General features: G+C 39.2%; 4 protein-coding genes across 7 annotated transcripts in view; 3 read left to right on the top strand and 1 right to left on the bottom strand.

Annotated features, from left to right (window-relative positions):
• Window positions 1-25,804: 25,804 nt before the first annotated feature.
• commd3 (COMM domain containing 3) lies at window positions 25,805-30,289 on the top strand. 2 transcript variants are annotated; one of them, XM_078280469.1, is made up of 8 exons: window positions 25,805-25,980; window positions 26,857-26,968; window positions 28,110-28,173; window positions 28,272-28,306; window positions 29,001-29,085; window positions 29,164-29,220; window positions 29,332-29,385; window positions 30,068-30,289. In XM_078280469.1, exons 1-8 carry the CDS (start codon window positions 25,842-25,844, stop codon window positions 30,125-30,127), a joined length of 606 nt encoding a protein of 201 aa, XP_078136595.1. In that variant the 5' UTR covers window positions 25,805-25,841; the 3' UTR covers window positions 30,128-30,289. The 2 variants fall into 2 exon arrangements, with proteins under 2 accessions (XP_078136595.1, XP_078136596.1); XM_078280470.1 differs by having other exon boundaries at window positions 25,807-25,980; window positions 29,025-29,085.
• A 545-nt stretch (window positions 30,290-30,834) lies between these two features.
• Window positions 30,835-41,658, top strand: bmi1a (bmi1 polycomb ring finger oncogene 1a). Of its 2 annotated transcripts, none has more exons than XM_078280468.1 (10): window positions 30,835-30,983; window positions 35,553-35,687; window positions 35,964-36,060; window positions 36,696-36,751; window positions 37,442-37,489; window positions 37,692-37,800; window positions 38,619-38,664; window positions 38,964-39,062; window positions 39,272-39,352; window positions 40,332-41,658. In XM_078280468.1, exons 2-10 carry the CDS (start codon window positions 35,576-35,578, stop codon window positions 40,689-40,691), a joined length of 1,008 nt encoding a protein of 335 aa, XP_078136594.1. In that variant the 5' UTR covers window positions 30,835-30,983; window positions 35,553-35,575; the 3' UTR covers window positions 40,692-41,658. The 2 variants fall into 2 exon arrangements, with proteins under 2 accessions (XP_078136594.1, XP_078136593.1); XM_078280467.1 differs by lacking the exon at window positions 30,835-30,983 and adding an exon at window positions 31,791-31,874.
• A 1,701-nt stretch (window positions 41,659-43,359) lies between these two features.
• On the top strand, window positions 43,360-56,872 carry spag6 (sperm associated antigen 6). The gene is made up of 11 exons (XM_078280407.1): window positions 43,360-43,906; window positions 43,992-44,087; window positions 44,174-44,340; window positions 45,525-45,708; window positions 45,911-46,116; window positions 46,818-46,991; window positions 47,067-47,219; window positions 47,365-47,556; window positions 55,074-55,190; window positions 55,315-55,460; window positions 55,950-56,872. Exons 1-11 carry the CDS (start codon window positions 43,882-43,884, stop codon window positions 56,011-56,013), a joined length of 1,524 nt encoding a protein of 507 aa, XP_078136533.1. The 5' UTR covers window positions 43,360-43,881; the 3' UTR covers window positions 56,014-56,872.
• A 2,385-nt stretch (window positions 56,873-59,257) lies between these two features.
• pip4k2aa (phosphatidylinositol-5-phosphate 4-kinase, type II, alpha a) overlaps window positions 59,258-72,089 on the bottom strand; it is a 32,637-nt gene continuing 19,805 nt past the window's right edge. The window contains exons 6-11 of one of the 2 annotated variants that reach the window (XM_078281216.1): window positions 71,664-71,702; window positions 67,670-67,786; window positions 63,935-64,048; window positions 63,304-63,544; window positions 62,955-63,058; window positions 59,258-62,818 (exon numbers count right to left, since the gene is read on the bottom strand). In XM_078281216.1, coding sequence (XP_078137342.1) covers window positions 62,738-62,818; window positions 62,955-63,058; window positions 63,304-63,544; window positions 63,935-64,048; window positions 67,670-67,786; window positions 71,664-71,702 — 696 coding nt within the window. In that variant the 3' untranslated portion in view covers window positions 59,258-62,737. The remainder of the gene's footprint in view (window positions 62,819-62,954; window positions 63,059-63,303; window positions 63,545-63,934; window positions 64,049-67,669; window positions 67,787-71,663; window positions 71,703-72,089) is intronic. The other variant, XM_078281217.1, reaches the window with a different exon arrangement.

Below are 72,089 nucleotides of genomic sequence, written 5' to 3'. Positions count from 1 at the left end.
TTGCTTTTGACTGTCTCTTCTCTGGGCCAGATACAGGGGGCTCACTCAGGAAAGTGAAATGTAAATGGAAGAAGAAGAAAAAAAAAAAGAAAAAACAGCAAGTTGAATGTTCAAAGGATGCACTAATCCACACGGCACAGACTCGCAACGAGAAATTATGCAGTTGGTTGTCAGCGCGTGGAAGTCATTACATTTCATCTTCCTGATTGAGCCCCCTGCTGCACCTACCTCTCAAACAGGACCAGCCTATCAGGACCTAAATGGCCGACAGCAGCGGCCGCTTAAAAACCCACAAAAGTGAGAACTGGCCAATCAGGGTCCAAACCCAAGTGCCTGAGGCCAAGGGGAGAAGGCGGGATTTGTTTTTATTTTACCTGTGTCCCTGTCACTCAGCCCAATTCTTCACAATGCTACTGGTAATTAAGCTGTGTTGCTAAGGCAACAGATTACAAAAAAAGACTTTTATTAAAGATGTCTCTTTAAAAACACCAGGAAATATTCTGCATTCTCTAATATCAAAGCCAACTTTGTACTGAGCTTTTTATTTATTGGGAGTGTGTGTGTAATGGGCATAAGATGATATATTTTAAAAGCCCACCGGTGTTGAAACTTAACATCATTTTGTACTACTGTGTAAAGTTTTGTTTGTATTTTGTTTTAGTTTTTTTCTGTTTCTTTCCACCTCATACGATCAAATCTTGCTGTAAACCCTTTGAAAGACTTCTACTTTGTGTTGTGTTGGAAAACAAGATGCTACTTGATAGTTGGCTGATTGGGGAGGGGGTGTGGCTGTATATAGCTGTTTGTAGGGGGGAGGAAGTGTGTCAGTGGGGGGTGCGTTCAGTGGCACAGTTTTTACCTCGTTAAGTGTACATAAACCTTTCTCATTGGCCGTTGGTGTACATAAGTGATTGTGATTGGCCGTGCTGGTGTGAAGGAAAGCCAATGAAGCCTCAGTTTGTGTGTGAATCTTTAGGACCAGATAAAAAGGTTGACAGTGACTGGACACAAAGTATTAATTTATTTTTATAAGTGCAGGGACATTGTGTTTCTTTTTTAAGTTTTGCACCATTTTCTTGATGAGAAGTCATTTTATACTTGGCACCGTGTTTTCATCTGTGCACATTTGTTTGGATCAATTTTGTACAAGTGGAAAAAAATGGGGGGGGGGGGGGCAGGCAGTCTGACATTGTATTTCAAAACAAAAATAAAGAAACACTCTGGATAACAAGAGCATGTTGTCTTTGTATCAAGGAGTTTATTAAAAATACACATTAGACAAAGTTTTTTTTAAACAATTTTAAAGACATTTATTTACATTTACACCTAAATTAATACTGAATATGCTGAACTATTAAGATATTTTTTCATCACAATACTCTAAACATGTTTTAGAGCAAACTCTATTTTCATTGCTGTTTCATGTTTTTATTGCTGACAGTGTGCGGTGTAGTAACAAAGCATTCAGTATATTAATCTTTAATGCATTTTATTTACAGATATGCATATGCACTGAACAATTACTCATTTTATTTTTATTTGTTTATTTGATACAGACAGGAGGAAAACTGCAAATGAGCAATATTTTCTTTCACCTGATCAGATGTTAAAAAGAGAATAAAATGACTGAAAAGTGAATGTGTGCAACATGTTAAGTATGCACAAAATAGTACAGTACACATCCACCAATGAATAATACCATAATACATAGCAGTTAGCTGCAATCCATACCAAGATGTTTTTTCTTCTCTAATCACATATATAGATGCATGACTGCAGATAATATGAGGGCAAACCCAAAAATATTAAAATAAGTATATTTTATTTCAAATTAGTTGACAATAGAGACAAGGTCAATTTAGATGGTATGGTAAAGCTGGTTTAACATTGTGGAAGAGATGGCAGCAGCAGCAGGATGCAGTTTATTCATTAAGCTAAGAAGTGCCAAAAGAGGCTGAACATCTTTAAATTTAAACAATGTGCTTCAAGGCTCCTGTCCTAACAAATATGCACACACACACACCCCAAAGCTGATGACTTCCAGCTGCCAAGAAACGTGTGTGTGTGTGTGTGTGTGTGTGTGTGTGTGTGTGTGTGTGTGTGTGCGCGCGCGCGCGCGCGTGTGTTTGTGTGTGAGGTGGGGGCACCATTCTGCTACATCTGCTTCTGCCCTGGTAATTAAAAGCTCACTTTCCTCCTGCACCCCTGCTCCCCCAAAAATACAGCCCCCTCACCCCATCCGTGCGCACACACACAAACACACACACACACGATCTAACCTGCATTCAACAACACGACCCCCCCTTTCTCTTCTCTTTTCTCAAGCACTTGCCCACTCACCCCTCCCACTACCACGGCCCCGCCCCCCCCCGCTCACCACCAGCCCTGTCAATCAAAGCCAGGCTGTTTAAACAGCATACCCCACCTCCACCACAACCACCACCCAGGACCTTCTCTTTTATAAGCCTCCACCATCAGACACACACACACACACACACACACACACACACAGGGCAGAGCTGCTGTGTCCATCATCGATCACACCCCCCGAAACCCTCCCTGGGGGTTGGAGGGCTTACCAGCTGATGGAGGACCCCTGTGTGGTGCCCAACCAGGTGCCTGATCACAAAGTCAAAAGACTACTAAGCCCTGGTGTTAGGAGACAGGAAATATTTATCTATCTATCTATCTATCTAGCTAGCTCTCTCTCTCTCTCTCTCTCTCTCTCTCTCTCTCTCTCTCCAACACACACACTGAGCAGATAGCAGGTCAGCAGGAGGGTTAAGCCCCGGATGATTAGACAAATGTTGGGCAGATATCTGTAGCTTCAGAGGCGAGCTGAGCTGTTGTCACTGAGGAATGCTCTGCAGCAACATTGGTACCTGCCTCTGACTGAGCAGGTTCTGTACGTTTAAGTCCTGGCTTTCTAGTATTTACTCTCCTGCTTCAGAATGCTTTGCATTTTTCAGAGGCAACAAAGCTGGAGAACCAAACTGTAACAAAAAAAAGCTTGAAACAGAGCGAAGCCAAAGATCGTAAACCTTGATTTGTTTCTGTATTTTATTTGTACCGTCCTGATTGCATCTTTAAAAACCAAATGACAGCTTGAAATTATTTGTCTCTAGAAATTTTACAACACACAAATTATTCACAATGTAGGTACACAACAACTCTTTGTTATAAATCCAATACATAGATCTAAAATAATAGACTACTTACATAAAAACAAAAGGAGATCAAAGACAAATAAACAAATAATAAAATGTTGGACAACAAGTTGCTAGTGGCCGGGTTGGCTCAGTGGGTAGAGCAGGCACACATGTACTGGGAGGTTTATGCCTCAACGCAGAGATCCAGGGTTTGAATCTGATTTCCTGCATGCCTTCCCCCTTTCTCACCTATCTGCCCTGTCCATTAAGGGCGGAAAAGCCCAAAAACAACTGTAATAGCTTTTTTTTTCACAACAGAAAAGACCATATTTAAGACAAAATCTAGTTTTTTAACATTCTCATTTCTTTTCATTTGAATTAAATGTATCAACCACTACTTTCACAATGACCCACAATTAAAGTCATACCTAAGTGTTTCTAACCAGTCCAGTGGCCAGTTTGCCACTAACCAATGAAAACCATGTATCTCCAGATTTGGGAATTTTGAATTTCCAGATAAATTGAAGGATTCGGTGCACCTTTAGGGATCGAGCAAATTCTCTCACTTCTAAAGTTAAATAAACCATTAACCAAAAAAACCCACCCACCTGAAAAGTGCATTGTCACTTAGATCCCAAAAAAGCTGATGGTTTGGAGATTCATTGTTTTCACAGGTTATGTATCACATACTTACAGTATTTGTTGCCATCTTCATTCCCATCCTGGATAAACTCAGAGCAGCTCAGACGTCACTCAGCCGAGCAGAAATGAAAGAGAAACCATAAAACAAGTTAACCAAGTGCCATGAGTAATTCCTACACAGGTTTTGGCATATGTTTGGTAATTCAGTTAAATTATTTAATTAGACCTCAGCCTCTAAGAGAGAGAGCAAAGAGCAATAAAGCTGAGAGAGGCTCCGGTGTAATAAACCATTAGCAGGAGGAGGCAGCCGCTGCTGTGTACAGTAATGCAGTGTAAATCATCACAGAGTAGCTGCCATTAGGAGCCTTAATCCTGGCCAGAAACCTGCAGTCAGCTGCCAGGGGCCCTGATCCGGTGCCGAGTGGAACCAGATCCGGCAAACAGAGGTGTTTAGGACCGGGGCAAGAGGAAGGGGACAAGGAGAGTGTAGGGGGAACAGCTGAGGAGATTCCCAGGGTTAGTGTGTGTGTGTGTGTGTGTGTGTGTGTGTGTGTGTGTGTGTGTGTGTGTGTGTGTGTGTGTGTGTGTGTGTGTGTGTGTGTGTGTCCCTCTCCTGTAGGATAATGGTGGCGAGGATAAGCAGCAGGATTCGGCCTCATCCCTCTTCATTCTCAGATAGCTCGTATTCTTCTGTCCACTCCTCTGTCACCCCATTGACACACACACACACACACACACACACACACACACACACACACACACACACAAACGCATATACACATCCTTCCAAGGGCTCTCTCTCTCTTCTCTCTCTCTCTCTCTCTGTCTCTGCCAGTTTAATGACACCTTGCTTGGAGCTTCTTGACGCACATGCTGATGCATGTTACAAGTAATTCTTTAGGCCTACCACATGAGTACTTGCTAGTTTAGATCAATGAAATTAAACTGTTTTACAATCAACATTTACACCAATAACATCCTGGAAATACACAAGAAACAATAGATAGAACTGCAACAAACAATTCTTTAAAAAAAGCTATCTATCTATCTATCTATCTATCTATCTATCTATCTATCTATTTCTATAGTCAAACCTGTAATGAACATTAAGGGACAAATGATGGAGTGTAAGGAGAGTTCTCAGCCACTTTGTTAAAAGCCCTTACATTTGTATTTGTTCCTGTGTATCATGTTGGCTAACAGAGAAAAATGTCAAAACTGCAAATACATACACATTTTAAAAAAATCCCAAAATAGATTACTGTAAAGACTAAATCTACTATTTGTGTATTTTGATTAGCTACATTTTAGATGAATTAAAACGTTTCTTTCAAAGGTAGCCTACTTCTGCAAACAATAGGCAGGCAACAGGAGATAATAGGCTACAAAGTAGCCTAATAATATCAGCATTTACTTTGGACATAGCCTTAAAGGCTGTATAAATATCTTTGGATACAATTAAAGTAAGCGTTGGAAATGTTGAACTGCAGCAAATAGTTTCAGTAGCCTTATACCCGGGCCACGGGACTTTAGCGGCGCTTGGTCCGCTCGCCTGCCGCGCGTAGTGAAGCGCTGCGCGGCCAGCGAGCCGTTCCTCCCCCGCTGCCTGCGGTTCCCACTACAGGCGAGAAGAAAGGAGCTCCGAAAACCGCAGACAAGCGGGGAGGATAACTTCACTGTGCGCTAAAAGCGGTGAAGAGAAGGGGTTTAAATACGTGATTTTCTGTTGTCTGCTATTCCCCTTCGGAAGGGGAAATGCAGCTCTGCAGCAGAGCCCGTCTCTGCTTCAGAGGAGAGTTCACAGCAGCAGCGCTGGCGGCCGTTTACATTATACTGTGTTTATTTGGTCTGAAAAGGTTCCCTGATATGTTGACTCATGTAAGAGTTTAGGAACATTTAAAATATTGTCAAATGTTTGATACAAAATCATTTTCACACATTCTCCCGAAATGTTAGACAATAAAAATATAGCCTATACGTTAACTTAGTGAAACAGAAAGCTATTTGACTCGACAGGCTCTAGCGTGTGTACTTCCTTTAGCGAGCATGTAATGCACAGTATTCTTGTAGCCTATATTGTAACATACATGTAACCAGTGAGGGTCTGGTGATGTTATGGTATAGGAATGTTTCTTTTAATACACATATGTCAGTTTAATATTATGTTTATGTGACCCCAGTATACCCTTAACATTACTATATTTCATAATATTCATAATTAACCTGTACTGAGGTTTTTGGTAGCCTTGTTTTACTTTACAGTAATCGATTAATTCTCCACTTAAATATGAATATATTTTGATTGGATCAAATAGTTCGTTACGCTGTGATGTTTGTCTCTTTGTAAAATGTACAGCCTCTTGTCTGTTATGGCGACCTCCAGCGTGTTGTTTTCAAGACCATCATCGACCACAGCAGCCAACTGCAGGGAAGCCTCATGACCCACACAGAAATGCACTAAATTATGTATAAATTCAATTAAACTCATCTAGAAACCATTTTTTTTCTTTGCCATTGCCATTTTTCTTTGGCTTCTATATGTCATGTTGTTTTAAAAGCATGATAAGTCCATTTAACCTGGGCTAGTGTGGTACAAATTTGACAAAATAATTTATTTATTTACATATTTATTTGCAAGAGCTCCAACGGAGATGTTTTATGTATCCACATAGTACTGACCTAAATTCAAAATAGAATAACACCAGCAATTCATGATACACTCAGGTCTAACCTAAAGACACACACTCAATGTATTTTTCCTCAAAATGTTTACATCCAACCTAGACAAAAAAAGAAGACAAAACCCTACATTGTATTTCCTGTATTTACCATCACTGTGAATGGGCTCTGGGTGAAGAATGAAACACCATTACAATGACAGGTGGTGCTGGCAGAGATGAATGTAATCTTCTGGGGTTATAATGAATGTGACGGGATATAGATCTGAGATGAGATCTGGTTTGATCATCAGGTAAAAATAGATCAGTCACCGGCAGATCATTACTGATAATTACTTTCAACTGGTGAGCTATGTGAGAGGTCTATATTATTAAATAATTCCACCCCTGGTTAGTGATGGCAGGTTGAGAGAATTTCATGTGTGTGAGTGTGTTTCCATGTTTAATTATTACATAAAAAGTGATACGGTAAAAGGGAGGTGCATTATAAAAAATAATGCAATAGTAAAAAATATTATTTAATTTTTTTGTACTTGTTATCAGGTGAAACATTTGATTGCAGTCTTCATCAAGCAATTTCAGTGTTTCCAGCTCAAAAAGCTTTACGCGTAAGAAATAATCAACCTCAAATCCTCTGATATCCATCCATCCGCTCCACCTATATGTGTGTATTTTTATGATTAGCTAATGATCATCATTTACAAGCTGCAGGGGAAAAGGAGGGTTTTACACATACAAACACCTGGGAGCTGCTCTGAGCAGTTGAGAGGTAAGTGCCTTGCTCAAGGACACTGCGGTGGATTGTAAGCAAAGCATCCCTGTGGAGGCTTGAAGCTAGTTTCTAGTATTGAAATCAGAACATTGGAGACTGCGGAGGAGTCCAACTGCTGCTGCAATCACAATAAATGAGCAACCAACAAGCATGTAAAGAGTCCTGGGATTTCTCCAACAGCAACAGCTGTTAAATGGTATGGACCCAGGCTGTATAAGTATATATATATATGTGTGTGTGTGTGTGTGTGTGTGTGTGTGTGTGTGTGTGTGTATGTGCACGTGCACGCACACACACAGCTGATTCAGTTTCTTTGCCCACAAATACATGCTGTGGGAGTAAAGGGCCAAGAGAGGTATAAAGACTGCACAGAGAGAGAGCTGTGTGTGTAAATAATTGTGCAGATGAGTGTGGTGAACTTGTTGCAGCAACTCTGATGAGATATTGCATAAAAGACAGCTGTGAAGTTTTCAAGGGTTTATAACAGGTAAGTGTGTGCACTGTTTGAACATGTGTGTGTATATGATCACGCAGACCTTGGAAAAACACACACAAAGGAGCCGGCACATCATGTCTGTTGTTTCCCTTCAGAGAGAGAGAGAGAACACAAAGGCCGCTCCTAATTTCACCCTGAAAAACATCTGTTCATACATGTAGCCTTGATACAAGATGTTTAATTCATTTATCACATAAATTACACCTAACAAAAACAGCTGTGGCATTTGGGTCTTCTGAAATAGAAGACATGAAAGGAAGAGCATTGCCTGTCAGGTTTATTTAAACAGACAAATACATATTTTGACGTATTTCCATTTCCATTTAATGCTACTTTATACTTTTACTTCACTACATTTATCTGACAGCTATATATGTTTTTGTAAAAAATAGTATTATAGCCTAGATAAAAAGATATGATAAGCTTACAAAATAAAAGCAGTGGTTTCTGACCATTTATGCTTGTGGCCCTTTACAAAAAAGCAATGTCTACTTGTTTTAAATACCTATGATTTGCAGTTTCCTCGAACAACACAGATTTCTCCTCTACTTCGACTTCTCTATTGGTTAAAATTATTCAATATTTCACAAAGAAGATTAGAGAAAAGTCAAAAATATGAACACAAATGTGTGCAGCTGAACTTGTTCTTCTTTCCTGCCCCATTAATGATCCCTCTGATTGATCTGGTGACCCCACATAGGGGGCCGCAGCCCTCAGGTTGGAAAACACTACATTCAAACTAGATCCACCATGTCCAGACAATTAATAATGTCATAAAATAATATCAGTCATAATTCTGCAGTAGGAGTACTTTTGATTCTTCAGTACATTTAGCTGATTACACTTTATTAATAATTATTTGTACATAGTTGTATTGCTAGTTTACTAGAGTAAAGGATCTATCTCTTTGGAGTGACCTCTTGATAGCGTTATAACTATTGCATTGTGATACAAAAGACTGGACCTTAGCACTATGTAACTGAACACATGCATATCTGTTTATCACTAGCTGCACAGAAACCCACCAGATCTGAGTTACATAGGGCAACGGCTCAATAATCTGCCCTGACACACTATACATGATTATATAAGAGTATAAAATAACCAGAAAGTGTAGTGGAAGAGGTATTTCTGATATTAAAAAGTAGTATTCTCCATTAGTCTCGCCTGTATGTTGACACGCATTAGTGGCACAATTATAAAAGCTGTGGTCTAATCTTTTAAAAGTCCCAGGATAATGTTGGAACTGGTCAGAGGAGAAAGGTAGAGGGGGATGGAAGAGGGATAAGGGGAGGAAGGGGAGGAGAGAAACTCAATCTAAAGCACCAGGTGCACCTTTTGTCGACATAATCTCCCAACCCTTGAGACCGTGCACACACTAGCCAGCATATACAGCCTTTCATACGTACACATGCTGCTTTTTCAGCCGGGGGATTTGGAACCTGGGTTGGCGCTGGTCATATGTAAAAGGGGACTCTCAGGTCAGTGCGCTGCCAGAACAGGGGTTTGATCCATTTTGTTTTAGCCACACTTATGTGATAATCAATTGGACAAAACCTTTAACATTGGTTATTGTTAGTATTGTAGTGATGATAAGGATTGATCACAACAAGTGAACATTGTGTACAAAAGAATACCTGTGCAGATTAACAGGAATCAGGAGGAAGCAAAAGAGAGCCTACATGTCTTCGGGGAAAATGCTGTCACATGTGAAAACCCACATGTGAATTTAGAGCACATGTCCTCCTCCGATACAAGTGCTTTCATGTGTGAACCAGTTCTCACATTGTATTCTGACATCCAATGTTTCTACTTCAGATGGAAAGAAAAATCCATCAGTATGTATCATTTATATGCAGTATTTGAACAACTAATAGATGATAAAATGAACACGCTATAATGTAGATGTTAGCAGTTATGAGGACATTTTTTGTCAACAACTATGACTCAACATATGAAGTAGAAGGTTTGACAATGCAGTTGTTATCATATATAATAAGCCTTTGTAAGTTTTTAACACATTCACTGACAGTTTAAACCATTTTAAAACCTGCCTGTGAGTGATTTGTGTATGTGTATGAACACATAATGAATGCTAATTTGTCAATAAATATAATTATATGAGTATCATTTTATGTTTACAGGTATATTCTCCAGCACTTGTATAAGAAGTTGTAGACAAATACCTAAATAAATAAATTCTTAAAGCAAGACTATGTAACTCTTGAAGAAGAAACAACACTCTCTTCCTCTTGGAAATAAAATGTTGAATTCATAAGCAATAAAACACACCCTGGCTCAGTTCAACACACTCTGGGCCCTGGAATGACCAGTATGGTGGCTAATGTTAGCAAACCTCAGATAGATATTGCTGAAGTCTGTTTGCTGACTTATTATTTCCTCTCTACTTGTGGGACTTGTGGGAAATGTTAGCATATCATTATCCTGTCATCATTAACATAATTATCATTTGTGCCCAAAATATTACACAGGCGTGCTTTAAAATGCCCTCCTATTTTCTAACAACTACATTACAGTGTGTTGTGAAGCATTATTTTAAGTGTTTATATACTGCTTATGAATGCTAAATAGGTCAGATTCACCCAATAGTATCTGCGACTATTTTTCCAGAAGTATTTGCAGATGAAGAGGGGATAAAAAAACAAATTCTTAAGAACGACATGCAGAGAGCAGTGGTTGAATGAGCTCATTGAGTGTGTGTGTGTGTGTATGTGTGTGTGTGTGTGTGTGTGTGTGTGTGTGTGTGTGTGTGTGTGTGTGTGTGTTAAAGGGAACATGACCTGAGCTCTCACACATTGTGAGCCTAAAGACATGTATTGATGCCTGTCAATCAGTCCCTTACATTGCACAGGGAGGACAAGGGAGTGGAAACAAAGATCTGTTTTTAGAATAGAAGCAGTTGCTGTTGCTGTGCATCTAAAAGCTTGAAACATTGAAAACCTTGGATTGTACAAAAACACACCCTTGAATAACATTACAGGCCGTGTTAATCAATGGCTCTTACCACAGTGGCTTTAAGCAGAGCGGGCGCCCCTTGTCCACAATCCCTCACCCGTCATCCTTTAAGCTCGACCCCTAAACTCCTGTGAAGCCTCAAGTAGGGACGAAGCCAAGGACGGAGCAGGCTGCTCATTGTGATTTAATCTCTCTTTGCCTCTCTCTCTACTGCCAGAACAAACATCAAATATGGCCTCCTTATCAGGCTAGCCCTGCTCTATCTATCTATCGCCAATCAATATCTCCTATTCTGTGTGTGCAGGCCTGTACGTTTGTGTGTGTGTGTGTGTGTGTGTGTGTGTGTGTGAAACAGGTCTCAAGGGCTGCGCTAACTAAGGTCAAAGATCAGGTATAACCCTCCAGCATGGAATGACAGATGTGGCTGAAGGGAAACAAGATAAAAGAAAAGAGAAAAGAAGAAAGAAGCAAGAGATTTATAGAAGTTGTGTGTGTCCTAAACAAGACATCATAAAAAAGAAGAAACTGTTGTTATTATTGCTTGTGTTGTTTCTGCAGCAGGTATACGATTGCCTCAGGCAGAGGGAAGACACCAGATCAGCTTACCTGAGTGAATGTCAGCCTTGAACAATGGACTGGAAGCGTTATCAGTGTCCTACTACCTTTGTAGAAGTACCACCAACTAAACGAGCAACTGTATGGTCACACGGTGGTGAATAGCTCTTTATTACATGCTTCCTTCAGTCACAGGGAATAGGAATGAATATCAAAAGGCGTTGGCTTCTTTTCTGCTTCCTGTTTGCAGCAAGGAAAGCGAACCAAATGTTATGCTGAAGCCTCCAACACACACACACACACACACACACACACACACACACACACACACACACACACACACACACACACACACACACACACACACACACACACACACACACACACACAGGGGTAAATCAAAAGGTAGTGTACATGCATTAAAGCCATATTCTCCCCTGCATGGACAATAATTAACATAGGAAAGAAAGAAAATAAGTGAATGCATATGCATCGAGGGGGGGCTCCTGAGGTGATATGACACTCTGCCTCTGCCTCTATTCACCATGAAACAGCTCCATAAAGCTGCAAAATGCTGCCAGAGCTGCAGCCGGCTGCAATGCTGTTAGAGATAGATGGAGAGAGGAAGAGAGAGTGAGAGAGAGAGAGAGTGTGAGAGGGGGGAAATCCTTTGTTCTGTCAAGGACTTAACACAATCAGAGTGTACAGTGTGTCAGGAGCGCACAGGCATATATCAACTTCAATCTCTTTTTAATGAAAAATCCTGCCCTCTCTAATATGTGCAAATTAACCTCTTCTCCTCCCTCCCTCCCTCCCTTCCTCCTCCCCTCCTGCTGCTTCCCCTCCTCTCAGCCCTCTCCCTCGCAGAGGCCCCTCGGCTCCCACTCCCCACTCTTCTTTTAGCTCTCCACCCTCTTTTCTGTCCCTCTTCTTCCTCTTTTTCCACTGTTTCACTTCACTTTCACCAATTTTTCAATGTGTGTCTCATTCAGAGGTGGAGGGCGAGACAATAGCAAGGGAAGAAGAGAGGTATTGATAGACCCTCTTTGCTTTCCATTAACTTGTTGCTTTAGCCACCCAACCCCCCACAGCAATTATCTAGATCACTTAGTTGTAAAAAAAAAAAAAAAGAAACAAAATCAAAAACAAAGCACAAAAACATCACAAAGTCAGTGTCCAGCAGCAGAATTAAAATTCACCCTCCATCCTCTGCTCTCTTTGGTTTTCATCTCTCTGCTCCGGCACACACTCCGAATCATGCTATTACCCTGATTATCCTGATGAGTTGGTCAGATCCTCGCCTTCTCATTCTGCCCATGCTGATTGTAATTTAGAAATTACACCTAATGAGGAATTCTTTAAAAACAGGACAGCCACTCTGTCCTGCCAGCTCCACGCCGCTCCCTGCCCTAATGGATTTCCTGGTATGGAATCCATTTTTCCCCCCTTTCTGCCCTGCAGGGGGTCCGGCTAGCCAAGCCCTCCTTCCCTCCCTCCCTCCTCTGCTCTCACCCCCTACCATATCCCCTACCCTCCACTCCCCCCCCACTCCACTAATTGGGGGCGACTGGTTTTGGTGAAAAGAAGTCATAATCATTGTTTCTGCTGCTAATTTAAGTGGTTAAGTGTACGGCATCAGCTTGCAGAATAAGGAAATGAGTATGATTAAATTTACATTTTTTAATCTTAACAGCTAAAGTGCCAATTTCCTTTTTATGGTTTTGTTGGAGGTTTCTGAAAGTTCAACTCCATGACAGTTTGCACAAGATAAATGCATATGTTGTGGTTTTTGTAGCATCTCAAGAGGGTTTTGGTTGGTTCTTATTTTTTTTTTCTCATTTAAGTGGTGGTTAAGATGCCAAAAAACAACTGCTTTTCAAAGGATCACATCAGTATCTAACTATAAATAAAGAGAAATGTCAATTTGAAGATTGTCAGAATAAAAGCAACAGAGAACCAAATTAGCTTCTTTTTTAACTTATCCTTATTTTATGGAGGAATGTGATCCATCAGATGTCTGTGGCTTATAGTTTTAACCTGCCCTAGTCTCACAGACACCTGTATGACCTGTGTGTGTGTGTGTGTGTGTATGTGTGTGTGTGTGTGTGTGTGTTTAAAGGAGTGTTTGACAGTAATGGCGGGAAAAAAATACACATACACAGGCACGCATGAAAATCAAAGCCATCAACAGCTTGTGATGAAGTGAGACGTCGTGGCATAAACAGAGTGTGCCGTTACCATGGAAGCCACTTTCACCTCACAGGCCGAGAGAGACGGGCCGAGAGACAGGAAAACACAAAGAGCCAACGAGAAAGGGAGGGAGTGACAGAAAAACAGTAACAGACAGTGTGTTACAAGCTCTCCTTCAGCTACATTTATGAGCTTTTCAAACCCTCCTGAGCTTTTTCACTACTTTCCTTCCTTTGGAAAAGAAAAACTGTATTTGTACAGTAAGAGAACCAAAGAAAAGGAAAAGTTCATTGAAACGTTTCTTAGCTGGTTGAACATTCACAAGTTTAATCAGCACATCACTAAGCTGATGTACAGTGGCTGTTGGAGGGGTTTTGTGGTTTTGGAGCCACATCTGTCCCTGTTTTCTTTTCTAGTTCTATTGCAGGTCAAAGCCTTTAGACTTCAGATAGCTTGTGTCAACATTTCTGTTGGAGAGACAGCAGGTTTCCCTTACAATCATTTGGTAATTGATTCATGAGTTTATGAGGAGTTTTAACACAGTGTATCAAAAATCCTTAAATGTATTGCTCACTTTGTCAGGCATCAGTTTGATCATTCTCCCATACATTTTCTACCACCACACATGCATTTCACTTTATGAGGAGATAATCAAGTTTTAAAATCCCCTCAGCTAGAACTGGAACAAATCAATGCCTGCATTTTCTGCATAGCACTGAATGTCCACTTCACTCACCAATTTATAATAATCAAGCCTGTTGCAGGAAATTGAAAATAGCGACCTGGTCATGACATCAGACAGGCTGTCCAAATGGAGAATATCTGCCTTCTTTTGGCAAAGACACTAATGACAAATTCCCTTCCTTTATATGATATAAATGATTCATCTTAGCCAAATGGGAACCTTTATCCATTTAATCCAGCTCATTTTCACTCTTAGAGATGGAACCACAGGTTACATAACTTATACAAAGAGCAGCATATTGAAAAGCAGAAATTAGCTAAGATGTGACTTCAAAAAGGAGTGTAGAGAGTCTATCAGGTCGCTGGGTTTGATTTCCTTGCAATCAGTGATTTTGCATGTTTTAGCTGCACTGTCTTGTCCACCTCAAAGCCTGAGTGCTGCAGAGTGAAAGACTAGACTCCATACCTTCTGCAAAAAGGTCGGATGAGCAAGGCTGCTGGAGCGATCCTAGCTTTCAAGGTTTGCCAGGGAGGCTACAGGAGGTAATCAGAGGAAAATATGTCCTCTCCTCCTCTTCTTTTAGTCCTCCATTAGACCAGCCTGCCTCTGTCTGGGAAAATTGATTTTAACCCTCCCCTCCTCCTCTCCTCTTTTTTTTTGCGTCTCATATTCCATTTGAGGCTTGTTCATCCACTCTCGAGAGCAGTTCTGCGAGACAGAGAGAGAAAAGGGAATAGTTAGGCCACGACAGGTTGTTCACACATATAGTTACCCACCCCCAACAGCAGCCACAGGGGCTCCAGTCTCATATCGGTCAAGTGCAGACACACAGAGGCCTGCTGTGGTAAGAACTTCTTTCTTTCCCCCTGTTTTCTCTTTACTCGTCCTCATCTACCTAATCCCTTCCTTCCTCTTCTGTTCTTTCTCCATCTCTTCCTCTCTCTCTGTTGCTCTTCCACCAGTCTTCACACTTGCATCCTACTCCCCTCTCTCAGAGCCAAGTCTTGGATCAATGCACCATTGATTTTCCTATCAATGAACATTAGTATGGATCAGACTGCTGCTTGCACTGCCCTGCCCTGAAAAACTACACACACACATGCACACGCACGGACATACATACATGCAGTGAGAGCGCCTGTTGCCACAGGGACCCCAGATTTCATCACTGCTCAGTCACGAGCACAAAAAAGGACGAACTGGGTGCTGTGGACAAAGGAAGAGCAGCAAGGAAAGACAGCAACAGAAATAAAGGAGGGTGGGATTGATAAAAAAGAGGTTCTAGTTGAGTGCACAGGAGCCAATCAATGAAAGGAGTGACAGAAAGGGTAGGAAATGAAATCAGACTGAGCAGAGTTAGTGCTTGTCTTCACGTGAAGGAAACAGTCATTGGTCAACTGCCTGCTAGTCGATTCACTGCAGAATAATTCAGTCTGATTGGCACCCAGCTCAGGCTGTTGATAATGGCTGCTGATCATGACAGTGAATGGATGCGTGCGCTTTATACACCTTTGGGTGTCTTTCTCTATCCCTCTCACACACACACACACACACACACACACACACACACACACACACACACACACACACACACACACACACACACACACACACACACACACACACACACGTCTCTTTCCTCTCTCTCACCCTATAATGGGCTCTGAGTCAGGTGGAGATTGACACTTTTCTTTCTGCTTTGCTCCTTTTGTGTCCAACATTGTATTCACTCCACACAAACCGACAGTGGCCTCTCGGAGAGCACATTTCTGCACACATCAGCTACATTTTGCATCACCAAACAATGAATCTGTGCTTACACTCAGCGTTACCATCTTCAATTAACTCTGCATTTAGGGAAAAGTGGAGGAGGAGGAGAAACAGAACAGTAAATATTTTCTATTTTTGTGTGTGTAGTGTGTGCAATGCACACTGTTACTTTAATAAATGGACGACTGTATAAAGGGTCTGTAAATAACTGTGGTTTCGTGCACAGTGTGAGAGGCCATGCATGTCTTTGCAGTATGTGACGGTGTATAAATGGTCCTTTTTGGGGTTTTCTGAAGTAATGTAGTATCTTTCATAATTACATTTCCTCATCTCTTTCCTTTGTCAAACACAGAGAGAGAGAGAAAGAGAGAGATGCTGTGATGCTGCTCTTGATAGAACAAAGAAACATCCTTCTTTGGGAGGGCCTGCATGAAAGTTGATCCTCGGTTAAGACCCTAGTACAAGGAAACTGAGACGCCTCAGGGCCGTCCTTCGCCCTGCCTGATTGTAAAATGTTTAATTTGGGCTGTAGTGAATGCCTGCCAATCCCTCTGTCTGTTTTTGTATTTATTTATTTAATTATTTAGCATAATTAATCATTTAGCTATGTTTATTTATTTTAATTTATTTACTGTCGAATATTTTTTAATTTTTTTTTAACATTATATAACCATAGTTACAGGAATATTTTTATAATTTTTAATATTCTGAAACGTTGTCAGCAGAGTAGTCCCATAGGGGCTCTGCTGCATAAGCACCAAGTGAGAAGTATGAATGGGTTGAATGAATGCAGTTGCAGAAAAACCTTGACCATACTGTTGTTTGGAAACTGTATCTAACTGTATTTGTTCTAAAGGGAGACAAAAATGTTGGTTTTCCTACATTTTTCTTATTTTCAACAAGTATTAACAGCTCTGTGCAGAATAGAATAGAACGCCTTCTATTCTCATTGTATCATTAAAAACGCAGAGGGCTACTCCTGTAAGGTGCCTACTCAAAAACACATTATCCCCACATCACAGGAAATTAAAGGGAGACAAAAATGTTGGTTTACATTTTTTTCTGATTCTCATCAAGTATTTACAGCTCTGTGCAAGCTTGATTGGAAAAGTAGTTTGCAGGATAAAGCTTATTTTTGGACATAGAGAGGTTTTGAAGAACTAATGGGTAGGTTCATAAATGTGCAAATAGCCTTCAAAAATAAATACGCTATGTGTGCTTTCACACCATACTTCTCTTTCAAAGCATCATAAAACATATTTACAGATTCTTTTCACAACAAAGTCATACTCATAATCTCAACAATCCTTTTATGCTCAGCTGCTATCAAACTGGCCTTGAGTATTTAAATGTCTGTATTTACCAAAATGTGCTGACAGAAATATTTGCTTTACTTGCAACTTTACTTCTGGCTTCAAAGCCTAGACCCAACACAGATGGCCAACCATGGCCTTGTGGAAGATAGACAAGGCAGGTGAAAGGAGGAATATTCATGAATGTTATTGCTACAAACTATGGGACACACGCACGCACGCACGCACGCACTCTCTCTCACACACACGCGCACACACACACACACACACACACACACACACACACACACACACACACACACACACACACACAGTCCACCTGTGGGATCTGAAGAGTGGCAAGAGCCCGCAGATTTTTCTGGAAACATGTAGCTAGGCTAACCTTTGTAACCACAAAGTTCAATTACTCACTTAACTCACTTTGATCGAGACTTCTCCCTCTGTTTGAGGTTTTAACATGCGGACTGACTAAAATGAGCCTTCAGCAAGCGCTCAGTTCTGAGTAAACTACAGTTGTGGCATACTCAAATCCATGTCTGATGGGCTCATCATAAGGAAAATGTAGCCTACGACTTCCAAACCAGCAGCTGCAGTGTTGAAAAACTAACCGGGCATTGATTAACTTTAGAGTTTTAACAATGTTGTAGACATTGTAAGTGATGGAACATTTGCATAACATAGCTATATAACCGACATCATACAGTAACAACGACGGTCTTAAATTGGCTGTAAGTGGAGCAATGCAGAGCCAAATGTGTTATATGTAAAGGACCCTAACAGCCTGCCGTCCTCAGTCAGCGGCAGGATAAATATGGCGGGTCCACCGTGAGAATATGTCTGAGGGGAAAAACAACAACACTCGTGTTAAATGTTTTTTAAAACTGTAAATACGTTATGTGAAAGAGATGTAGTCGCTAAACTACTCTCTCAGTTTGTAAGACTTGCCTTTGGTGCTCAGTGCGAAGCCGCCGTGCCGGGGATCCGAGCAGGACGTGAGCGGAAATCGAGCTCCTGACAGCGGCGGCAGAAGCAGCAGCAGCCGGCAGGAAGCTGCTTTTCACCGGCAGACAAGAGGAGGAACAGTTGCCCCTGCGCGCTCAGAGAATCACCGGCTCTCTCGCCATTTACCGTAGACTACCCTAAAACAAAAATATTATTAACCCAATAGCCTGATTGAAAAAATTACATTTAAAATATATGGTAATAGGAACATTTTGTATTCTAGCCAACGTAATAGGCTAAGTGTTACAGACACAATGATATAGCCTATATATATATATTTTTAAACAGTCATCTGTCAGAATGTTGATAATAATAATAATAATAATAATAATAATAATAGTAATAATAATAATAATTATTATTATTATTAAATAATAGTTTATTATAATAGATAATTTTATCTAGCCTATATGTTTTAACCTATCTGTGGTACTAAATAATTAATCATGAGACTAATTAGTTGGCTAATTATATTTTAAACATAGCCCGTGTGTTGTATGGTTTTTCCTTTATTAGCGGCTTAGCCAATTGTATAGGTTATTAGAATATTGGGTTGTTTATTTTCATATATTTTTAATAATATGCAGTTGCAGTGCTACACTATGAAGAGGTGAACAGCTGGTTAAAAACTAACCGTCTTATTGAATTTTACGTCAGGTGATATTTGCATTTAATATCCCTCCGCCACACATTGGCCTGCCATATTGTAACTGTGATAGACAGGCTTGGAAGACTGTAATTACAATCACGTTGAAGCCCAAAAGATTTTATTGTCAAGAGTATGAGTGTGTAGGCTACACACACACGCGCGCAAGCTTATTTTAGAGCTATGGATGTAGCCTATAGCCTACTTCTATAGGCTACATCACAAAATCACCACGGAGCCTCTATCGCCGTCACATCTGTCACATTTAGGGCTTCTGCCTTTAACCGGTGATGCAGCCTGCGCGCGCTCTAAGTCATAATGGGAGGTGATGGTGGTGATGCTGTTGGTTTTAGAGATGGTGAATTAGAGCGGGCATGCGCGCTCTGGTAGAGGTGAATGTGAACAATTCGAATTTCCATATATGTCCTGTCACAAGGGAGACCCTCTCTCCTCCCCCTCCTTTTCCACACACACACACACACACACACACACACACACACACACACACACACACACACACACACACACACACACACACACACACACACACACACACACACACACACACACACACACACACACACACACACACAAACAGCCCCCCCCCTCTCTCTCTCTCTCTCTCCCTCCTTTCTTTGTTCCCTTCCGATGATTCCCTCTATGAGCCCCACAGGACAGAGAGAGAGAGAGAGAGAGAGAGAGAGAGAGAGAGAGAGAGAGAGAGAGAGAGAGAGAAACCGCACCACTGCCACCCAGCGGCCGCGGAGGCGCGCGTGACCGTGCGCGCGTGCTCTTTGTTAGCCCCGACCTCCATGAATTCCCATTAGCTCGTAGCCTATGAGAAAATCCGCCGGCTCCTCAACAACTTCGCTACATTTTACAAGCATTTTCATACACAAGGCCGCTCACCCACCATTTTGCATTTAGGGTGTCGGCTCGAGCCGCTGTTGCGCCGACACACACCCACGCGCCCTGCTGAAGTGTCCTTGAGCAAGACACTGACCCCATGCTGACCTCTGGGGACGGGCAGGGAGGATTTGTCCTTCTGAGATATTATCATCAGAGGGTTGTATCCGCGCTTCTTTCTTACTCTTTTTCACCACCATATCTGACGGATTACACGTCAAAATGATTCAATAAAGAGGAGAATATAGGCTCTGCAGGACAATAATTTAATTAGCTCTATATAGTTAATGAGATACTTAACAGGAAGACGTTAATTACAAATTCTATATGGCCCTGTAATTTTCTGCAGGGCATCCTCTCTTCTCTGCGCCTTAAAGTGGGATTAATCAATCATATTGTTGCACATTTACATACACATTCATCCGCGCCAATCTGCTGATAGAAACGGATTCATAGGCTATTTGGTTCATTCCGTAATTTGTGCACAGTTCCGTCACAAAACAAATACTCTTACAAAAAAGAACAAACAACAGAATAGGCTATGTCAGGAAACATGATGATCAGTGTGTTTTGTAAAATTATAAATAATTTAAACGTTATTAAAGCAGCAGGCAGTGCATTCAAGTGGGAGAATAGGGAGGGGGGAAAGAGGACGTTTTTTTTCCAACAGGGGGCAGAATCACTCTGCAAAAAAATCGTTTTTTCTTTATCAAACACACACACACACACACACACACACACACACACACACACACACACACACACACACACACACACACACACACACACACACAGGCAACACTTTAGGATGTGTTGTTCTTCTATGCTAGCAATTTTCACCTCCTACCAGCTGCCTTAAAAACGACCTTTAAATATTCTCATACAAATCTGAGCCCAGCGTGTAACTTGTTTGTTTAACAAATAAACGGTTGAACCAGATCAGAGACGCGTAGATTTATTCCAGGGGTTCTAATCTATTTCAGCTGAAAGGTTGCTTCACGCCAGCATTTAAAACGTGCTAAAACGCTTAACCAGACTTGATGATAATGATGATGATGATGATGATGATGATGTGACAAAGTGCAAAGCAAGTTTTCTTTCCTCCTGGGAGCTCAAATGAAATTCTCCTTACTGTTGGGATTAGTTTACAGTAACGTTTTAAAATAATAACATATGAATCACTGTTCATTTAGTCATTTTTTTCTCCTATGGGGTCTCATTGTTACATCGAGGTCCTGACCCCGGTGCTGGTGGCTTGGGAGTTGGGGATTCATGCTACTCTATGCTTTTAATTAAAGCCAAATCTGGATATATAGAGTTTATAAATAAAATAATGCCACATGGCAGGGCAAATGCATAGGTTAGTGAATATTTTGCTACGTTGCATTTATTTCTATCACATTTTTATGCAACACTTAAATGATTTAGGCAATACATATTTGCACATTTCAAGTAAAGACTCATCTTTGCAGGTGTAAATCCGTCTAAAACTTTTTTTTTTTTTTTTTGGCTTGTAGATCGACCAGGAAATGTCTTTAAAAACCTCTTTGGCAATCAATGAAGAGCTTTGGTTGCAATATGAAGAAAAACATGTTCTGTTTTAAAACATTCAGTTTAGCAGTCCAGTAACATCTCACAAAGGCAATCAGACTCTCATTTATTTTAAATGGAGCAGCCACATAATCAAAGATGAAGAGGGGAGGTTTATTGAACCTACTAGAGACACAATAAGACAGACCTTTGTCTTGTAGGCTACTGTACAACAGTTTGGGGGACACGTGTTGCCTGGATTAGGTCAACATTTCAAACAAAACGTTCTAATTGAATTTATGTGATATCTGCGTATTCACTGCAGACGTATTCGGCTTATTGATATTATTATAGCTTACATTTTTTAACTTATCTTAAAAAGTGTAGCATACAGTCTTTATTTTATTTTTTTCTCCCACAACATCCGCTCATAGCAAGTAAAATATAGGATAGGCCTACATGGTTAGGCAACCATTAAAACGCATGTTTACAAATTGTGTTATTTGCAAATGATAAACTGATGAATAAACGGATGAGCAAATCCAGTTTGTCAGTCATATTATACAGTTATACAGTAGTTATACAGTTCGTGTTTATTCTAATTGAGGCAGAATTAAGGAAAATGTGTTGTTTGGACCAACCATCACTTCCCTTTCCTGGTTGCACACTGTAGATAATAGCAGCCAGGTGGGTGGGCAAAGAGCTGTTGTGTTAAACTTCTAAAAGAAGTCTCACCAATGCATTATTCACGTAATCATCTTTAGTGGTTTGTGGCATTTATGAGATAACATACTGAACTAGAAACGTTGTCAGTATACCAAACCTGTTTTGCATTTTTACTGCAGCCATCTTTTCATCACTGTAAGATAAGACATTCAGGATTCACAGAAACCCGAACCAGGAGCTCTCTGCAATGATGCCCATAACTAATTGTATTAGCTAACATTCATATATGAGAATAAAATGAAGGTTTAGGTGGGTCACCCCCGGGATCGCCGGGAAAGAGGCCAGTCACCTCCTCTGTCTGTATATAACTCGTTCTTAAACATGCAGAAATGTTACAGAGTGCAATATAGTGCAACAAAGACCTACTATAATGGTTAATTACATCATTTTAAATAAGCGGTGTATAGAAAACGCCACAGAATGAAAACATGCTTTGCAGGTAGTCTGGGGCTTTTTGGAGCCTTCATGTTACAGGAGTCCATCCAAAAGCTGACATGACTGGATTTTACAGCTGTGAAGAAAAAGAAAACAAGCCACCAAAATCAGCATATTTTAGTCGACGTCATGCATGTCTTCTAGGGTTAAAACCCTCGTTGAAATACATTGAACATGTATAGCATACAATCAGTCCTGCAGTGTAAAGGTGAAACAAGTCTACTGGTCATAGACGACATCTTAATCTTGCAAACTGGTTTTGAAAATGGATTCCCTTGTTGTTGACAATGCACACATTTTCCAAGGTCATGTTACCGCAGAGTCTTCTTAAAGGGGATGTTTCCAGTTTGTCATTGTTAGGATGTAAAGACAGTCAGTGGCGAGAAAAAAAAAACTTTAAAAAGTTAGACTTAAGTGATTATTGGTCTGTATTGACATTGAGTCAACCAAGGATTAATAACAAAACAGAAAGAGAAATCAAATAGAGGTTAATAGAGATGCACGTCAGCGTGCCTTTATAAGTTTTTGTAACAAAACTGTATTTAAAACAACATTCGTCAGCCTATATCATTTTTTACCCGTAAAGGTTATGCAATTTACAGCTCAGTTGAATTCAACTTTATTTCCCTAGAACTCTGTTGGCTGTTGCAAAGGTCTTACAGTTTAGAAGTTAAAGGTTATTTAATTATTGCATTGAATTAAAAAATATCAGCACCGTTTTGACTCAGCCATATGACACATTGGACAGTTTTGATAGTTTTCATATTGACTTCAAGAGGTCACAGGTTAACCGATTTGGGCAAATCATGCATTGTTACAATTTAGACATTTTTAGAAGATTTTGGTGCAACTGTATCAGAATATAGCTATATGGGCTACTTATGAGGTAAAAACGAAGTGAATGTGGCTAACATGCAGTGGTAAACATGTGTTTCCTTGGAGTTGAAAAGTTACACTGCAAAAACAGAACTAGGAGGTTACTATACAAAGTGTTAATTTATATCAGTCAGTTATTCGATTTGAGGGTATAAGCGAGACTTTTATTTTGAAGGAATTATTAAGAAGCTGCACATGTAAATAGACTACAGAAGGCAACATATGACCAAGGATGTTGAGGCACCGGGTTTATATGTGAATAGGAGACAAACTCTGTTCCAAATCCTTTTTGACATCAGGTTTATGACGCAGGTTCACACAGAAAAAATATCTGATTATGTAATATGATGTAAGAGACAGAGGCATATCTTGGAGGAAAACCATAACAGCAGTCAGAGACTGAAGGCTAATCTATTTCACAACCCGATCTGGAGCCAAAATGGACTTTTGACAAAGAGCGGAGTCAGAGGTCAGTCCGATAGCTGCAGCGTGTGTGGCCGCGCGATAGATTTATTCCAGCTCGTTTCTAGATAATGAACGACAGACCGTCCACGATCTCACTTAGCAGAAATGACGTAGCCTAAAATTTAGAATTATGATTTTTAAAAACGGTGCGTGCAGCTGCTACAGGCAACATTTGAAAACAATAAATTGTTTTTCCTCCAAGAGTTTAAACCGTTAAGTGCTGCTGGTGGTCATAACAATGTTTAAGAACAGCGCAGAAGCTTATACGGATATTATCCGCACTGAAGAGTTATAATGTAAAAATGAAAGTAAATAATAAATTAAAGAAGCAAGTAATTCCCGAACATCTCGGGACTGACATGACCAAAAGGATTTATGGTTTTTTTTGACAGTGAAGAACACATCTACATGCAGCATAATCATATAGCCTTCAGTTAATCCAGTTGTGTTTTTATGCAAAAGGCCATTTCTTTGTTCTGTATGAAGTCAGTTGTCACGGGGTTCCAAGTAGACTGCATTACACACTGATTACACATATTTTCGTGACCTACTCTGCTCACTATTCACTCTTCCTGATGACTGGCTCAAGACTCTGGCAGGAAGTTCCCCACACGAAAAACAACAGCAGCATATGCAGATGATTAGAATAGAGAATCATATCAACATGATGACTGAGTTCAAATATAACAGGTTGGGTTAGGCACTGTGGTGGCCTATAACCCGTGAAAAGTGCCGCAAACCCGCATAGACAAAGTTTTGGAGATTAAACGGGTGTTTGCTGACCTTTACACAAGTCAGATGGTTGTAAAATAAAATAAAGGTTTAGGCTACATGTTGTGCATCCTTTCACAAAATCCACATCTCAACTGTCTTAAAAATCCTTTATCTCCACCAGTGTATCTCGATCTTTGACAAGGGAAATCAATAAGGCACATTAGGATTATGTTGGTTTCAACTCTTCAAGGTACTTAATGAAAAGAGTAGGCTAATTGAAAACAATGTAACATGATGATTGAATAAACGGTAACAGGTGTCATGTGGTATTTAACCTTTAGTAGCAAAACTGCATAATAGATATATAGATAGATAGATAAGATAGATAGATAGATTTTTATTGATCCCAAAAAAATGGGAAATTCCAGTGTTGCAGCAGCAAAATATCAGACACACAGCACACATACAGAGTATACATGAAATAATAGGATACAAGGCCTACATGAAATAATAATAGGATAGAATATAAGAACAAATAATTTAAAATATATACAAGTTGGAACTGTTAACTAGTATTGATAAAGCTGTAGATAAACCTATTGTGCAAGGTGCACTAAGTGCAGTTGTGATGTCTATGAGTCTTATCTAACACTCAGTCTTGTAATGTTCTTGAAATCAAACCGTAAAAGGCAAGTACTGTCTACACTTTACATAAGCAGACTGTACAGTGTGTATACAACATTCTGTCTCAATTAGCACTAGATTTATCGGTTTTTAATTTCATCCCTATCTCCTGTGTTGTGACTCAACAGGAGAAACCATTGAGGGATTTTCCTCAATGCACTATAAAGCTTATATTATCAGCCCTTTTCATAGGATGAAATTGTCCTTTTTAATAAAATCAAATTACAGACAGATGTGTGTAAACGAGGGTAACGTCTATTCATGCAACAGATGAAGATGATAGAAGTCCATTAGATCTCAGGTTTCCAGTGGGACCCCATTTGTGAATGCATATTTTTGTTTCAGTTTACAAACTGAAATAGCCTATCCCCAGTGCAGTTTATCTTTAGCCTCTTTGGTGCACTTGTAGAGCAACAAGGTGAAAATTGCAATATGAAAACCACCAATTCCCCACCAAAAAAAGAAAAAAATAATGCTCCCAAAACATCTACTTGTCGACCCCCAGTGATTTATTCTCCACATTTGCCAGCCAGCTCTGGGTGTAGGCTAATGCCTCAGCTCCTCAGCTCAGCCTCTGCTGCATCAGCTGATCAGTCACGTGCTCTGGTGTCGCGAGTCACCCTTTTGCAAAATGGAGTTGTCTGAGTCTGTGCAGAGAGGGCTGCGATCTCTAGCCGAGCCGTCCACCTTCGACCAGAGCAGCTACGGGGTGCTGGTGGACGTGTCCTTCCGGAGCCTGCTCGCCGCTAAAGCCGAGCCCGGAGTCCTCGGTGAGCTGCTGCCTCTCCTCGCCGCTGCTTTTGTCTCCGCCGCTGCTTCCGGTTTCACCCCGTGTGGATGTGTGGAGAAGCTGCCTCGATGTTTGCGGTTTTGACTGCGCCGCTGCGTGCTGCCAGTAGCTCCAACCCCCGAATTCCCCGTGTTTATATTAAGATCTTTAATGAGGCGGATTGGTTCAGCAGACAGCCGCGCATCAGCTGGGCTAAAGCGGTCTTAGCCTTTTCTGCTGCCTGCTTTACATTCAGCAGCAGTCACACAATCACACGGCACTCGGGATGCCTTTTGTCATTTAAACTGACATCAAGTCTACTCAGCGTATTAGAAAGACGGTTAGACTATTTCAATCACCATTAGTCAAAGCTGATAGGGGACACTGTTAGCTTAACCCGCTCATAGCAGATCTTTGGCTCGTGTTGTTAGATGTTAGATTGTTTGATTTAGGGTAGGCTAAATAGCATAGAAATTATGCAAAATGACCGCAGATTTGGCTGCCTCATGCATTAATGTTACATTTCCTCTGCCGTGGCTGCATCGGTTGTTTTCACACACCATGTGTTGTCCAACTTCTGCAGCATTCCGACTCTTTATAACGGCAGAGTTTGATAGAAAGTGAAATGTTCACCAAACAAACCAACAAAGGACCCCTGGCTGATGCAGCTGAGGGGCCCATTCACATGCAAATCGTCATTGATTTCCATTCTGCACGTCAATCTAGAAAGCACGAGTATGGATCGCAAATCTAGCCTAGCCTACATCATTTATACCAATCAAACGCGTCTGTTGCGTCCATATACAGAATAAAGGCTACGTGTTACTGGCTCCCTGCAGAGGTGCATCCTCATGCCGCCGTGTGTTTGTGCTTACAGATCAGCCCGAGCTGAAGCAGATCGACCAGATACTGCTGAAACAGGGTCACACTGCAGCGACCACCTTCATACTGGAGGCAGTCAAACACAACGCAGACAAGTCAGCGATAAGGTAGGCGACATCAGACAGAAGGTTTCCTGTGTAACACGCTGCTGTAACCCCCTACGTGCTAAAAATATAGGCTCATTAGTTGTCCGTATGTGGCTGTGAAAATGTTGCTCTTACGTCAGTGTGACAGGATATGTTACTCTTTCTTTAGTTTGTATATTCATATTGTTTGCACGTTTTTAACCACATCGCATGTACGGACACTATTGTGACTTACATGTCCCAAGAGAGCATGAGCTTATAATACATTTGATTAATTACATCTTTGAAATATTGTATTAGTCCTATAAAACTAGATGAAACTATAAAACGGCTATATTGTGCATTTAAAATATTGCAAATCAATGTGATTTACAGTAGGTCATAGTGTTGTTATTATTGAAAAGAGTTAATTAGCCATGCTGTTGTTGTGTTCGGCATGTTTGGCCATATGTGTCCCAGATGTGTAACTATGGGATGTCCTGCTAGTATACCAGCAGCAATGTTCCCACAGATAAACAAAGGTTAAAGTTAGTTAGTTTGCGGTGGAATTAGCATAATTAAGCAAATAGTCTGCAAGTTTTATGGAACAGCAAATGGCTGCAAATCAATAATAATAATAATAATAATGGCTTATTAAAATACAGTTTCTCTCACATGTCCATCTGCATTGGCTTAACAGTTAGCTTTTTAGTCAGAGAAGGGAGGGTGGTATTGTGATGATCAGAGTTAAGTGTTCAGGATATATAGAAGCTAAACACTCAAGTACTGTAGGTGTGCTTGTTTGTGATCATCCAACAAACAAGCACCAATATACAGCTAAAGAGTCATTTAGAACTTTAGGAATATATTTATTTTTTACTGCCTTGAAACCCTCAGCTTTTAGGTTGTCTTGCATTTCTCCACATTTAAAAACTGCATTTTAACTGTGATTACAAACACTGTTAACTTGGAAAATGGAGACATTAACGTTCATTAATTTTACATGGGAATAAAGTAGCACATATGTAGCGTATTTGTTCCTTTGTAATCTCTTCTTGGAAAATAGAAGAAAAAAAAATACATGGGTCACTATAAATGCCATGTGTAAAGTTATCCCAAAATATATTTAAAAAAAAAAAAAATGTTTGACACTTTAAAGTAAATAAAGTGTTTGTTCTTGCAGCTCCTGCCTTGAAGAACTTGCATTCAGTGCAGAGAGAATAGAAATATTCTATAGCACACACCAGGTGACAGTGCAAACATTATTGCAAAATTTCTTCTTCATGTATTCTTGTGTCTGTGGCTGACTTGTCCTTAACTCACTAATCCATGTTTTGTTTTACAGAAACATAAAAAAGAACTGGAGCGTCTGTTAGCCAGGTAAGCCTAAAATGCTTAGAGCTGTCAGTGGTGAAGCGATTTGTGGAGGTGTTGATGCTATTTTTAAATTGTTTTATCCAAACTGACCATGTCTCCAAGATGAAACTGGAACATGAGATTTTTTTTTAAAGGATATAAATTAAACATTGCAGAATTATAACTGAACGATTTTGCTTATTGATGGTTCATTGAACTAAAAGTCAGCGTTTTTCCAGTTTCTATTCGACTCCACATCACTAATGGTAAGTGTGACTTCAGATGTGGGGGGAAAAAACGCACGGATCAAAATAAGTGAATATACAGTTCAAATAATTTTCACGCACTCTTATAGAATTGGATTGGATTGGATTTACCGAAATTGAGGGACGAGCAAGTTGTTGCTTCAGCTCAGTGAGGAGCAGAGAGGGTCGACATGACGTGTGATTAATTGCTGTAAATGTAAATGCTGCTTTATGACGCGCCATAAACAAACAAACAAACTTTGTGAAAGAATCACATTGTCTGCAAACTGATTTCAAACAGTTGCAAACAAATTGTCAATTCATATAAAACACGGAAAGTATTTTAATCTAAAAAAAAATATGTGGTTAAATAGCATTTGTTAAATACGGAAATGCTTTAAAGGATCCGGCTAAACATGCTGCAGGAGATACATTTCTGCATTTCCTGCATAAAGTCTACTTATATGCAACAGTCTTGTCTGTCCCATCTCCTCTAGCATAGGAAGGTGTCCACCTCGGATTAACGACGCGTCATGGCGTCTACAATACCACGTGAAGGTACATAAAAACAAGCATATTTTGTCCTTTTTGTTGCACAATTTCTTGCGCCAAACTGAAATGCCGTTTCTCCGACAGAACGATCAGGTTGATAAGGTCAACGAGCCTTTCTACTTGATTTCATTGAACACTGAGGTAAGATTCTCTCTAACACATGATTATGCCTCCACTTTTCGTGTTTTTTCCTGGTTGTGTTTGGTACGTTTTTGTGCGTAAAACAACGGCCGTGTTTGTTCCTTTTGTTAGAATGAAGGATCCGAAGAAGATATTAACTTCACCTGCACAGTGGAGCAGCTACAGGTAGAGGAAGGGTTTTGTTCCTTGTTGCCTTTTAATTTAAGTGCTATTCGTTTTCCATTTTATTCTAGAGTTAGACCGTCTTGCAGTTGAGTCACTCGCTTTTACGCACCACATTCAGCCTCGCAATGAAGAAACTAACAAAATGCAAAGTCGACTCACTGAGCTGATTGCTGCAGGGCAGTTATCCTCTTCAGACAGGGGAAACTTCCGAAGAAAATATGTGTTAAGTTGTTAGACATAATAAACGAAAGGGCCTTTTCTGCACATGGTATACATTTTAATTGCTGCAGCCAAATATACAAAATATATTTATTTTTTTTAAACTACAGAACCTTAGAATGTATTGACGATGATTCATTAAGTTGGTCTAGTATAAAAAGAAGTTCCAGCGTGACCTCCTCTGTTTGATGCGTTCTGTTTATGTAATGTGAGAGCTGACCTGTATTTAAATCATGTGGGCTGCAATCATATTCACGATATGGTGAATTTAATTCGGACATAGTCTAATCAGTGTCAAGTCAGACTGGATCAAAAATGATCAATGCATACTAGGCTAATTATGTTTAATTGTTATTTATAATTAGTGTAATTCATACCGTAAATATACGTGTTTTAATTGATATTTAAGGTTATCTCCGCCGGACCCTCCTTTTGAAAATGATCAATGGCTGCTTGTTTTCAGGATTTGGTGGGAAAGCTCAAAGACGCTGCCAAGAGTGTGGAGAAAGCCAGTCAGATGTGATCCAGTCTCCTCGCCTTTTCTGCACCACAAAGCACTAAACTCCAGCGGCATTGCTCATCTCTTCAGAGCTTCTTTTGTACCTGAGATTGACAGACGTGTATGCATGTGAGACAATTATCATTCCAACGTGTGCGTTTCAATTAAAACATTTAAAAAATCAAATCTACCTCGTGCTTTGAATAATTTCACGGCTTGATGTGCTCACATTGATCCACATTGTCTTTAGAACATTTGGTGGGGGAATATGTTTTAATAATAAAAACAGTTGATGTTGTTTGTGTCAGATATGTGAAACGTGTAGGCTAGTTTAGTTAATAAAGTAGCTGTCTGTGTTTTGTGAACTCTGAATAGGATTTTTGTCATAGTTTCATGACAGCAGAGTATTTTGTTTCCTGCAGCATTTGTTGCAACAAGAGGATCAGCCCAACTTGGAGGACTCGGACTAACAGAGATCTGTTACCCTTTTTTGCCTACATTAAATGTCGGTCCCCTTTTAGACTTTACAAAGCTTTCTGCATCCACCTTACAGCTGAAAGTTCAGAGCTCCTCAGCTGAAGAACCACAGCGGCTCGGATTCCATAAACATCCGAGATGCCTTCGTTTTCTGCGGCGCTGGCTGAAGGATAAAGGCTCCAATTCATCAAGTGGAAGTTGCGGCGCATTTTTTTTTTTTAGATGTCAGGACATCCTGTGACAAAGGTTTGACACCAGAGTCATTTGTCATATGGACGTGTTTTAACCAAGTGCGTGGGTCTTTTAAAGCAACGATGAGCAGAGATGAATAAGGTAGCCTAGCTGCCTGGTGCTTTAACAGACTGAGTGGATTGAGGCATTTAGACGATCAAAACGACAAGATGTGAGTGTGTGTGCTGCAGTTATTTTTAACATCAGAGAGACGAGGGCACACCATCAGTAACCTACTTTTCAGACGCCACTAATCATAGTGCCATTTGAGCGAAAGTAGGATATCCTACATAGGCTGATAAGTGCATGGATTGCGCCTTTTCGAGACGAAACGTGTATCAAACTGTGTGAATGTGTAGCCTATTATGGGTTATTTTAAATCATGCGTCATAGCTACATTAGAAAGACTAGAATACACCGACAGTAATTTTTCTGCGCCTGCAAGCAGCTGTCCTTTCAGCTCAAGCAAAGCACAAACTGCTGAGTAGTTTATACGATTTGGTGGTTAAACACACTATTAAAATGTACATGTGTGTGTTTATTGTGTGTGTTATTTTATATCATACGTTGTAGATTGGGAGAAAAAGCACAGGCTACACCGACAGTAATTCCTAGGCATCCTTAAGCGAAGACACCACGTGACCAAATGCGGGGCGGGCGAACTACAAGCCATTTTGGGTAGGCTACGGTGTCAGTTTCCACGGAGCACACACACACACACACACACACACACACTGCTGCATTTTACTGGGGGTGAAGCGGATATTTTGGAGGCAAAGTTATCGGTGCCTAAGTGGGAGCCTTCCCGAGACGAAGCCGGAGGACTGGTCTCTCTCGAAGCCGCGGATCGGATACGCTCACAGCGCGCAAGCGGCGAGGAAAAGAGGAGTTTTATTTGCACATCTGAAATGCGCTCCGGTCCGCCGTGCGCTCACTGCCACTGACAGCGTCTGCAGCCTGCTTCAAGATGGCGGCTCGGCTCCTATTCATTTTCTGCTGATCGCCTCCCAACTTTCATTGTCTATTCGCCTCAAGACCCACCGATTCCCAGCCGAGCCTCCAGGTATGTCTTATCCGATATCGTCTCTAACTAACGGGGGCAGAAGGAGAGGTTTAGGGTCGGTGATTTTGTGTTTTTCGACGGACCGATCCAGCGGTGGATGTGGAGCTTTCAACGGTGGCTGCAGCGATCACCGACGTGGAGCTCTGTGTGTGTCTGCGCACCACTTTTTTTGTGCAAAACATGTTCCCCGCTCGGGCACGAACGCGAATTAAGATCCACGGACACCCAGTGTTGCATTATATACTAGTCAGTCATCTGTCTGTATAAGTTGATCACGCCTGGGCTTTGCATTGCATCGTTTGGATTTATGTAAAGTGGGAGATCTCAGGCGAACCAGGCTGGTTTGGCTCAGATGTTAACAGCAGCAAGTGCTCCAAACGGACCTTCTGTGTTCATCTTTCCATACAGCGCGTTTATTTTATAGAGTCGTGATGTTTGGGGTGTTGTGAACAGGGTGTTATGTTGCTTTTGGGTGTGTTTGTCTAAATGTTGGATTTATTAACTTAACTTGGATTGCTCCCATAACGTGACAAGAAGGCAAACCATTTCAACTGTGCATAAATGTTTCATGACGGCTGCTTGGTAAACACTGATCATCGTGTAACATGCACTGTGGCTCTTTAGGTCTTAGTGTATGGTCATCATAATTAAGAAGAATGGTAGGGTTGTGAGAAATTTAAAAACAAAAATAGGGGCGAGACGTCGGCCAGAATACAAAAAGCTGGTTGTGTCTCGCAAGCAGCCAAAGCACCGGTAGTTAGAAATTTATTTCATATAGCCTACGATATGCTATAGCCAGCATATACTGTTTGTTTGTTGACATATAAGCTCTGGTTTTGGTTTTCCATCCACATTTTCACCTTCTTACGGCTATACGCTGGCCCACTGTGTGGCTCTGAATCTGTGGCTACAGGACAGGCACACATGTCTTTTGCCTCTTGGGGGATAAAAAAAAAAAAAAAAACATTTTACTCATTATGCTGTTGGGAACCCTGTGTGTGCTTAATGGGTTAAATGTAGCCTATGTAGGCTATTTCCCCCTATTCGGGTTTGCTGGTTTACAGCCTCATAGGTCTGAATAGATGTTGTAATAGCCTAACAGACTGGATGGTTTACAGTGTGTGATGAGCAGAATTTAACACGCTAAACCAAAGTTGTTCTTGTTTGTATCGTCTTTTATACGTTTCAGTCATCAATTAGGAATCTTTGGTTATTTATTTCAAGATTTTCTGAATTGACTGACAGCTGTAATATGAGGTCTTGGTTTTTCCCCATTGCCGATTTTAATTGGGTTATTTCCAGCTGCTGTTGATTTAGGTGTAAGGGGAACCTTTACAAGAGGAACTGTTCTCGTTTGGGAATAAATGAGATTTGGGTCATTGCAAGAAGCGAGGGAAAATCTCCTCATTTGTTGTTGCTTTATTGAGAGAAATGAAGATTCAGTAGCGGTTCTGAATTAATTGATGATGTGTTATCAACACCGACTCCATAATTGAGCATGTCTGGCATATAACATAGTGGCTGCATCTTCTATGTACAGTCCGTGTTTCTGTAGCCTATCCATAATGAGAATCTTGAACAATGGCTTGATCTTTACTGTAGCGTTTGCAGCATTCGTTCCCACTATGAATAAGCTTCTTGACTTTTGGATGTGTGGAGTAATTGACTTGAAGTCTTATGAAGTGAGCATGCATCTCCCACAGGACAGAAGGAGAGCAGTTGTCCAAACACCGGGCAATCGATTAATGGCGCAATAGGCTCGCTGCATATATGTAGACATTGTCCATCATTATCCATGTGGACTCGCTGGAGTCGCTGTCCAAACTTGCCTGCAGTGGTGTGTTCAGAGACGGCCAAGAGAGGTCGGGTGGAGCATTGAACCCGGCTGGGACTCGGACTCGGGCACGGGTTCAGAGCTGTACAGGCTGGCTGTCATCCAGTGTTTAAACAGCGTCTCCTCCACATGTCCACTCTGTTACATTTAGACTTTTAATCATTGGTGTTTTTATTTCTTTAAATGAACGCAAAGAGCGCCCTGATATCATTAGCCTATTAATACACGCTTAGATTATTGTTTTCCAGTCTTCTAAGATACATCTGCCTCATGACTCCTAAATAGCCTTGGATGGATAAAATGGAACAGCGATGATACTTTGGCATTGGAGGACTTAATTCACCGTTTGAGCTTGTGGTTCCGGGTTTGTAAAGTGAAATGCCAATTGGCACAAAGTATAAGCAATGTTGACGTTTAATAATGAGGATGTATGTTCGGCTACTTTAGAATGATAATGGCGCAGAATTAATAAGTAGCCTATGATCCAGTGTGCGCTTCAACTTCAGCAGTCGCTGCTGTCTGGCCATGTTGGTGCTGCACGGTGCTGGTTATCGCGCACACGCCATGACAAACACGGCGCAAAGCGAACCAGAAGAAAGCTGAGATTTGTCTCTGAGTTGGACACAAATACTCCTCCATGTGGTCCACGAAGATTTGGGAAGCTCGTGTAAACGCGTCGGTTTTATTTGCCCCCTTTCGAAGGAAACCCCGCAGCCCGTTGAACCGATACGGGCTTTTTTTTCCTCCACAAAATGGCAGCCGTGCTGTCGGCAGCCTGGCAGTCCAGCCGCTGTCTGTGTGCGCGGAGGGACGGGGAGCCTCCGGTCCCTCCTCACTCCCGCTCTGCACACCGGCAGCTCGCCGTGCTGTTGTTTTGGTTAGACATCCTGCCTTGTTCTCAGACTGGCGACCCGCCATGTGGGCTAAAAAGCAAAAGGAGTTGCCATAGAAACGCTTAGGTTTCCCCATAGCCCGTGTGGCACACCTGACGCAGTGAATGTGTGTCTCCTATCAACCCCCTCTCACCCACATTCACCCCGGGGCGCCACAGACCCTGTAGGTTAGGCTACCTAATATTATTTTCCATCAACATTTCGGATAAACGTCTTGTTATAAAGTGGAGCGATCACAAACTAAATCGCTAAATTATCATTTTTTTATTGAGCGATGCATTATGAGATGCCGCTTTATTTTGAAGGGTAGCCCGATTCTTCCTTGGTCGGATTTGTGTAATAGCCTAATTGTTAGCCTATATGCTATATATTTCTGTCTCGACACTTGCTCTCTAATTTAAAACTACAATGTCAGCCAATTTAGGCATAATAAAGAGCCACAATATCCAACCCTTCAGATTTTGCAGAATATGCTACGTCCAAATCAGGACTCATGGAACCTAGAATAGTAGGCTATGTCCCATCGTGGCGCTTTTTTTTTTTTTTCTTTGGAGCGGAGAAACCCTTTTGATTAAATCTATCGTCCTGCACTGCACTGTTTGTTTGATGTCGCCATGTGCTAAAGCATGTTGATTTAAGATGAAGCGAAGGAGAGGATCGCGGGGCTCCATCGATCTCTCTGTGGAAGTGATTGATTTATGATTATTCACTGCGCCTCGGTCAGGTGACTCTGAGATGTCGCTGCCTATCAATCTGCCACCGAGCTCCCTACCCTATGGTTATTATTGGATTAGCATAAACGATGATGTTGCTTTAACACAGTCAAACAAACAACAAACAAAGCCTTTTCCAAATGGTCTGCCTCGCGTTGTAAAAGAAACCTGCAGCCCTCTGATGCCTCCTCGTCGGCCATGCATGCATTGTTTTGACATTTTTTCCTCCTCCACGCAGGATTGCTGTTCCTTTCTCTCAACATGCATCGGACGACCAGGATAAAGATTACTGAGCTCAACCCTCACCTCATGTGCGTCCTGTGCGGAGGATATTTCATAGACGCAACGACCATCATCGAATGTCTCCACTCATGTGAGCAAACTGATAAAACAATGGCTGTTCTTTGGTTGTAGAAGGGTAATGGTAGCATGGAGTTGTGCACGTTAATGACTGAGAATATGTTGCAGCAAGTTATATGCTACAGGGATCTTTCTTGCATGTTTCCTTGCACACACTTTGCTTTAAACTGTTAATGCTGCAACGAGATTTCTCCTGAGTCCAGATTGAGCTTTACCAGTGTAGATTCAGGATACCCTTTCATCTGATATTGACACTTTTTTTTTCTTCTTTTTTTTTTATGGTTTGCAGTTTGCAAGATGTGCATTGTGCGCTACCTGGAAACCAGCAAATACTGTCCCATCTGTGATGTACAAGTGCATAAAACCAAGCCTCTGCTCAACATTAGGTGAGAACTGTGTTGTTGAATTTCACGCATATTTTTCAGCTTCCTTTCCTCATTTTTAGATATAGATTGTATTTATTTTTTAAGCAAAGAAATCTTTCCTTAGTTTTGTGCGGTAAACAAGCCATCTTTTGGTGCCCCACCATTGATTGAATTGATGTACTTTCATATACTTTTTTTTATATTATATAAAGATTTTGTTTTCATGTGTTGGGAATGTTAGGCAGCTACAACAATAGTTTGAACATTCATTGTTTCCTCTTTTCTTGCCCTTTGTGGTTTCCCCCGTTGTTTCCACACTGAACAGCTGGATATGCCAGTGATTGGTTCAAAATATTCAGACACAAGGAACACTTGTATAACATATGTGAGATTTTTCACAGCCAGTTATGAACGTCTATTGAATATCTGTGTTGCATGCAGGCTGTGTATGTGCTGTAATGCAAGAAACGAGTATTTATGAATGTATATGTTAAACAAAAACTTACTTTGCTGTGGTGAGCTGTTACTTTTTCATAAGCTTAATTGAATAGGAGCGATTCAACCATCTGCATCATTTCTTTCTAATTTTAACTGCAAATGTTAAGAATTCAAGTGTCTCAGTGGCTTGACTGAAGTTCCTCTTCCTCTATCTATAGGTCTGACAAAACTCTACAGGACATTGTGTACAAACTGGTCCCTGGGCTCTTCAAAAGTAAGAGCGCGACAGTCGAAACCATGTCTGTATCTAACATTTGTTCACTTTTCATTCTGACTCTGCATCAGTTCACTATAGCTTTCTATTGATCAGTCCTTTCATTTATAGTCAGCCACCAGTGTTAGGACACCACATCAACTGGATTGCCACTCCTGCAAATAAAACGTGAATGAAATAAGAATGTATACAGTTCTAATCAATTAACCCTGCCTCAAAAAAGTTAAACATATTTATATTTAGATATGTTTAGATTTTCTATGTTTTTCGATACATTCATAATCTGTTATTAACACAGTGCTGTGGTTGCTGAGCTGAGATCATATCTACAGTACTGTTGTTGTCACATCTGGTTGTTTTTGGTACTTTGTAAAGTGCTGCTTTTGTTTCGTTTTTATTCTGTACATGCTGTTGATCACAACTCTCAAAATAGGTCAGACAAAACATTGTCTCATATGTTTCACTCCTATAAGTATATATTACGATGATAAAATGGATGTGGAAAGTTATACAGGTTTTGAGACACAGGATATGTTTGCTGTATGGAAATAACCCATAATGTAATGTTGCCAAATGTTGATAATTGTTACATCCACTATTCCGATGTCATTTATCCTGTTTTATTATTTAAGAACTATAGTTATATTTCTGTGAAAACTGAACATTGCTTGTCTTCCTGAATGTCCTCAGATGAAATGAAGAGGAGGAGAGACTTTTATGCGGAGCACCCCGTAGATGGTGAGTTAGAAAGCATGTATATACATTTTATTATTTAATTTTCCGTTAGTCACCACAGTGAAGAGAGAACCACATTTCTTGAAGTTTTGGATGAAATAAAATACTTAATTTTCTCTCTCTAGTCGTTTCATTGCACTTCAATGTTCCAATTTTTCCCGTTCATTTTTGGGGTATTTATCCTTGTGGGTTTTTTTTTCTACAGCATCTAATGGATCAAATGAGGATCGTGGAGAGGTGGCAGACGAGGACAAAAGAATTATCACAGATGATGAGATCATCAGCCTCTCTATTGAGTTCTTTGATCACAGCAGGTAGGCTTTGTTGTTTGGGTTTGTTCCAATAATTATTGACGCTACAGTTTATATGTAGTTCTTGACAGAGTAACGTAATATTTAATTCAGTGGCAAGAAATGTCATGATTATAATGTCATAATATATATTTAAGAAAACATTTAAGCAATTGTCATATGTTTGAACAGATCCTGCTTGGAATAAAGATGTATTGTCTAAGATAAGATTCTGCATTATAAAAGTGTTAAAGTGTTCCTGGACCATCATTAACTCTCCTGCATCAGAAAGCATAGAGTCCTTTTATCCTCCAAGCTTAGTTTTCCTACCGTCCAGCAAAATCTCCAGGGCAGAACACTGCCAAATGAGAAGAAATTGGCCTTTTTCTAATAATGGTTTCTGGATATCACTTATGTAGGCTCATTTTTTTAAGGAAGTGACTGATAAATATGTAACGGATTGTCCCTCACTGTATAAGGCTTAATGAAATTAGTATTTTTCATTTCATTTTATGTTTTGCAATTTATAAACTTTTTTTTAACATTTTAAGGGCAGTTGTCATGGGTAGCATAAGTACTGCATGTGTCAAAAATAGCTTCAAGAAGGAAAAAATTGTCTGTAGGAGGAATAAAAAGAGTATAAGCAATAAAGTGTACTCTTCATTTAAGTGGTAGATCATCTGATGTCCACAAAATATATATTTTTGATTGTTATATATCATGTTATTTATTGGTAATAATCAAATTGTGTTATTGCATGTAGGTATGATGTTGGCACATGAAAAAATGAATATCACAGAGCTATTTACACAGAATATTTTCTCTCTTTTTATTCCGTTCAGACTGGGAGGTGCAGTGGAGGACAAGCAGTCTAAAGATCAGAATATGGCAAGTTGATTTTGGCCACATTCTCTTCTCAAAATAAGAATGAATCATACTGCAGACTTATTTTTAAGAAAGCAACTAATGAATATTTAATTTTTCACCTCTGTTGTGAAATCTGACATATTTTAATCAAACATTGTTTCCCTTTTGAGAAAGGGCTACATTGTTTTTGTAAAGCAAATTCTTTTCCTGCTTTTAAGGTGGACCAGTCTGATATAGACGCTAAGTCACTTTATATCAATTACACCTCTATACAAATATAAAGTCATATGTATAATTTCGGAATACTACATAATCTGCAGGTGGCTAACAAGAGGTACCTGCAGTGTCCAGCAGCCATGACAGTCATGCATCTGAGGAAGTTTCTGCGCAGCAAAATGGACATCCCAAATGCGTACCAGGTCTTACATGATTTACTAATTATTTATTTATTTATTAATCCAATGTTTGACTATTATAAACTGGACATTTAAACTACTTGAATATGTCTCAGTCCAAGGGAATTGTGATACTATGATTTGTATTTCAAAATCTTATTTAAAAGCAAAATAGTTACTGTTTAAATTAAAGTATTCTCTCTCTCTCTCTCTCTCTCTCTCTCTCTCTAAAGGTTGAAGTCATGTATGAAGATGAACCTCTGAAAGATTACTACACGTTAATGGATATAGCATATATCTACACTTGGAGAAGGGTAAGATAGATGCTTTATATATCATCTTATGATATTATCTTTTTTTTGTTACAAAATAGACTTTATTTTAGTTGGTTCCGCCACATTTCTAAGTAACTAACAGGTTGTAAATCAAATGTTCTTATGTAGCTTATTTTTGTTCTTATTTTATGTATGATATTGAATTGATAATTTTAAGTCACATTGTCAAATAAATGTAGCTATTATCATGTCTTATCAGCTGGAGCATACCTTTACTAAACACCATGAGATTATTGTTTTAAATAAATGCAGGCTTTAATTACAGCTAAATAATGCTGATCTTGAAATGAGTGTATTTAGATTTTATTTTACTTAGACTGAATTAAAGATAACACATTTTGTTTTTAGTTGCATCAAATATAGCAAAGGTTTACAGCACAGAAAAAAAAGTATATTTGTTAAATGGGGTTCCACCCCTTTGGTGGTGGAGCAGATACTAATGTGGCCAATTTAGAAATATTTTTAAAAGATAAAATACAGACTGACAGGGGGCTGTTGGATGGGGAGGGGTCCAGCTCAGACAATTTTTATATAAATTTCAAAAATTCAATTTGTTTTATTGTGGCTTGTAGGCTCACATGGAGGCTAGACTATTCCTAGAGGAATGGAAAAATACTACTGACACGAAAATGTTGATTGTTGCTACTAAGACAAGGGAGAAGTTCTCTGTCCTTTAGACTATATTTTGGACGTTTAAAAGTGCTTGGTTACTTTATGCTATTTGAATTTGGAATAGGCTAATTCCCAAGTTTTTATACTTGGTCATGGATGCAGCTGTTGGTAGACTACAATGAATCGAATGCATCACCATCGGCGTTATATTGTTGAATTAGGTGAACATTAGTTTTGAGTTAATTTTGTTGTATTACGGCTGAGTTTTTTTATTGATTTCATGCATTTGGTTTTAATTCAACTGTTCTAATATTTTATTATCACTTTATTCAACCCTTCCTCGCAGAACGGCCCTTTGCCGCTTAAGTACAGAGTCCGACCTAACTGTAAGAAGATGAAGGTGAGCCACGCGCAGCAGGAAGGCCAGAACAGCGCGAGCAGATCCGGTCCCGAGAGCGATTCTGCCAGCGACAAAGCCGGAAGTCCCGCCGGGGCTCCGTCCACGTCCTCGTCGCTGCCGAGCCCCGGCACGCCTGCGCAGTCCCCGCACCCACAGCTCCCTCACGGCCCCATTAACGTCAACGGGACACCGACCGCCGCCCCTCCGACCCCCAGCCGGCCCTTCACTCAGTTCGGCAGTGGTAGCAGCGGCGGCAACAAGCCCCGGAAGGTTTCTCTGAACGGCTCTTCGACCTCCTCCGGATGACGCGGGGCTCCGAACCGGACCAGCCAACGCCAGACACCCGCTCAGCTAATAGGCCTACTGTTTTCATGCCAACGTAGTTCCATTGTGTAGACAATGTTATCTCTCTTTCTCTCTCCATTTGTTGTTCTAAATATTATGGCATAATGTAAGTTTAAACGTAGTGGAATCAGAGACATTTCAAAATAAAAGGAATGAGGAAGTTGGGTGGCATGGGACGTTTTTATAATATGAAAGCAGATTTTGATGTTGACAAAAAAAAGAAAGTTGGAAAGGAGAAGGACACGCATTTAGCCTATCCCATTTTAAAGCTACATCTTTATTTTACAGAAGTGACTGAAGATATACTTTTATATTTTCTTTTCAATTTTCTAAACGTGTGTATCATGATTATTTCATGTGTGTAACTTGGGATCTTTTGAAACTGTCAGTTTAAACATGCATGCTCATGATAAGACTTTTTCTTTATTGAAAGAGGATTCTGCGTGTTTGCCAAGTCTCATTTTGACGGGTTTTTGGAAGTGTTTCAGGCAATGATCTTGTTCCAACATAAGGAACACGAGTTTGCATGGCGCTGTTGGCTTCATGGAAAACATGGCTCTGGGGGGGAAAAAATTGCCTTTTACTGGAAAAAATAAACAAACAAACAACTGTTTCTTGTAGCTGCAGTGGAATCGGATTGCTTATCCTCCACGATCTTTAACACGTTATAAGCAGTTTTAGAGAATCAACGTGTAAATAGAAACAAAATGCATATTTAATCAGCGATGATGTTATTACTCTTATTCCCCTTTTGTTCTGAGGGGATGACTTGGGCTCCTGTTCAGCTCCATTTCATGCTCAATGACAGATGTTTTGATGTCTCCCGTGTTTTCCGTATTTTGTATCGCTCGATTGTATGGACAACTTATTGTATTGTTACTGTTGCACAGTATAAAACATCTAAATAAAACATTTTACACTTAAAGAAGTCAGTTCGAGTTTCTTTTTGTGATGGAAGATCATCAGTCAGTGTTTTGCATTAACAACCAAATAAAGGAATAATTCAAATGGACAGACGGTGCACAGCGCCAGATGTCTGTGTGAATCAGCTGTGATGTAGATAACTGTGTTAAGGAGGCCAGCTCTGAGCAGTCAGGAGGAGGAGGTCTGGCCCGTGATCCAATCATCTTTCTGAATAGATAGAATACATTCAATGAAGATAGAAGCCTTTTGATTTGTGTTTTGTATTGATGATTTATCACATGAGTGATTGCATTTACTGCTCTGAAACGAAGCGGGTTTAATGGGAAATTAACTAAGGACTTTGTCTAATTTTTCCACGAGGCAACAATGTATTATTTTATATTCAAGGATTACATTTCAGTGTGATTTACATTCTCAAGTAACGATGTGTAACGCTTTTTGACACATTTTAAGATTGTCTTGGACACTAAAAGGCTACTTGACTAAATTAGCTAAATACATTTTTATTTTTCAAAATTGTTTTCCCCCAAATTGAATTAATTATACAATATATATAGAAATCCTTTTAGAAATTGTATGCCTACCATCGTGATGTTTAAACCACTCAAAAATATAGACTAGGCTATATTAATAAGCTTTCCAATCAAACTTAAATATAAATGGCCTATATAAAATGTAACCTGGATAAGTAGCCTCTATAAGGCGGGCACCAGGGTTTAAGAATAAATCAAACTGCAGTGAAAGAAGGAACCAAAAGCTATCAGATAGCCTTTTTTTTTATTATTTTTTTTTTTACATTTTATTAAAGCATCATAAAACGAAAATATTGCTTTAATGTACAGAATGATCTGTCTTTTGGGGCACAACTGGGTGATAATGTGATAATTATCCCTCCGCTAAAAACAGGGGCTTGACCTCGAACGGAATCGACAACACTCCGCATTTAGCCTATCGAGTGTGAATGAATGAATGAATGAATGAATGAATGAATAAATAAATAAAAACCTGAGTGTGATCCGATTACAAAGGCATACACTTTGTCTTTGTAATCGGATCAAACTCCGGTTTGTAGCTATTACATTACATAGCCTACAGATGTTGGTGGATTCTAGCCTATATTTAGGCTTTTTCAATGACATTTTTAAATAGCCTACGTTTAAATAGGCTCGTTGTTACAGACACTTTGTAAACATAATGACAGTCTATCAAAAATACTAGGCCTACATGACATCAGGCAATGTATAATACAAATAAATCGTTACTCTGCCACATAAATCGGCTTATCTAAAATATCTTTCCAAAATATCCATTCAGTTGTAGGGTCTCATAACTTAAAACAAAATGCAGTGGTATGTCTGTGTGCTTCATTGGACCAATGGTTATTCACACTTTTTTTTTATTTTTATTTATTTTTATTTTAATTTTACTTTTCTTCTTCTTTGCTGTGACATCACAAATAGGTTATATCCTACAAATAGGCTACCAACAGAGAAAGAGAGGATGTAGGTTACTGTTTGGACGGATAACTTTTTAATTACATTTCATAAACGTAGGCCTATTATAGCCTAATAATAATGATACGGTTTAATTTGGCCATAGGGCTTATATCTTCTTGTAAATGGGGTTTAGGTAATCCAGGCAGGCATCATCTGAGGACACACTGCTCGAGCAGGAAAGGGAACCAAAAGTTGAAAAAGAAAAAAAAAGTAATGAAGAAAAGTTCAGCGCCACACAGTGCAGGCTAACTGTAGTCAGCGTTTACACCATTGATATATTAAGAAAACGGTTTACACTTTATCAGCCAATGGCCGCTTCGTTTCCGCGGTCCTGTTTTCCTCTCAATCGTGGTGAATAACAATGTGGTGAAAGTGTGCGACACATTCGCGGTTGTCTTTTAGTGGGAACAGAGAGGAGATAGCAGCACAGAGCTCTCACACTCAACATTTTTTCGCGAGGTGCGGGCAGATTCCGAGGGCAGGCCTTAGTGCCAGGGTGATTCATCTTTGCAATATGCGATCTTCGGCAGGAGAGCCGAAACATTCTACTTCCTGTCTGTTGCCACGGCAACACTTCACAACAACAATACCTAACCCAAACCTGGAGACGGCCAGGGGAAACGCTGCATTCAATCCTGTGATAAATTCAATGTGTTTTTTGTGTAGATAACCGGCATCAACGTGCAAAAGTAAATCTTTTGGAGGAGGCGTTTTTTTTCATCAGGGTGACAATGAGTCAACGACAGATCATTCAAGGTAAGATCCATGAGCTGTTTTGATTCATAAAAAGAAAGATGCAGCTAGATGTCAAACTACCTTTCTGTCTCTGTGTGTTTTGCAGTTTTTGAGCAATATCAGAAATCAAGATTTCAGTTTGTGCAAACTGTTGCTGATCTGGCACTCAGACCCCAAAACATAGAAATCCTTCAAAATGCTGGTAAGAATCAAGATTATAACCACTAGACTATGTTAGCTTTAACGTTAGCTGCTATTTCCAGTGTTCTTTCCTCTCCTCTGCTGCAGGTGTGATGTCCCTGCTGCGTCCCCTCATGTTGGATGTGGTCCCCAGCATCCAGCAGACGGCAGCTTTGGCTCTGGGCCGCCTGGCAGACCACAGTGATGACCTGGCCGAGGCCGTGGTGAAGGAAGATATCCTGCCCCAGCTGGTCCAGTCTCTGGCCACACAGAATGTCAGTATCTCTCCCTTTGGTCATATAAGTACTCTTCATACAGACAGGTTGTCCAATACTCCCTCCGCCCTTTAAAAACTGGTGTGTGTGTGTGTGTGTGTGTGTGTGTGTGTGTGTGTGTGTGTGTGTGTGTGTGTGTGTGTGTGTGTGTGTGAGAGAGAGAGAGAGAGAGAGAGAGAGAGAGAGTAAAAAAGACCCTGCAGGGCCTCAGGGTCTGCCCCTTGAATGTGACTGTGTTTTGGGCTAACTTGGCAGCTCGCCTTGGGTCTACTTCAAAACCTAAGAGTCCTTTACCATGAGCGCAACCAGGCCTTTGTTTCTCTCTCTCTCTCTCTCTCTCTCTCTCTCTCTCTCTCTCTCTCTCTCTCTCTTATTAAAGGGACATTGCAGTCTCATATAGGCTAATAAGCTTAAAATCTGACATGAATAACTTTACATTTAAACATTTTGTTTATGACAAATATGTCAAGGACTAAGTGTTTAATGAAGAATTATAATGCTTTAATGAAAAAGCTCCATTGAAACCTTTTAGGAAAAAAAATCACAATGTTTGATGTGGTTTTGCAGCTTGGGAGCCTAGCAACTGGGCACTTTTAAAAACACGCTTATTATAGTTTTGCTTAATGCTTCATGACTTTACTAATTTTATCAGAACTGCCTACATGCATGGTTTTGAGAGTTTTTACTTCCCTGCAGTCTAACTGACCTCAAACACAAGCTACACAAGTTATAACGTACATTTCTTTATCTGTGAATTATTTTTAATTTATGTTAATGTGAAAGCCCAGTGTTACGACTTCAATACTTTTCTGTTGACTGGAAAAGAAAAGAAAAGTTGTTGATTTTTGCAATTATTCTTATTTTGTGCACACATAGCATTCCTATGGGACCCCAAACAATGAGGAATTAAAGCCAATGTCAACAAAACATGAGAATTAAACAGTACAGAGAAAACTCTATAGGACACTTGAGATGTTTGAATTATTTTATGGTTAAAACATTTATTTTAAACACATGAAAAATCAAATCAAATCTCATTCCAGGCTTGATGTGGATATTTGTCATCAAATCATGGAACAATATAACTGGCTGGTTTCTCTCCATCCTAATTAAAATCTAATGTCAGTTTAATGCTCAATTTGGACCATGACAATGAACGTGTGTCCGTGTGTATTTGCATGCAGAGGTTCTATAAGAAGGCAGCAGCATTTGTGCTGCGTTCAATTGCTAAACACTCCCCCGAGCTGTCCCAGGCTGTGGTGGCCTGCGGGGGAGTTGATGCCCTGGTTCTCTGTCTGGAGGAGTTTGATCCTGGGGTGAAGGAGGCTGCTGCCTGGGCTCTCGGCTACATCGCACGACACAACGCATGTAAGAAAAACTCAATGACATGCTTAGAGTTCTATGATTTTCCGCTGCCTTTTTCCTCACTTTCTTGGTTTGAAGAAACATTTTAGCTTATAAGTTATTTTTTAAATATCATTCTTTGTCTCTCCTTGCACTTGCACACATAGATCATTTACCTTGATTTGTGTTGTTTTCATGTTTGCCACCTCTTTCCATTACTGTGCAGCATTGTCTCAGTCGGTCGTGGATGCGGGTGCTGTCCCCCTGCTGGTGCTGTGTCTTCTGGAGCCTGAGATGGCTCTCAAACGCATCGCAGCTTCCACCCTCAGCGACATCTCCAAGCACACACCAGAGCTGGCCCAGACTGTGGTGGACGTTGGTGCCATCGCACATCTGGCACAGATGATACTCAACCCAGATGCCAAACTCAAAGTAAGCCAGCTTAAATAACAGCCTCCCGTAAACAGCTGTTGTTTTTTTCATTAATAAAAAAAAACTAATCTTTATACACTACCCTGTTGGATAATTTTATGAAGTTACAGTAACTGATCTTTTTTTCTTATTTTGGATTTTCTTTCCTTATAACAATGGTTGCCAAATAAGGTAAATAAAGTATAGATACCTGAATATTCATGTAACCTAATGCATGCCATATTGTTTTATTATTGAAGCTTAAGGCTGATTTTAATCATAACAATAGAAATGCAAATGCTTTTCTTTAATGCTTGTACTTATCCACTATCCATCATATATACACATTGAGTACAAAAATACCATTGTAGTAACTCAAAATTCAGTGTGCATTTTACAGATCCTGCAAGCAAAACAATCATACAGAAATCAGGTTTCTATTAGTTTTGGAAAAGATGAATAAGTGGCACCTGTCTTCAAAAACAAATCTTTGAAATTTAAAGAATATTAACATTGACTGCATGTAGATTATTTTTGACTTTAGAAACAACTACATAGATAATACATTTAATTACATTTAACTAATGTACCATCCGAGTGTAGCTAGCAACAGTACAAAAAAACAGTAACATTTCAACATGTACAAAATGAAGCTGTATTTGAATTTACAAAAATGTGAATGAACTCTGGAAATAATCCGACATGGTTTTGTCTCCATCCAGAGGCAGGTGTTCTCAGCCCTGAGTCAGATCAGTAAGCACTCGGTCAGCCTGGCGGAGATGGTGATAGAGGCTGACATCTTCCCTGCAGCAGTGGCCTGTCTCAAAGATCCAGATGACTATGTCAGGAAGAACGTCACCACTCTGATGAGGGAGGTGGTGAAACACACACCAGAGGTAAAGCACACACTTACACTTGTAGGCACAAATATGCATGGCTGGACACAAAGTTATCTGGGTCTGTGTTTACAGTTGTCCCAGGTGATTGTGAATTGTGGTGGCATGGCGGCTGTGATCGACTATCTGGGCGAGTGCCGTGGAAACCTGCGGTTGCCGGGGATCATGATGCTGGGATATGTGGCAGCTCACAGTGAGAACCTTGCCATGGCTGTCATTCTCTCCAAGGTGTTAATTTATATTCTGATTCTCCTCAAAAAGCCATTTGACAGCTAAACCCACCACTAAAAGCAGAGATATTCCTTCAGGTCCAGTATGTAGGTCATATTGACTGAACCAGTCCTGTTGTGTTGTGTGTCCTCCTGTCCTACAGGGGGTGCCCCAGCTGGCCCTGTGTCTGTCTGAGGAGCATGAACATCACATCAAGGCGGCCACAGCCTGGTCCATCGGTCAGATAGGTCATCACACCCCTGAACACGCCAAGGCAGTGGCCACCTCTGACCTCCTGACCAAACTGCTGGAACTCTACATGGACGCCAGCAGCTCAGAGGACCTGCAAGCCAAAGTAAGAGCTGCAGCTCTGCAGGTTGACAGTGGAATGAGACCTTAAGTAATAAGCAGTGTTTTTTTTGATCACAACTGAAATGAAAGTAAAACTGTTTGCTCGTGTGTTACCTCCCAAAAACAGCCACATTTTAGATTTCTAGTTTCAGTGGCCCTGAGACCACATACAAATAGACAAGACACAGGCAAATTAAAAAAACATTTTCAAAAACGTGCACATTTAGAAAAAACATGCTGCAAATAAAGAAAACCCAAACAAATAGAGAACCGTGGTGCAGTAACTTACACGACAATGGCGTACTATATCGTATATAGTAGTATTCATGGCATACTATACTATAACATTTGTTATGATTTTGGCTTAAAATATTATAGTATGACTTTTTATAGTATACTATGTATATGTATGTATCTATGTATACTGTACTATGACATTTTTATTACATTTTTTCATTATACTATACTATGACTTTTTTATGATTTTGTTGACTTACTGTACTCTGACTTTTTTATGATTTTTTCGACATGCTATACTATGACTTTTTTCGACACTTTTATGACATTTCTATGATTTTTTAAAATCTTTTTTCAACTATACTGTGACTTTTTATGACATATTTAACTGACTTTATGATTTTTTCGTATCATATCTGTCTTTTTAAGACATACTATACTATGAATTTTTGTGACTTTTTTCACATACAATGACCTTTTTTCCAATTGTTCGACATACTATAGTATGATTTTTTTCAACATACTATACTATAACTTTTTATGAGTTTTTTCAATATACTATTCTGTGACTTTTTATGACATACTATACTATGACATTTTAATGATTTTTCCGAAATACATACATGACTGTAACATAGTGCTTCAGGTTTGGGGTCCAATATGCAAAATTAAAAAGACAAATATGTCGAAAACAGAGTTATGCATGCCAGTGAAGATAGATCAGGGTGATAAGAGAATTTATGGAAGCCAGAAGGTTGCGTGTTTGAATCCTATGGGGTGCAATGAGTTTTGAGACCTACTTTCCACGAATGATGCATTCAAATAGACAAAGAGTAAAGCTTTGTGTCCGTGGGACTGGTAGTCTAAAAGTAGTGTTCCTGCCAGGAGACCATAAGAGATAGTCATAAGGGTTCCAATCCAATCATACCTGTCTCTAGAGAACATACAATACGGTCAGCTTTTATGACATACTATAATGACTTTTTTGACTTTTTTCACATATTATACTATCACTTTTTAATGACTTCTTCGAAATACTATAATATATACTATAATATTTTTTTCGACATACTATACTATGACTTGTTTATGATTTTTTCGACACACTATACTATGACTTTTTTATGCTTTTTTCAACATACTATAATATGACATTTTTCAACATACTGTACTATTACTTTTTTATGACTTTTTTCAATATACTATACTGTGACTTTTCATGGCAAACTATACTATGACTTTCTATTCATTTTTCCGACATACTATACTATGATTTTTCTATGACTTTTTTCAACATACTATCCTATGACTTTTTTCAGATTTTTTCGACATACTATACTATGACTTTTTTATGATTTTTTCAACATACTATACTATGACTTCTTTATGATTTTTTCGACATACTATAGGATGACTTTTTTAAAAACTATCTAACTATGACTTTTTTATGACGTTTTTCATGACAAACTATACTATGACTTTCTATTCATTTTTCCGACATACTATACTATGAGCATTTTAGACATACTATACTATGACTTTTTTATTACTTTTTTTTGACATACTATACTATGACTTCTTTCGACATACTATACTATGACTTTTTTATGATTTTTTCGACATACTATACTATGACTTCTTTATCACTTTTAAAAAAAAAAAGATATTGGAATATTATTGGAAAGAACAGCTAGATATAAAAGGGAGAGAGAGGGGGATAACATGCAGGAAATCATCACAGGTTGGATTTGAACCCTAGGCCTTCAGCGTCATGATATAGATCTCTATTTATGTGCACCTGCTCTGCCAACTGAGCTAACCCGGCCACCTTCATCACTTTTTTTTCACATACTATACCATGACTTTTCCAACATGCTATACTATGGCTTTTTTATCACTTTTTTCGACATACTATACTATGGCTTTTCATCACTTTTTCCGACATACTATACTATGGCTTTTTTAAAATTTTTTTTAGACATACTATACTTTGCCTTTTTGACTTACTATACTATGACTTTTCTGATGATTTCTTTCAACATACTATATTATGGCTTTTTTTTATTATTTCTTTCGACATACTACACTATGGCTTTTTTCCACATACAATACCATGACTTCTTTGACATACTATACTATAGCTTTTTAAATTCTTTTTTTAGACATACTATACTTTGCCTTTTCGACTTACTATACTATGACTTTTATAATGATTTCTTTCAACATACTATACTATGACTTTTTTTTCTCACTTTTTTCGACATAACATACTATGGCTTTTTTTATAGTTTTTTTTGACATACTCTATTATGGTGTTTTTATCACTTTTTTCGAAATACTATACTATGACTTTTATATGATTTTTTCTGACATACTATACTATGATTTTTCATGATTTCTTTTACATACTATACTATAATTTTTGTATGATTTTTTCGACATACTGTACTATGACTTTTTTAGACATACTACACTATAGCTTTTTCATCACTTTTTTAGACATACTATACCATGACTTTTTCGACTCTATTTATGTGCACCTGCTCTACCACTTTTTTCGACATAACATACTATGGCTTTTTTTAAATAATTTTTTTGACATACTATATATGCTTTTATATGACATTTTTTGACTACTATGACTTTTTAATGATTTTTTCAACATACTATACTATGATTTCTTTTGACATACTCTACTATGACTTCTGTATCACTTCTTTTTTTTTTTAAAAGACTTTTTAGGGGCATTTCAGCCTTTATTGGAAAGAACAGCTAGATATGAAAGGGGAGAGAGAGGGGGATAACATGCAGGAAATCATCACAGGTTGGATTCGTATACTATGACTTTTATATGATTTTTTTTTTACATACTATACTATGATTTTTTCATGATTTATTTTACATACTATACTGTAATTCTTTTATGATTTTTTCAACATACTATACTATGACTTCTGTATCACTTCTTTTTTTTTTAAAGGACTTTTTAGGGGCATTTCAGCCTTTATTGGAAAGAATAGCTAGATATGAGAGGGGGATAACATGCAGGAAATCATCACAGATCGGACTCGAACCCTGGACCTTCAGCGTCGAGGCATACACCTCTATTTATGTGCGCCTGCTCTACCAACTGAGCTTATCCGGCCGCCTTCATCAATTTTTTTAGACATACTATACTTTGCCTTTTTGACTTACTATACTATGACTTTTCTGATGATTTCTTTCAACATACTATATTATGGCTTTTTAGCACTTTTTTCAATATACTATTGTATGGCTTTTTTACACTTTTTTCGACATACTATACTATGACTTAAGACTTTTTCTCGAAATACTATACTATGACTTTTTTATGATTTTTTTTTACATACTATGCTATGACTTTTTATGATTTCTTTTACATACTGTACTATAATTTTTAATGATTTTTTTGACATACTTTACTGACTTTTTTAGACATACTATGCTATGACTTTTTTTACTATGACTTTTTAATGATTCTTTCGACATACTATACTATGACTTATTTAGACATACTATGCTATGACTTTTTTTACTATGACTTTTTAATGATTTTTTTCAACATACTATACTATGACTTATTTATGATTCTTTTCAACATACTATACTATGACTTCTTTATCACTTTTTTTTAAGAGTTTTTAGGGGCATTTCAGCCTTTATTGGAAAGAACAGCTAGATATAAAAAAGGAGAGAGAGGGGGATAACATGCAGGAAATCATCTCAGTTTGGACTCAAACCCCGGACCTTCAGCGTCGAGGCATACACTTCTATTTATGTGCGCCTGCTCTACCAACTGAGCTAACCCGGCCACCTTCATCACTTTCTTTCGATACTATGACTTTTTTTCGACATACTATACTACTCCTATACTATAATTCTTTATGATTTTGTCAACATACTATACTATGACTTTTTTTCGACATACTATACTACTCCTATACTATAATTCTTTATGATTTTGTCAACATACTATACTATGACTTTTTTTTTCTCACTTTTTTCGACATACTATGGTATGACTTTTTTTACTATGACTTTTTAATGATTCTTTCGACATACTATACTATGACTTATTTAGACATACTATGCAGTCTTTTTAATGATTTTTTTCAACATACTATATTATGCCTTTTTATGATTCTTTTCAACATACTATACTATGGCTTTTTTATCACTTTTTTCGACAAGAGATAGACCTCTATTTATGTGCACCTGCTCCACCAACTGAGCTAACCCGGCCACCTTCATCACTTTTTTCGACATACTATAGTATAGCTTTTTATCACTTTTTTCGACATATTATACCATGGCTTTTTCAACATACTATATTATGGCTTTTTCAACATACTATATTATGGCTTTTTAGCACTTTTTTCAATATACTATAGTATGGATTTTTTTTCCACTTTTTTCAACATACTATACTATGCCTTTTTTATGATTCTTTTCAAAATACTATGACTTCTTTATCACTTTTTTAAGGGCATTTCAGCCTTTATTGGAAAGAACAGCTAAATATGAAAGGGGGATAACATGCAGGAAATCATCACAGGTTGGATTTGAACACTGGACCTTAAGCATTGAGGAATGCACCTCTATTTATGTGAACCTGCTCTACCAACTGAGCTAACCCAGCCACCTTCATTGCTTTTTTTTAGACATACTACACTATGACTTTTTTTTCTTCACTTTTTTCGACATAACATACTATGGCTTTTTTTAAAATAATTTTATTTTTTTTATTTTATACTATGACTTATCTAGACATACTATGCAGTCTTTTTAATGATTTTTTCAACATACTATACTATGCCCTTTTTTATGATTCTTTTCAACATACTATTCTATGACTTCTTTATCACTTTTTTTTTAAGGGCATTTCAGCCTTTATTGAAAAGAACAGCTAGATATAAAAGGGGAAATGGAGAGGGGGATAACATGCAGGAAAGTATCACAGGTTGGATTCGAACCCTGTACCTTCAGCGTCGAGATTTATGTGCACCTGCTCTACCAACTGAGGTAACCCGGCCACCTTCATCACTTTTTTTCACATACTATACCATGACTTTTTCGACATACTATACTATGGCTTTTTTATCACTTTTTTCGACATACTATACTATGGCTTTTCATCACTTTTTTCGATATACTATACTATGGCTTTTTATCACTTTTTTCGACATACTATAGTATGGCTTACTATACTATGTTTTTTTTGGTTGTTTTTTTTAGACATACTATACTATGACTTTTCTGATGATTTCTTTCAACGTACTATATTATGGCTTTTTTTTATCATTTCTTTCGACATGCTACACTATGGCTTTTTTCCACATACAATACCATGACTTCTTTGACATACTATGGCTTTTTTTTATAATTTTTTATACAGACATACTTTACTGACTTTTTTAGACATACTATGCTATGACTTTTTAATGATTCTTTCGACATACTATGACTTGTTTAGACATACTATGCAGTCTTTTTAATGATTTTTTCAACATACTATGTCTTAAGGGCATTTCAGCCTTTATTGGAAAGAACAGCTAGATATCAAAAGGGAGAGAGAGTGGGATAACATGCAGGAAATCATCACAGGTTGGATTCGAACCCTGGACTTTCAGCGTTGAGTAATACACCTCTATTTATGTGCACCTGCTCTACCAACTGAGCTAACCCAGCCACCTTCCTCACTTTTTTTCGACATGCTATACTATGGCTTTTTTTATCACTTCTTTCGACATACTACACTATGGCTTTTTTCCACATACCATACCATGACTTCTTTGACATACTATACTATGGCTTTTTTTCTTTTTTTAGACATACTATACTTTGCCTTTTCGACTTACTATACTATGACTTTTATAATGATTTCTTTCAACATACTATATTATGGCTTTTTATCACTTTTTTCACATACAATACCATGACTTTTTCGACATACTATACTATGACTTTTTTATCACTTTTTTTGTGATTCTTTTCAACATTCTATACTATGACTTCTTTATCACTTTTTTTTTAAGGGCATTTCAGCCTTTATTGGAAAGAACAGCTAGATATGAAAAGGGAGAGAGAGGGGGATAACATGCAGGAAATCATCACACAATTATCACTTTCAACATACTATATTATGGCTTTTTATCACTTTTTTTCACATACTATACTATGACTTTTTCGACATACTATACTATGACTTTTTTTTTCACTTTTTTCGACATAACATACTATGGCTTTTTTTAAATAATTTTTTATACAGACATACTTTACTGACTTTTTTAGACATACTATGCTATGACTTTTTTAGACATACTATGCAGTCTTTTTTATGATTTTTCCAACATACTATATTATGCCTTTTTTATGATTCTTTTCAACATACTATACTATGACTTCTTTATCACTTTTTTTTAAGGGCATTTCAGCCTTTATTGGAAAGAACAGCTAGATATGAAAAGGAAGAGAGAGGGGGATAACATGCAGGAAATCATCACAGGTTGGATTTGAACCCTGACCTTCAGCGTCGAGGAATACACCTCTATTTATGTGCGCCTGCGCTACCAACTGAGCTAACCCGGCCCCCTTCATCACTTTCTTTCGATACTATGACTTTTTTTCGACATACTATACTACTCCTATACTATAATTCTTTATGATTTTGTCAACATACTATACTATGAATTTTTAACGACTGTTTTCGACATACTGTACTGTGACTTCTTTCAACATACTATACTATGATTTATTTATTTTTTTTACGTACTATACTATGACTTTTTTATGATTTTGTCGACATACTATACTACTACTATACTATAATTCTTTATGATTTTGTCGACATACTATATTATGACTTTTTTCAACATACTATGCCATTTTTTTTAATGATTTTTTTCAACATACTATACTATGACTTTTTCGATATACTAAATGTTATTTTTTTGGACATACTATTTTATTGCGTTTTATGATTTTTTTTCCTTGACATTCTATACTATGTATTTTTTATTATTTTGTCGACATTCTATACTGTGACTTTTTCATGACACAATTTATTAGCTTACACTTAAATGAAGGCATACATGTAATTTATATATTTAATCGAAATTAGCTTTTAGTGCATTCCTAGAAAGTCCTAAAAGAGGACTCTTTTCATATGGTCATCTGGTATCGAATGTCACTTGGTAGAAAGCTGAGAGAAAGAGAAAAGCTTTATATGACTGTTTATGCATATTTCCTTCCTCCTCTTCTCAGAGTAAGAAGGCTCTGAAGAGCATTCTGCAGAAGTGCACCTACCTGCCAGGTCTGGAGCCCCTCCTCTACGATGTTCCAAGCAACATTCTCAAATATGTTGTCTGCCAGTTCAGCAAGGTGAGTGACTGAGTCTACGACCTCAATCATTAATCTGCATTAACATTTTTTGTCAGTGTTTGTTTTTGTTTTGTTGATTAAGATTTTATATCTGTATTATACACTGTTTTTAATCTCCTCAAAGGTGCTGCCTAATGACAGTAAGGCTCGCCGTCTATTTGTGACCAGCGGGGGGCTGAAGAAAGTGCAAGAGATCGATGCTGAGCCTGGCTCCTCTCTACAGGAGCACATCAATGCTATCAACAGCTGTTTTCCTGAAGAGATAGTCAGGTTTGTTTCTCTCCCCACACACACAGACACACACATGCTAAAACAAATGCTTTCTTGACATCAAAACCCTTTGTATGGAACACCTCTGAGATATCTAGGAGTGACTGATCAGATCACATCATCATATACATGGTAGTAATTTCATATCTGTGTGCTGACTCAGCAGCACATTTTTAGTACTATTTTCTACCTCCATCCCATATTCCCGTCCTATTATCCTATGATCTTATTTTTTTTTAGCATTTATTCAGAGTAACAATGAGCCTACATGTATTATAATGAAATATATAATTAGAATTAAGAATAAACTGGGTTTATAAAATGTGAATATAAAAGCAGAATTTAGCTGTATGATAATGGTAAAAAGGACAGAATATCCTTCAGTATAAAACAGTGTAGGATATTTACAGAATGTGTGTGTGTGTGTGTGTGTGTGTGTGTGTGTGTGTGTGTGTGTGTGTGTGTGTGTGTGTGTGTGTCTTGTTTCAGGTACTATTCCCCTGGCTACTCAGAGGTCTTGCTAGAGCGGTTAGAGAACTACCAGCCAGCCTGACATCAGTTCACACTACACATCCTGTTCAAATGTTAACAAGAATATGTCCCATGCCTATGCCTTTACAGTAAATTTAAGCTGTTTTAGAGAGAAATTTCTCATCTTTTTTGTACACCTTTAAATGCATATTGGTGGTAACTGCAGCTTGTGTGAAGAAAGATATAGGAGACACTAAAGCTATAATAAAGAGCATTTCATGGAGCTCCATGGAAACTTTCTTATGCCTCCAATTGAGAGGTCAAAGGTGAAAGACACTTCGGCAAACTGGATGCTTGCTGACACTGGATTTGAACCTGAGTCCCATTATTTAACAGCAGCTTAGACATGTCTACTACATACACACCTTCCGTTTTCATTACAAACTAAGATACCGTGTGTACGCTGTCTGGGACAATTAATCTCTCTCTGTCTGTGCTGTGGTTGCAGGGGTCAGACTGCCCCCTGGCGGCCGTGACTCCTCACTGCAGCTCAGGTGCGTGCGTGCGTGCGTGCGCTTGTGTGTGTGTGTGTGTGTGTGTGTGTGTGTGTGTGTGTGTGTGTGCGCGCGTGCGTGTGCGTGCAGCAGCTGCAGCGCACATGGCGAGCCGCTCTTTGTTTATTGTCTGCTTGGTTGTCTCTGCTTGTTCTCCACATTGTACTGACGAAGTGACGGTGCAAATGAGCCTCCGCCTCTCATCGCAGCGGAGATCTGAACAGGTTCCGGCTACAGCTGTCAACCCCCCCCCCCTCTTCAAAAATCTGATTTAAATATATCGCCGGTTGTAGCCTATTGTTCAAGTCTTGCGATGTAGGCCTATACGTTTTCTTGTACTGAATAGTTTTAGAAAAACAGGGCGGCTTTGATTTCCCTTAGAATATTAATTAATAAATACAGACTATATGGTATATATAGCCTACCATATAGTCTGTATTTATTATTAGCCTATAGGCTAGCCTAAAAAAAACAACCTATAACCCGTAGTTGCCACGTTATTCAGGCATATAGGGAACAAAAAAAAAAGAAGATATTTCCTATTTAAGGTAAACAAACCCAGGCAGCATCAAAAGCACGACATCCGCATTTTTCCTTAGTATATTATAGGCCTTCCCTGTAGGATAGTCCAGCCTTGGCATTTAACCAATTGTGCAACATAGCCGGTTGCAAAACAATAGGCCTATACTGCCTTTTGCTCCTATTAGAGTAAGAACTTACTCTTTGTTCTAATGTATTGATGCTGACTGAAAACGTATGAACCTGTCTTCGAAATTTAAATATTAAGCAATGATAGCAATCATTACATAGTCCTACAGTTATGGCTATACAAATCATATAATGAAAAAGTAACTTTGGAGTGTGATGGTGCGTTGCTAACATGGCGACAAGAAAGGAAAGTTGGCTAACTAGTAAACAAATAAACTTACAAGCGAGGGTGTTTTTGAAAAGAAAAAAAAACCTTCAAAAACTTGGTCCTCATGTAGTTTAACTAAATTTGGATTTAAATAATAAAAAACTAAAAAAGCATGAAGGCACGTCTTCTGCTCAGTTTTTGCAATACCTTTTGTAAAAAGGAAAAGCAAATGCAACGCTCTAAATAAATATTTCTAGGTACAAATGCTGTGCGTATGATGTCAAAATGTAATATTTGTTCGTGCTTTCATCTGATATCACAGCCATTTATTATTTGTGACATTTGATATTTTGCGTGCAGAAGGGACATTTTAACCATATTATTTGGTATTCAGGCAAAATAAAATAAAAAAAAACAGAGACAATATTTTGACGTTGAACGTTTTTCCATAAACATATTGTCCCTAATATTTGAGCCTGTATCAGATTTATGTTCGGGTAATCCTCGCACTGCTCCCATTATGTTAACTTCTGGAAGACTACACTCAATTATGCATGAGACGATTTAAATCGTGTCGCAACAGTCTATATTTTCTTTTTCTAAATTCAAGTCTTTGCGTTTTTGGTTTATCATTATGATGATCCAAAAACACAAAAAAATGAAAAAAGAAGCGGTTCCTCAATACCTTTATGTTTTTCGTTATCGTTTATCTTTCAGCTTTTTTGTGCATCCATTGTTCTCTAAATTTAATTTAATTGTTACTTTAAATGTTGGTTTAAATGTATTGGATTATATCAGAGGAAAGGGCAGGCTATTGAACTAGAGATGACACTAAAGTATGAGGTTAATAATCCCAAAAAACAATGCCTGTAGTTGTTTTTACAAACATGACAACAAAATCAAACTGGAACGATTAAACCCTGCAAAACTATTGATTTAAGAGTCATGAGGATGCCATTCACTTCTCCCTCTCCTCCTCAGCAGTATTAACAGTGTGAAATATGTCACTTCAAATACAGAGCATCAGTGTAAAACTTTTAAACATGAAGGAATACATATTGGACATGGAATAGTGGACAACAAATAATGAACATCAAAGACAAGAGTAACTTTGAGTTAAGCAGAACGAGTGCTTTAATTGGTTTGAGTGAACACTTATGGAATGGAGTGTATTATTTTCATCATCATCATCATATGTGAAGAACAATAAACATACATCATAATTTTGGCCTCTCTGCCATTGTAAGGGAACTCTCACCAACCGTTGCTAGACAATACACACACACACACACACACACACACACACACACACACACACACACACACACACACACACACACACACACACACACACTCTCTGTCTTTTAGGTGTAGTCTAAAAGTACTCAGGACTTTTGTGAGACCAAAGCTCAATTGCAAGAGGGCATGTTTCGTGGCCTGGTGTGTGCATTCAAATTTAAAGGATTCAATAACTTTCAAAATTAGTTTTTTATTCGACAAAGATTTCTTGATTTTAAATCTTAAGGCCAAAGGAAATGTTTTCCATCTCTGCAGATCTTGCCTGGCCTCTGGTCGTTTGCATTTGTAATCAAATTTGCCCTTAACACTTGATAAACCACATGAACACAGGGTTGTTTCTCATAACTTTGGACATATTCACATATCAGCGATGCACACCTCGCTCCATCTCCCAGTGCATGTAAAAAACAAATTCAGTTCAAACAAACAGACACATTACACTATTACACAATGTTCTTCAAGCTCATGTGGGGTAGTTCTGACTGCTGAAAGATGCTTTTGGCAAGTTAACGTGGCAGCAGGTTGACTGTTGGGTGGGCTTAATGGCTGAAGGAGCTCATTCATGAGCGAAGTCACAAAAGCAAGGACTTATTCATTTCAAAAAACAGCAGCAGAGCGTGTGTTATCGTCTTTAATTTGCATCTGTGAAAGTCTGGCATCATCATTGCCTATTTTACATGAGATCCATAGTTATTATTCCCAAAACAAAACAGAAAAAAAAACTCACTCTCCCAGCATGCACTGCTCTGTTTTCTACTTGCTTATGTCTGACTACAGGGAAGCCTCCAGGGCCAAACAGAGCAAAGCAGACTAGAAGATGATTGTGTTGCCTCATTCCCTGTTTTCTTAATAACACAACCTATGTACAGTATGACCTACGTGACAATAGAAACAAAACAGCCCAATAATAGTGAAAGAACACTGAAATATCAATTAACCATTGACTCAGGATCAACTATCAGCTGATGAACCTCCCTGATAACAAGCGGCTTACACAAAACGCCAAGAGAACATAAACCTGGTTCAGAAATGAGTAGGGGGTCGTACATCGACGGCGAGTGATATTTTGGACAAACACTTAAAAAAAAAAAAAACACATTCCTGAAATATGTGATTCGAAGGTAAACGTGATGAAGATGCTGACAGACTCCTGATGTGTGTGTGTGGGGGGCAGTTAGCGAGGACGAGCACGACGAAACACAATCACATTCCACAATGCACTTGCACACACGCACGTTCTTTATAAAGGCAGGACCTGCGTGAACGAACAAGGGATTAATATCAGCAGACACCACCTCACTCTGAGGAGGAGGAAAGGGGACGCCTGTACACACGGAATAATCACAACGATAGATTTGAATTTACAGAATCCAAACCGATCCACCATATTCAAATTTAAGACAGCTAACATTTTAGGTTGGTTAAAACACAATCATTAGAATGGTTTTGTTTAACTGACTGAATAATATGAACAAATCTGAATACAGGTGTTAAAGCGGAAGAAGGTTGAGCAGGGGGGGGTTGAAAACAAAGTTGGGAATAATGCATGTCAAAGTAAACACCCCATTATTAAAATAACCTTTTACCTTTGTTTTAAAAAAAGATTACAAAATATAAAATTAAATAATTTTGGAGTATAAAGGCACACATCTTGCACAGTGTATACAATGAAAAACAGTTATTTAAAGCATGGTAGGGACTATTTAACGCTGAACAGCTCACAAATCTGGTTAAAGTGTAGGGACACAAAGAGAACCTGAACAGCCAACAACACAGACTAGAGAGGGAAAAGGAAACTTAGTCCTGTGACATGCAATTTTTTTATGACTTTTTCTTTAAGTACATCTAGAGTAAGTATTGTATAAATTCAAGCAGTATTATTCTTCATTTACCACAGCACCATCATTCATACCCAAGAGTGGCTCCTTTTTTTTTTTTCTTCTTTTTTTTTTTAAATACAACTATATTTCGTGACTAAAATCCAATGTAAAAATATAAATGTGAATATATTCTATGATATCTAAACAAACATATTGTGATGGAAGCCTTTTGCATGGGTTACAATAGTCAAGGAGGACGACTTTACTTGTTTTAGTTGGTTATCCAGAAGTGATACACAACGTCACACGCACAACAGCTTTTCTCACTTACACACAAGTATATTGCATTTCCCTTGTTAAGACCATATCAACTAATTGGGATCGTATTTGTAACATTTGGTTCCTTTCCTCTTGTGCAAAATATACAAAAAAAATAAAAAACTCAAACAGGAACAAAAGAATTATTATCACATCAATTCATAAAACCGCCAAATTCAAACACAGATAAACCACCTTTAAAAACGTCAACAATAACAACACAAACAACAATGAATAACAGACTCACAGCCGAGGTTAGAGAAGAGGCCGTTGCTGTTGATGTTAATGTCTTATCAACACGTCTTTACATCTGCAGCTACTCTTCCCAACCTCCCCCCTCCCCTTACTTTATACCCTTTATAACTTTTGAACACTGACACACACATTGTTTCGCCATCATTGAGTGTGTGCTGGTACGATGCTGGAGGTAAACAGACTTCTGTCTGTCCTGAACGCACAAGCACAGTCACACTGTTGCCTGGTCCCAAAACCCACCACCACAACACCACAGACCACTTCTAAAAAAAGATTGGAAAGGTTAGTTTACAAAAGTCCTGAAAACAGAACTCGTCCACTTTCTCGTCTAATATTGCAATAAAGTCTTCCCAACCAATCCCTACGGTAAGAAGTCGCCATGGGTGAGAACATTGTGGAGGAGACGGGATTTGAGATCAGGCCCCTAAAGATTTAATTCTAAGAGAGCAGAGTTCCTTTTCCTCTTTGTTGCAGCGCATGTAACAGAACAAGAGCTCCTAACCTCTAATAACAAATAAAAGTGCAACATTTTTGATTTACTCATAAGGTGCTGATGGCAACAGAAAGTTAAGGGCAGTTGATGTTTCAATCTGACACCCTATATGAAGATATAACTCTTAATCACTACAGCCACACAAGACTTCTGGGTCATTCCCTGCCACAGGAACAGAAACCAGGCCTACATAACAATGCCCAAACGTATTCAGAGGGAATGCAAGTAAACAACACTTACTGTGTGCTCAAATCCCTCTTCTTCTCATTTAAAAGGTACGCATCCTTCCCTTAATCATTCTTAAATCACTGTGCATCACAACAAAGTGAAAGGGATAAAGCACTGACAACCACTGAGGTGCAACTAGGCTGGAAACAAGCATCATAACTTACTGCAACAAGTGAACTCATCTCAGCTAATGAGACCTGTTTGTTGTGAGTGCATGGCAAGAGGATAACCCAGAAGCTCAATTCATTAACTGTACACAAAGGAACGGGTGGGGTTGGGGTTGCGTCTAAAGGGTGAGTGTCACAGGAGGAACCCAAATGGGAAGATTTGTTTGGCTGAAGGGGGGGGGGGTCTGGCTGTGGGCCTATTGGAAGACTGCTTCCCACTTCCTGAAATAAAGCAATTGCATTAGGCTCCACGTGAACTTCCTCGTTATATCCCGCTTAAGCCTTCTCTTTGCAAGAGGGACCTCACCTTGTGCCGTAATCTGACCTGTGCACTCCCCTTGACCTCACACTATACACATCATACCCTCGCGCTTACCTCCCCCTAAACATCATAAAGGGGTATGACAAATACAAACATCAAAATTAAAAAAAATGCAGGGTGCTGGATTTTCCCACATAAACAATACAGACAAAAACAAATTATATTAAAAAAAAACAAATGACTTGGACGCTTGCTTTCAACACCCTTATCACCCAAAGTAACACATGAACAAAAGTCAACAGAGGAGAGGTTAAATGTAAACGAATGATGTTTTTTTTTATAGCTGCAGAGCGTGGCACTCCACTGAAAGAGAGAAGAAACAAGCAGGCAGAGATGAGGAGAAAGCATGAAGTAGAGTGATACAAAGCCATCTGAGCACCTTATTAATTCAGCCTCTCGATGGTTTTTCTCTCCATCACTTCTCTTCCCCGCACTACTCCCCCACTTGCCCTCCCTTTCCCATGTGCCTCTGTGCCCCCTGTCGCTCCTGGAGGCTATGACAGAATAGTGGTGATGAAATCGTGAAACCTCTTCGAGTACTGCTCTGGGTTGACCGTGGAGATCTCTGCTCCGGCCTGTAGAGGGATACAGAGACGACTGTCACTCACCACATGCAGTATATTTGTCTTGTAACTCGAGTCAGTGTTATACTTTATTATAATCAGTGTTTGAACAGAACCATTCAAATTGCTCTTTTACGCAACTACATACCCCATGTTTGACAGTCTTGGCGGCATGAGCCGCTTTCTTCTTGGCATCATAATGCTGCAGGATGTCTATGATAGCCATGAAGTAAACTTCCTTCCTGGGAGCACCTGCAGTTTAAAATAAATGCACCCTGGATGAGAATCCACATTTGCACAGTGTCATCAGGCAAAATCAAGACAAACAAAAACCTTCTGAGAGCAGCAGGTTTGACAACTAGAATGAGAACTAAAATACCCAGTAGGGGGAGCTATTAGTACTGTATATATTATTTAGCTGTTAAATACAACCCTCACATTGCAAGGCTTTTTCAGGCTTAGAATACAATGTTAAACACATGCATCTGACTACTCACTATCGTTGCTTTTGATGGCGTAGACGTCAATAGCGGGATCAAACTCTCCAGGTGACAGAGGCTTAGTGCTGTCCAGGGTGTTGCTGGGGCTGTCGGGAGGCGTTCCAATGCCCCCTCCGTCACTCTCGCCCTCCTCCTCTGCCTCATTGTCCTCGCTCTCCACCTCTTCCTGCTCGGCTCGCTCCACATCATGGATCCCCACCAGCAGACTGTAGTCCATGAGCTTCAGCTGTGCCAGGAACTGAGGACGATGGTAGACGGTGAGACAGTAGCGAAATAAAAGCAAGTGAGGAGTGTTTAAGGCGGGGGAAGATAGCATAGCAAAAAACAGAAAATGTATTTCCCTTGTGTTGACTTCGGGTCACATTGACCTGTTTTAAATTTTTGTTTTATATCAGAAAATATGGGACGTAGAAATAAGCGCTGAAAATGTGTAGAAGAAAAATTTTAAAATTTAAAAAACATTGGAAAAAGCAAAAACAAACTGTGAAAAAAAAGGCATCAAAAACGTCAGGAAAAAAAGTGTTTTTTTTCAAGGTGGAAGGGAAGACAACACAAGGGTTAATACAGACAGAAAGGGGTGACACTAAGGGACAGGTGGGCTTTTTCTGTCATTTTCATTAACACATACCTCCACATCTTTCCTAAGCTTCTCCAGGAACATTTTCTTGTTCTCCCCGTCAATGTAGATCTTCTGCCCATCATTGATGAAGTCATTGTCCTTGTAGGTTGGCAGCTCCTTGGCCTGCCCATTAGTATTGGAGATTAGCGGCCACATAAACAACAGTCAAAACCACAACACCAGACTGTCAAAACCATGAGAGGCATGGTACTGCAGGCCAGCAGACCTGGGCAAAAATGTGACGGAATTCTGGTGCTTAAATCGGTTGTTAATTTTTCTTAACAACATTCTTTTTAGAAGAGGAGTAAGTGTCCATTAACATCAGTTCATCCAATCACACACATTTGAATCCTTAATATATATTTGGTCAAAAATTGACTAGAAAGAAAAGATTTACTAAAAGCGGTAACACCGGCATCAGTGTTCTTCATCCTTTTCCCCCAGAGTACTTAAAGAGCATTAACAATTTAATATACTGTATACATCATTACACAAGACTAAGAAATAGCAACTATAAGAATTAAGGGGTATTTCAAAATGCGTGATGACTTGGATATTAGACATGTCGACAGTGTGTTTAACTGTATCTGCCCAACAAGACAACCCTGCATGTTGAAATACCCTGTTGGCATAAATGAGACTTTAAGCCTGTGGTTTGTTCGATCCGCCTGTCTGATTCAGCCAAATACAACACATATTACTAGTCAATTGAGTTGGCTGACATAGTACAGGCATTCCGTCCAAACAAAGGCTGTGTAAAACCGTACATGCAGCATGCTCGCAGCAGGGTACAGATCCATCTGATGCACTCATTTGTTTATTTTCCATATTGTTTACAGTGAAATGTATTCACTTCTCAGTGCCATGAAACTCAGTAAGACTCAGCATTTTTCTGGCATATTGCACAGCAGTTTGGACAGCTTTTGAAATGCATCTGGTAGATCTATACACTTTGTGTCATGAAAAAAAAGGGACGTCCAACTCAAAGCCATGAAACGCCCTTGTTGGCACTGGGCTGGTCTCCAAAAAAGCATCCCATTCTTATCAGTTTGATAACAGAGTATATCCCTCCTTGAGACAAATTAAACAATCACTGTTCATGTAAGATGCTTCTCGGAAACCAGACTGTGGTTTGCATCTAATTTAAACTCTCTTTATAACTCTGTAAAGCCAGCACACTGTATCTTTGGGATGGATGCCCACTATTCCGCCTATACGCAGAATGAAGGAGATTCCTATTTAAGTGTCTATCTACTGGGATTAATTCACATTTTAAAAAGGCTGCTGCACAACTGCCAGCAGCCTGAAGGGGGGAGAGGTGTTATGCGAGGAGTGACAGAGGCCTAGGTCTGAGTCACTGAGGAGAAAGAGAGCAGGACATGAGGTAACAGGGCAGCAGCAGCAGTTTAGCTACTAGAGTGTTTCTATGGCAGCAGGAGAAGAGCGGCAACACAACAGCACTTTGTAGCACTAGAATGAGCTTGGACAGCACACACTGACACACATACATACACATAGATTACACCTTAACAGAGACCAAGACAGGAATACTTCTCACAAGACATTTGAGCACATATATATATACAGACATAGACCTCCAATTTGCAAGAAATATGGGATGTCCAACTTGCTAGACTAAATATAGATGCAACATAAAAAGTAAATGAGGACACAACATAAGGCTGACTGCAAAGAGTGGTCATAACCTGAAAGCTTTCCGCAGGCCTGTCTCCTAAACCGACACCACAACTCTTACATTCATCCAACTTTTTTTTACACTGTCAACAGTCTTTTTTATTTCCATGTTGTGCATTCTCAGTCTTTCTAACTGGTTTGTTTTGTCTTATTCTTTCTCCCAGTCATGCATGGGATTCTATCAGTGGACCTGTTACTGATATTCTCTATTACAACGACTGCATTGAAATGTGTCCGACTCTTTGAGTGCTGCACTACATCGAGGAAGTAAATAGAAAAAAACAGAAAGATATATTAGAGGCAGGAAGAAAGGGTGTGTTGCTGATGAGGCTTGTAAAGCTGTGTGAAAGGTGAATTTCTCCCGACCTAAGAAAAAGTATCTCATTTCTTTTCTATCTCCAGTCAGCTGTTTAGAAAATGGATCTTGGCCTTTGGCAACGTTGATGTCTTGCTGTCTCAGAAGAACAATGCTATGCCTTTCTGAAGGATTTGTGGTATGCTAATACTGGAGGGTTTCTACTGTACACCTTTGTATCCAGTTTAATTCCCACTGATATGTTGTCAGGCGTAGTTTAACATCCACCAGCAGGTTACATATCAGTGATAAGCAGTTCGTAAATGATGAGCTCTGATCTAGACAGAATTTGACTGAACCGTTTATCGTTAACTTTTTGTTTGTACTGTAAACTTTATTTATGTGGCAATGCCATTCAATACTTTGATCAGCTAATAGCAATTCAGCAGGTTCATATCAACCACATGCAAGGCAACACTGATCAAGCAATGTATGTGTTTATTTAGCATTATTAGCAAACACAGTATAAGCTGTGTATATCATTTAGGCACAATCAACTGTTTGGGATGTGAATGAGAACGTGCTCTTGAAAACAAAACTGTTTTGGAGTATGTAAGCTGGGCATAAACAACATAAAAAAAACATCCTACAAATAGTTTGCACCTAAATAGTTTCGTGAAATGTTCCCTTTAATGACCAAACTATTTCTGCCTCTATACTAAAAGCAACATATCTGAAACCATTATGGCTGTCGCATGCTGGACTGTTTTTTTTTGTGGGGAAATAACAAACTAGAAACAAATTTGGGAATAGAGACACAGGTAACTGCCATTCTCACTCAAGGATGCCAACAATGCTGACTTATAAAACGCTTATTATCTCAGGGGGCTGTAAAAAGAAGAAGAAAAAAAGACGAGTCACACTGCTTTTGCTCCGATGACCAGCGCATACTATACAGCCTTTTAAAAAATAAAATAAAACAACACAACAAACCTGACTCATCTCTTAGACTAGCTTTAAACTAATGTCCCAATGTACCAGCTAATCTACTGCTTAACACATTTTATTCAATAAAACAAAGAGTTTTGGCTGCAGTGGGGTGCAAGATTAGGTGCAGATTAGGTGCCCTGGCTCCAGACACCTAATCTGCACACTATTGTCTTGGGAAGGGTTCTCTCCATTACAGGCTAAATTACAGCTTGCTTTTAACTTAACTTGCTTTGAACTCTTCCAAAACTATTCCTCACCGATTTAGAAGACAAATAGAAATGTGCACTCTGTTTTATACACTGCTGTAGTTAGGGTACACAAGTCGGTTAATGCGGTCTGCTTATCAAGCTTAGGAAGTTCTCTTTCTGAAATATATCAACTGTCCAGGAATTAAACAAGTATATTCTTTCTCTTTCCATCTCCGGTTCCTGAATTTTTTTTTGACCACACAGCATGTCCTTCCCATTCCTACCATTACCTTTTATTCCTCCACTTTTTGCTCTACAGTGTTTCCGATATATGTTGGTGCTGTTGAGTGAATGGTGGGAACAAAAACAAACTCTCTGGCAAAACTAAAACTGAACTTGCTGACAAGTTACGCAAAAGGTGACTGTAAATGGATGAGTGTGCAAAATATGGCTTTGAAATAACAGTGTATCAGCTTGGACAAGACGAGGAAACGAAAATGCCCGGTTGTACAAAAAAAATAACAATAAGATTGGTTTAATAGATCATGCCTGGTATATGAGCCCTGGTTCTCTTACATCTCTTACGTGTTTCATGGCGCAGTAAAAGCGCGTGGCAATCCGCAGTGTTTGCAGCCTTTGCTGAACGTTACCAGATTTGGGCCGCGGGGGCACATCCTCTGGTTGGGGCGGCTGCTAGAAAAGGGGGAGCGAGGGAGGGACGGTAGGGGTGGAGGAGAGGAGAGAAGAAAGGAGAGAGGAAGGAAGTTGGAAGTAAAGGCAAAGTGTTTAAAATGTAACAGAACACAATTGTTTTTCAAATTGGTAGAGGGTTGGGAAGGGCATAAACGCGGAAGATCCGTATAAAATTAATTATAATTCTTAGTTGTCTTTACAATATATCAACTGTGTCCAACAGGTTCAGCCAATGACGATGTAAATAAGTGTAATCATTTTTGCAGTTATACTATTTCCATGCTCTTAGTGTCATTAATCAATAGGATTTATATGTATATGTATGCATGACTCTGGTCTGCCTACACTGGTATTATGACTGTTTCCTGGCATAAATGCCTGGTAGAAAAAGGAAGCAGCCTGCAGCGCTACTATAAGGAGGCTAGGAGCTGAAATTATGAAGAGCAAGGAAACAACCGTAAACTAATTTGCATTCTATAAACCTATATTCTGCCAAACATCTATTAAGGTGTGGCACTATTTCTAAGGGATTACAATTACTGGATAAGGGTCTACTAATTAAATTTCAAGGCAGTTCACACTCAGTCATACAATGGAGATACCAGCAGGTGCATGGCGTGAGGAGAGAGTAAACAAAAACAACTGTAGCAGATAGCTACTGAGCAGAGACCGAGTGGAGACAGGTGGAATTCCACAAACCAAGGACCATCACATACAAACAAAACCTCTATATTTTCCAGGTCACATAACAAATACTGCGATCGCACGAATGACCTACACCAGTGTTTGATAAATTGTGGGTCAGTCTCCAAAATGGGTCTTGGACAGGTTTTTTGTGGTCAACCACAAAGAAAGTAAAGTAAAAGAAATGAACTGGTATGATTTGATTGGCCTAAGGGAGACCAAATCCACCTAGTTCGGACTCTAATTAACATCATTTGAGAGTAAAACAAATTAAACCCACTGATCATCTGCTTGGTGAAATGCTGTACATAAAATGTGTCAGAAAGCCAACTGCTGCTGTTTGATAGCCAAACCCTGAGACAACAGCTACTAAGAACCGCAAAATGTATTTTATGAAAATAAAAACACGTCATATGTGGGTAGAACAGAACATGTCCACAATGTGCAAAAGAATGAAGCTGGTGTTCATACACAACGGAATGTGTTAGCAATAATGTAACTTCAAAAAGATGCAGAAAAACATTATATACCATGCAGATGCATGCATGAAAGGGAGACGGTCATGCAGTCAGGAGAGAACCCTTCCGTGCTTGTTGTTTGTGTGTGTGTGAGAAACTTTTTTTTTTACCCCACCCCCCCACACACACACACACACACACACACACACACACACACACTCTGAACAAAACTGAATGATTTTCCTTTCATCTGGCATGATGCACCCTCTTCTTCATTTTACTGGTCAACTGCAGTGTGTGTGAGTGGTCACACTAGTGGTGTAGTGTTCAAAACATACTGGACTTATTTATTGCCACTTGAGCTCTTGCAGTAGTTAACTGCAGGTTCATTTTAGCATGTCTGTAACTGTGTGTATGTACAAAGGTGTTTCATGTGGAGAAACCAGCATGTCTCACGTCAGATCCTTGTCTTTGATGTCTGAGTCTTAGTTGTCTCTCTGAGACCTGTTGTAAGTTGGATGTGAACGTGTGTGCACATTAAAAAGTTTGTGTGTGATCATGTACTGTATTTTGCATTCTGCATGCGAGTAAAAACAGTGAAAGGCTTTACTTATGGTGGCAATTACTGTACAATGCTTACATTACATAGCTGCATTTCACTGAAAGGTAAAACAACCACATAATTCCCCAGAGACTAACAGCAACAACTTATGTTTGAGTTAAGAGTCAGTGTTGGAAAATAACATATTTATTAGATAGCTTGGCAAAAATGCACCCTGTTGCTTCTCTATTGCTAGTAAATGGTGTTTACACAGTTGAGCCGCAGACAAAAAGAGGTCACACAGGAGCCTCGTGTGTGTTAAAACCTCAGCACCTTTTTTTTTCCCATTCCCGTGTTTTAACCCCAATAATGTTTTGTTTCTTCTTCCATTTACAGAAGGCTATATTTAGTTCAGGGATTCCCTGGTCTTCCATGCCTCATTGCATGGTGCCCCACGATTAAGCCCCTGTAAAACACGGTGGAAAGTTTTAAACCCTTCTGGGTCAAAACTGTAATGCTCTCATATAAAAACCCTTTTCATGGTCAGACAAACCTTTGCAGAGCAATGTGTGGACACATGCAATGAAAAACAAAACACTTTGGACAATCGTCCCCATCCAAAACTGCTGAACTGACAGGTCAAATGAACAGTGGTCCAAAGTCATAGTGTTTAAGGACACTGTCAGCCACTTAAAAGGCCATATCTATATAAAAAAATATTGTTTATTTATATTTGCTAAAATATCCATTCTTATTGTTAGCTAATCCAATTTTAACAGGAAGCACAGTAAACCATCAGGCACTTCACAATTTCAGTGACACAATTCATTTTTGACAGGTGACTGTCCATGTAGCCAAGAGCATAAACCATTTCCGTTTTCTCATCATCAGGATTGATACTTCTCGTTGCAGCCGAGAGAAAAGGGTCCAAGGACGAGTGTTGACCACACACACACACACACACACACACACACACAGGACTACTCAAAATCATGAGACATCTAAATCGAATAAAACTCTAAACCCAACACATACCCAGACACACACACACACACACACACACACACACACACACACACACACACACACAAACCTCAATCTTTCTCACACAGACAGCAGGCAGGGGAACTGATTGAACAGCAGAAGCGAGGTTAGAGGGGATGAAGCAAATTAAAGATACACAAATAGCGTGCAGGGGTTAGAAAGGGAATGGGGTGATGAAGTAGGTGCTAACTGAAGGAGATGGATATTTGCTACTGTCATCCCCACCCAAAGGGAAATAAAAGCAGACACCAACGTTTTGTTAGTGTGACCATTTGGGTGATGACAGTAGGTCTGGAAATGTTTGAAGCTGTGTCGGATATTCAAACCACTGGAAACACAGTTTGTTCTCTCTCTCATTCTCTAATTGTCCACATGGCTTTTAATGGACTTTTAATGGACATGGAGTTCAATCAGAATAACTGACTCATTTTCAGTACACGGCATCAGTGTTTTAACTACTTGAAAGATGGTACGTATTTGTAAAAAAAACAACTATTTAACTGCCCTTGTTCTTTGTACTAAAATTACACCAGAATGAGACGCCAGCGATGCGCAAGTGCTATGGAAGTGCCCATCTGTTCAATCCACACCGACTCCAACCTCCACTGTCATCAGAACCAGCTGTTGTTTCAACAATGCACCTCCTGATGTGCTGAAAGGACAGCGGCCTGTTTAATGGACAAAAATACTTTTTGAGTGAGCTACACGAAAAGTAATACAAGAAGAAAATGGAAATTGTTTATGTTGACGGATTCACTTGTTTTATTTCCTTCACAAAATATAGAAAGTGGGAGATTGTAAAGTGGAAGTGTCCCCTCGCCACCCTAAAAAAAGACTCGGGAGGATACAAAAAGTGGTTTGCATATTGACATGTAATAAGGTTGTGTCGGTGTGGATACAGGTGTAGCACATCAGTTTTGAAAGCCAAATGAGGATATTCCATCGACGCTTTAAAAACATGCTGGCAGTGTGGACTTTCTTGTTTCTTTTTATGTTTTGACATTGTTCTAACCGTTGTGCTAGTTTGATGCCTTTGTTTACTTTGCTTTTAAATTGTAACACTCAATTAATATTATTGTCTCTTTAAAGCGTACAGTAAAGTTGTGTGGGTATTTAACAGTGGATCCCGGCTCACGGCAGGTGACTGTACCTTCTCCTTGTCGCTGGCCTCTCTTGCCACAGTGGAACCCTAGAAACAAAAGAAAGGAAATTACTCTCCATAAACCTGTTGTTAGTAGAAACACAGGAAAGTGTTGCTGTAGTCTTTCCCTCCCTGCCCTACTTATACTCATTCCTGCAGATACTCATAACCCTTGTGCATGTCTGAACACAGAAGCTCACCCTATAAGGCATGCAAGGTGCAATGGCTTCAAATGGATTAAAACAGCTTCACTCTATCCTGAAAGCTTATTACCCAATAAATGATCCCTCTTACTGTATGTTAACCAAACCTTGTTTAGACAACTTTGGGTATACAGTATTTACAAATGATTGTTTAGAGGCTTGACTTGTACATGAGCTTTTACAAAATATTTGAACTACAAACAGGCTTATCTTGGGGGGGGGGGACTCAAAA

Source organism: Sander vitreus, chromosome 22, assembly GCF_031162955.1.
Source record: "Sander vitreus isolate 19-12246 chromosome 22, sanVit1, whole genome shotgun sequence".
Classification (NCBI taxonomy): Eukaryota; Metazoa; Chordata; class Actinopteri; order Perciformes; family Percidae; genus Sander; species Sander vitreus.
Note: the sequence above shows the minus strand (reverse complement) of the source record. Positions and strands in the feature narration are given on the sequence as shown.

What these genes read in the sequence shown, in the direction of transcription:
- commd3 (XM_078280469.1), top strand. Translation starts at nt 25,842, where the DNA reads ATGGAGTTGTCTGAGTCTGTGCAGAGAGGGCTGCGATCTCTAGCCGAG. An exon ending in CTGGAGCGTCTGTTAGCCAG is followed by an intron (nt 28,307 to 29,000) that starts GTAAGCCTAAAA and finishes TATATGCAACAG; the next exon opens with TCTTGTCTGTCCCATCTCCT. An exon ending in GTCTACAATACCACGTGAAG is followed by an intron (nt 29,086 to 29,163) that starts GTACATAAAAAC and finishes TTTCTCCGACAG; the next exon opens with AACGATCAGGTTGATAAGGT.
- bmi1a (XM_078280468.1), top strand. Translation starts at nt 35,576, where the DNA reads ATGCATCGGACGACCAGGATAAAGATTACTGAGCTCAACCCTCACCTC. An exon ending in CATCGAATGTCTCCACTCAT is followed by an intron (nt 35,688 to 35,963) that starts GTGAGCAAACTG and finishes TATGGTTTGCAG; the next exon opens with TTTGCAAGATGTGCATTGTG. An exon ending in TGCGGAGCACCCCGTAGATG is followed by an intron (nt 37,490 to 37,691) that starts GTGAGTTAGAAA and finishes TTTTTTCTACAG; the next exon opens with CATCTAATGGATCAAATGAG.
- spag6 (XM_078280407.1), top strand. Translation starts at nt 43,882, where the DNA reads ATGAGTCAACGACAGATCATTCAAG. An exon ending in AGTCTCTGGCCACACAGAAT is followed by an intron (nt 44,341 to 45,524) that starts GTCAGTATCTCT and finishes ATTTGCATGCAG; the next exon opens with AGGTTCTATAAGAAGGCAGC. An exon ending in TTGTCTGCCAGTTCAGCAAG is followed by an intron (nt 55,191 to 55,314) that starts GTGAGTGACTGA and finishes ATCTCCTCAAAG; the next exon opens with GTGCTGCCTAATGACAGTAA.